The sequence below is a fragment of the Bubalus kerabau genome, chromosome 11 (assembly GCF_029407905.1).
Source record: "Bubalus kerabau isolate K-KA32 ecotype Philippines breed swamp buffalo chromosome 11, PCC_UOA_SB_1v2, whole genome shotgun sequence".
NCBI lineage: Eukaryota > Metazoa > Chordata > Mammalia > Artiodactyla > Bovidae > Bubalus > Bubalus kerabau.
Window position 1 is genome coordinate 75,687,638 of NC_073634.1, and position 70,377 is coordinate 75,758,014.

At 51.9% G+C, this 70,377-nt stretch overlaps 2 protein-coding genes across 3 annotated transcripts in view; both read right to left on the reverse strand.

Annotated features, from left to right (window-relative positions):
* Nucleotides 1–1,621, reverse strand: part of SLC35F6 (solute carrier family 35 member F6) — a 16,116-nt gene extending 14,495 nt beyond the window's left edge. For both annotated transcript variants that reach the window (XM_055540723.1, XM_055540722.1), the window contains exon 1: nucleotides 1,418–1,621. In XM_055540723.1, the coding sequence (XP_055396698.1) occupies nucleotides 1,418–1,494 (77 nt within the window). In that variant the 5' untranslated portion in view covers nucleotides 1,495–1,621. The remainder of the gene's footprint in view (nucleotides 1–1,417) is intronic.
* Nucleotides 1,622–23,927: 22,306 nt separating this feature from the next.
* Nucleotides 23,928–60,403, reverse strand: KCNK3 (potassium two pore domain channel subfamily K member 3). The gene is made up of 2 exons (XM_055539144.1): nucleotides 60,121–60,403; nucleotides 23,928–24,853 (listed from the first exon to the last, which is right to left on the reverse strand). Exons 1-2 carry the CDS (start codon nucleotides 60,401–60,403, stop codon nucleotides 23,928–23,930), a joined length of 1,209 nt encoding a protein of 402 aa, XP_055395119.1.
* Between the last annotated feature and the right edge of the window lie 9,974 nt (nucleotides 60,404–70,377).

Sequence of the window (70,377 nt, forward strand, 5' to 3'; positions counted from 1 at the left end):
GGCTCCCATACTGTAAGTACCTTATACATGTCTGAAGAATTGAACAGAAGACCTCTCTCCCAGACCCCTCTTCTGGGGCATTTCTCACATCACTGATGGGGTGCGCTGGGGAAAAACACTCTAGAAAATGAGTAAGATATAACCATCCCCACCACCCCCACGGGCCTGGGGCACAGCACTCAGGGTGACTGGGGTGACTCCCCTTTGCTTCGAGCCTGGCAAGACCCAGGTGGAAGTGAAGTCTGACTAGGAGAGGGTCACTGTCTACTGTCCTCCACATGCACCTTGGACCTGGCTCAGAGAAAGGCTGGGCTCTGGGTATTGGGGTTCTTGGTGGGCAGAGGGGCAGGAAGGCCCAGTGCCGAGCTAGGGACAGAGAAAGAGCCAAAGGGCCATCAAGAGAAGGGGCTGTCTCTCGGGGCCTCCTGCTTGTTACAAAGAGGAGACTGTGCTTGGTCCCTCAGCCTCATGACAGCCCCAGGTCATCAACCCCCAACCTTCTGAGAACTGTCCTTATGGGCCCATGAGCACCACACCCTCTGACATCAGAGCAGAACCCCGCCCCCCCCTCCCCTCCCAGCCCTGTCTGGATTAACACTCCTGTTCTCCCAGGCAGAAGCCCAGGAGTGACTATTTGATCCTGTGGGTCAGGCCTTGTGGGTTCACTCTGCACCTGGTCTCTCCCACCTGGCCCTTCCCTTCCCACCTCACCTCTACCTCCAAGGTCCCCTCATCTGCTCTGCAGCAGCCCTGGAGTGGTTTTCCCTCCAGCAAATTACTTTTCACCTTGACCACCAGGTTCACTGAATCACTTTCTCAAAAGCCCCTCTTTGATTGTGGGATAAAATCTAGCCTGGCCACTTGAAGTGAGTTACAATCCCCTTAGATCTTGCTGTTCCTGCTTCGAGGTTCCCACCACAGCAGAAATTCCACCCAAACTTCAAGGCCTAGCTGAAACCAGTTCTCCAGGAGGGGCCTATGGAGCACACCCTACTCTGTCATCGCAGCCCTCCATGCTCACGGGTCACTCGGCTAACGTGGCATCTATCGTAGCCCTCCCCGGCCTACAGCTCCTGGAGGGCCGCTCCCCTGATGCCACCTTGGAATGGGCAGCAGAGAGGAACGCCCTCCCATTAAAGATGTTGAGTTGGAAAGTGACTGGCTGGGATTAAAGCAGGGGCTCGGATCTCCAGCCAGGACACTGCTTGCTCCTCCTCGCATTCCCCAGTGCCTTGCACCTCTTGGGTGGTCTATGAACCGCGTGAATCGATCAGAGAAACTGAGCTGTCTGGTGAGGCCAGGAAATGACAGCCGCGAAGGGGGAGGACGCAGGAGGAGGGCGGGGGTCGTCAGCGCCCCTGCGGGCGGCTGCAGACCCTACCGAGCCCCAACCCCTCCCGGCCAGGCCCGGACTCACTTTGCCGAGAGCGTGTTGATGGAGCCGGTGACGAGCATGAGCCCGGCCAGGAACAGCTGGTACTTGGTCCAGGCCATGGCGGCGGATGCGGGGAGCGCGATACTAGAGGGTCCCCCCGCAATCTCCGTGCCCGCTCGAGATGGTAGCTCGCTACCCGGTCACCCGGGGGTCTCGGGCGCGAGCGCTTCCGGGCCGGGAGTCACGTGACCCGAAAAGGCCCCGCCCCGCGCCGGCTCGCTCCGCCCCAGGGAGGGCTCCGGGCCTGGGCATCTACGCCCCGGGTCTCGGTGCGGGTGCTCTGCCGGGCGGGATTTGCGAGCGCTGGTCCCCACAGAGGGACTGGCAAGTCACGGCCCCAGGTGCAAAAGAGGCCCTTCTGCAAAAGAGGCTGATGGGACGATGCAGTGACATTGCATCCGTGGATGTTAGAGCGCTCGGTAAACCCTTTAGAGAAATTGAGCTGAACAATGTCAGAGGCAAACCACAAAGTAGAAACGCCCCGCGTGGGAATCTCGTCTCTGCAGGGTACCCAGGGAACTCCCAGGTGGCCTGAGACTAGTGCCTAGAGATCCCAACTCGTGGTGTGGCTCACATCTTCCAGAAAAGTGGTGTAAGAGTAGTTCCTGCTCCCTGGGAGACCATTTTATAGCAAAGGAAGCTAAATTGAGAAGAGCCAAGTGGTTTGCTTTTGATCACACTACTGAGTACTGGAGGGGTGTTTGCACGCAGATTCTTCAGTGTCCCCCAGATCTGTGCCTTCTAAGCTCCTCCACCAGTCTCAATCCACTGCTTCTCCCTGGATTCCTGGGATCCTGCTCAGGGGTTTATGTGCAAAGGCATCTCAGCTTTTGAAGTCCTACTCCTGGTTCTCAGCTCCCAGCCACCCTCTGTCCTCACCTCTGGGCCTCTGTCTGCAGCCCATGCTCGTGTCATACCACAGGCTGGAGCTCAAGGCCTTGGAGGACCTGCTTCAGACCCAGTGAGCACATTGCTTCATCACTGCAGATCTTGTTGCTAGAGCTGCGGAGATGGGGCCTGCCTGCCCACTCCTCCTGCCTGCCCTAAGACTGCCTTGACCTTGTGAAGATGACCAGTGTTGAATCAGGAAAAACTCTCAAGGGGCTGGACCAGGAAGACCTGATAGAGAAGGTGTATAAGTGGGGTTTGGGACAATAGTAGGAGGTCACAGGATAGAGGGGAAGGGCTGTCCCACAGGGGGGAATGGCAGTGCCTTTGCCCAGAGGTATATGTGGGCATGGAGTGTGTCTGGGACCCACAGATGATCCAGGAACTTTCCTACAATGTGGGCTGTTCTTTTCAGTCAGTGGGGAAGTCGAGAGATGCAGAAAGAGGTTTCTTCTGCGCTTATCTTCAACACCACCACCAGTTTCAGGTAAAGGGATTACTTCAGTTTTCCAGAAATACTGAGTGAGATGCTGAGGTGTGTAGAGATGAATGAATTTCTGTCCCAAGGAGTAGATCAGCTCGGTCCACACCAGCTGCATAGCCCATCCCTGTGAGCTATGACACACTACAGAGCTGTGACACACTTGGGGGCTCTGGACTGTTCTCCTCATGTATATCAAGCCAAGGACACCGTCTTGAAACAAAAATTGTTAATGATTAGTGGTGTCATCAGCCCGACATGATGTCACTAGTAGCCCAGTCTTTGTCTCCACAGTCACATCATAAAATGAATTTTAATTTATCACCATGTTCTGATCAGTCATCAAATTACTGTTTCTCGAGTCAGGAGACAAAAGGATTTATGGGCAAATACACTTGGAATCCTCTAAGTGCCAGGCCCAAAGCTAGGGAAGGGACCCCAAAGACAAGCAGGAGACAAGCAGGAAATCCCAAGGAGTTGGGATTTCATAGGGGAGAGCAGTGGGTTTACCAGTCCCTATGCAGCAACGTGAGGATGTGTAAGAGGCAGTGTCAGTCACTCAGTCGGGTCCAGCTCTTTGCAACCCTGTGGACTGTGGCCCCCCAGGTTCCTCTGTCCATGGAATTCTCCAGGCAAGAATACTGGAGTGGGTAGCCATTCTCTTCTCCACAGGATCTTCCCGACCTAGGAATCGAATCTGGGTCTTCCACATTGCAGGCAAATTCTTTACCATCTGAGCTATCAGGGAAGCCTGTAAAAGGCAGACAGGATTGTGGAAGGGAGGGATTCCCCCCAAGAGGGGTGGGAGTAAGGGCATGACAGTGACAATCAGAGCTGTCCTGGAACAGCCACCCAGTCTGTGCCAAGAGTTTGACCTCTGTGACCTCAGTTTTCACAGTAACCCCATGTGCTAGAATTCAGGGGAGCTTTGAGCAGGGGCTTGAAGAATGAGCAGAATTGCTCCAGGTGCAGAAAAGGGTCGTTCCAGACAGAGGCAACCACGTGGACACCCGAGGGGTTGGCAGCCAGTGACCTACAATGAGGTTCTGAGTGTCTGCAGGTCTGGCTAGACTACACTTTCCACAGTAGAAAGTAAGGTTGACATTAGTGACCCCAGGTAGCAGCAAGGCTTGGGGCCTCAGAAGATTGGAATTCTGAGAAAAGTAGAGAGGAATCAGGGTGGATATTGTGGACAAAGGATATAACCTGCCATTTCAGGAAATGGTGGCCATAAAGGCACCCCATCCCCCCACCCCTGCACCCTGAGGGGATTCAGTTTGGAGAAAAACAGGATGCTGGCCCTCCGTGGTTAAGGTGCATATCAAAGGAATAATTTCAATAAGCCCACACGCCTGCATTGCCCCTTACAAAGTAAAGCACTAAAATCATTAACTTGAGGTGTCTGTTTTTTTGTGTGTGTATGTGTGATTAGGAGGATTAATGTTAACTTTAGGATTAATGTTCAACCACAGGTTTTTTGTTTTCCCCAGCAAAAACTACATATTCTGGCTCCTCCCTTACCTTTAAGGAACAGTTCCTCAGAGCTATCCAAGAATCTGATTCCCAGGCTACAGTCATCAGTAAGTTCATCAAATAAAAGTTCTCAGTTTTTAGGTTTTGTATGTGTGTGCGCGCATGCATTCTTTTTTCAATTGACAATATGTTCATACACTGGCTTTGCAAAATCCTTCAGATTGTTATTTGATGAAATTCAGGGGTAGAGCTTCAGGTGTATTTTTGTTGCAGTGAAAAGGTAAAAGAGGTAAAATGGTAAAATGAATTTTTCTTTCTTTCCCTTTCCTGAGAACAAAGAAGATAAAGAGAATAGTGAGCGGGCCTGATCATTCCTAGATTTTACTTTAATAACTGTTCCTAATCTGTAGTCTAGAACTAAGCTTGCTTTTCTCAAAACTAACTTGACACTACGTAACTTACATCCTGCACCTAACTCCCCCAGACTGCAGGAGCTGCATTCTGCACCTGTTATCTTTTAACTCTATGCTAATTACATCCTGTACCTGGCGCTTACCTTTACCCCAGACCACCCTTTGTGGTCAGAAAGAAGGCTGAAGTACAATAAACCAGAGACAAAGGGACCCAGTTACCGGGGTTACCTGACACCAGCTCTGACTGTTTTGAGACAAAGCTAGAAGAAGAATGCAAGACCTTCACAACTTCAGGCCTCTTCATTTACCCTAAAACCACAAGACCCAGGCTGTACAAAGTCTCTCCATTCCCCTAGGAGGTGGGACACAGTTCCTGAGGTACTGGTCTGCTGTGTTCCCCCCTCAGCTGGCTGAGAACTAAAGCCATCTTTCTGTTTCCTCCATACTCTGCCTCCGTACTTTTCGTTCGACTTCAGTGGGCAGAGAAAGCCAAGATTATGGCAGTAACCTTTTGGATGCAAATTTGCCTCATGATTTTGTAAGTCCTGATTTCCTGGGTTTAGTAACGTTCTCAAACGAGCCACAGGTGTTATTAATACTGGGTACTTGGCCTGGATCTCTGCCCTCCTAAATTTCTGGGGAGATCTGGTGCCTTGAGGATGCTGCTTAGGGAAGCCAGTGAGGACTTTGGTGGCTGGGGACAGTGGCGATGGATGGCTAAGGTGAGGTGGGCCAGGGAGATTAGGGGCCCTCCGGGGCCTCCTCTCTTCCATTCTGAACCTTTACAAAGTCAAAGGTGGGTCAACCTTCTTTGGGTGATGATCTTGCCCATCAGAGGAGCAGTTGTCTTCTACTTGTCCAGTTTTTATTGTCTTGATTAAATTTAGTTTGCCTTTAGGTGATCTTTAGGTTGCCCAAAGATCACCTAGAGTTACCTGAAAGGGGGCAAATGTAGCAAATTTCAGCAAAGGGAGGAAATTTACTGAGCATTAGGGCTTCCAAGGTGGTGCTAGTGGTAAAGAACCCTCCTGTCAGTGCAGGAGACCTAAAAGACTTGGGTTCAGTCCCTGGGTTGGGAAAATCCCCTGGAGGAGGACATAGCAACCCACTCCAGTATTCTTCCCTGGATAATCCTATGGACAGAAGAGCCTGGTGGGCTGCAGTCCATGGGGTTGCAAAGAGTCAGACATGACTGAAGTGACTTAGCATGCATAGCATTCACGCATAGGGGTGCCAGAGCCCCAGAATTCTCCTGTATAGATGCGGTGGTGGGTGGAGATAGGAATTTTTTCATGTATGCCTAAGAATGCAGAATCTTCAGGAGTGCAATGACATCTGTGCAGGTTGTCTTAGGTTGGGGAAGAGAGAGAGGCTAGGTCAGCCACTTAGAGCAAAGTGACCGGGTTCAGTCACTTAATCATACAGAGCCCTTCTTTGCTATCTGTAAAATGGGAACACAGCATCCTCAGCTTGTTGTACCGAGAGAGAGAGAGACAGAGAGAGAGACAGAGAGAGACAGAGAGAGAGAAAGAGAGAGAGAGAGAAAGAGAGAGAGAGAAGGCAGGCAGATGCGGAAGTGCAGGGGGAGGTGTGGGGAGAGTTAGTGTACCTCCTGTGAGGTCAGGGCTGGTCTAGCCCAGTGGTGCCAAGGCAGATCTCAGGCTGCACATTAGGAAGCACTTCTCCTGATTTGCATAAGAGTGTGATCCAGGCTTTGGGCCTTTTCTCTCAAAGTCTAGGACATTTTGAACAAATTTGCATGCTACCTTCAAAGAGCCTATAATTTCCAGAGTAAAGTGAAACACATCACTGCAAACTCCTGCATTTGTATTCAAAGCTTGTGAACGCCTGCCTGTGGCTTGTCTGAAAGATTGACCATTTCCCCAATCAATTTAATCACATTTTGGATTAAGGAAGTATAGCAACGCGTGGGCAGACAGGCCAGGTCAGACCTGTTTTGACTTGAACAAGTTTTTGCTGTACGTCCTTGGAGCATTTTCCTGCTGTGCAGACTGTTCCCCGGCTAGAAGGTGCCCTCCTGATGGGCAGGCGACCAGACCTGAGTCAGGCTCCTTAACCTTCTAGGACCATCTGTGCACTTTCTTATAAAATACAGTTTTATCTAGAGCCCTGCTAAGTTAGTTTAATTGGCACCTCCCCCACCCTCCATATCCGAGGGGACCATCTTTGTTATCTGATCAACCTACCCCCCAGGGGATGTCTGATTACCCCAGCCTGTCTTCAGCAAGAATCCGGTTAAGTTGGTTCAGCCAAAATTCCCCTCACTCCTGATATTTCCTCTTGGCAATTTTCCATCCATTGACCCCTTCCCCAGCCCCGACCCTATATAGATCCTGACTAAGCTATAAATTCCCCATGTTGTGTTTGGAACTGAGCCTTGTTCTATACTGAGGTCTCCTTCCCTCTCTTGGAATCGTCCTGAATAATATTCTGTTTCTGTTTAACTAGTGTCCAGCTCTGTTTTGTCTTAGATGCTGGACTGTGTATCCAGTTGCCCATCTCTTCCAACAAGGTGGGCATTGCAGGGCAGCCATCTGAGGCTGTGGCTGGAAGGAGGAGAGAGAGGTCTGGGAAGAGTGGAGCCAGGATCAAGTCTTAGCTCTCTTCTAGGGGAGAGCCAGGAGACAATGGAACCAGGCCTGCCAGGACCTCGAACGAAGGGAATGTAGATGCTCTGAACTGGTGCAGATGGGGTAGCTGTTGTTCACAAGCTCTTCCGGACTGACTTTGGTTTCTATGGAGACCAGAGATGATTAGATTAGGTGGCACCTGCTGCCTCCAGTTTCAGGATCTCATAAGGTCATTTTCAAATCTTTCCTTTTTGCCTTTCTTCTGTAACATCTTCTTTGACCTTAAGTATTTAAGCTCTCATTATATTGAGTTTGCTGGTATATGAGACCAAAATGAATCACAACTGATAATTCCAGCAATTCCACTTCCAGGAATTTATTCTAAAGGGTTTTCCATATGTGTTTGTTAAAGCAGCAGAGGATTGGAAACCACGTAAATGTCCATCAACAGTAAAGTAGTTAAGTGGCACCTCCATGTACCCCTGACAGGCTACATGGATCCTGTATCCATGTATGGCTTTACAAAGGGTGGTTTTACAAAGTAGGGCTTTACAAAGGGACAAGCAGTGTGACTTTATAAATGGACAAAAAGACTCTTTATTTGCTGATGTTCAGTGACTTCAAAGATACCTTACTAAGTGCCCTGTGTAGGAAATGCTACCATTTGTTTAAGAAAAAAATTGTAAATTACAAAGTTTGCTCTGGACAGACATGTAGAAATTGATAACCCAGGACTTGGATGGTGGAGGGCTAAAAGACTCACTTTTCACCACATACCCTATTGCTACCTTTTGGATTTTACATCATATGTATCTTTATCTATTCAAATATAGGTAATAAACAGAATAAAGGATTCAGTACCAGGACAATGGGGCACTGTGAACAGGACGGTTTGATTTTACAGCTACTAGAATTGAGATCTGCTTCCAGACACATAGCTTCCCTGAAACTGTGTGTGAAGTCCACAGTCTTGCTACCATGAACTGGGTTATGGTCCTGGAGACTGAATACTAACTTGCTGTGTGCCTGTAGGCTGGTCACTTCACCTCTCTGAGCTTCAGCTGGATCACCTGACAACCTAAGGGCCTCCCAGATCCTGCCGGTAGCCCAATACGAGGTTCACCACACAGCCACTAGATGGCGTGCTGCACCTGCAGCTAAAGGAGAGACGCTATGGCTGGGGCCCATCCAGCTTAGAAAAAGGTCTGTGAGTCACCTGAGAAAGCTTAACATCAAAAAGCAACCCCCAGGAGTATCTTGGGCACCGTAAGGTGAGTGATTCAGAGAGACGCGGAATAACAAAAAGAAGCTGAGGGCTCAGCTTCTCTTGGTGCCAAGGGTAGAGGATGCAGTTAAGTGGGGGTGGCAGGGTGACCTACTTTAGAGGTTGCCAGGACCCCAGGTTTGGCACTCAAGGTTTCAGACTCCCTGTCAGTTTAGCGATTCCTTGGCCTGGGAACAGATCCTTGAAGGATATGACCTATGGAATCAATGATGGGCATGTCTGTTGACTTCTCTGAGCCTCTGTTTCCCATTTGCAAAAAAGACATAATAGTCATATTATACCCTATAGGCTTGATCTGGCAAATAAACTTAAAAAAATTTTTTTTTTGGAGTACAGTCGATTTACAATGTTGTGATAGTTTCAGGTGTACAGAAAAAGTAAATCAGTTATACATATGTGCTCGTGTGTGCTCAATCACTTCAGTCGTGTCTGACTCTTTGTGACCCCCATGGACTGTAGCCCGCCAGGCTCCTCCATCCATGGGAGTTTTCCAGGCAAGAGTACTGGAGTGGGGTGCCATTGCCTTCTCCAGTCTAACTCTTTGTGACCCCCATGGACTGTAGCCCACCAGGTCCCTCTGTCCATGAGATTCTCCAGGCAGGAATACTGGAGTGGGTTGCCATGCCCTCCTCCAGGGGATCTTCCTGACTCAGGGATCGAACCCATGTCTCCTGTGTCTGCTGCATCTCCTGCATTGCAGGCGGATTCTTTACTGCTGAGCTACCGGGGAGGCTCCACATATACATATACTCACCCTTTTTTAGATTATTTTCCCATGTAAGCCCTTCCAGAGCACTGATGACAAATAAGCTATTATATGTAGTTCCCTTAGTAGTGTCTACCCCTGACAGAGAAGAGCTCCGTAAATGTAGCTGGTATGCATGTAAAGAGTGGAGACTCAGCTGCCTCCACAGAGAACTCCTTTTCCTGGGAACTGATATCCAGGACTGAGCCCAGATGGGAGGCAGAAGGTCTTCTCCAAGAAGGAGATTCCCCAATTGAGACAGCAGTTTTCTGAACTATTGTGCAGATGGAGCTAATCATCGCAGGGCTCACAAGGCATTCCCTAACCACTAGTGTAGACGTTTCTCAGATTTTACTTTTTATGGGGACATTCGAGGAAAGTACTGCCTATCTTTGCTTGAAAGCAGTTCTGTTTAAATGTTATAAAATGTAAACGCTATGGAATCAGAAGGGAGCCTGGCCTTTTAAAGAAGTTTTTGGCCAAAGCTAGCATTTGAAACTGCTGGAAATCAGTAAGGCTGTTAACATGTAATTTTTAGCGACTCCAGGCAAATGGCCTTTTCTCCACAGTGGAGATGGGTTTTAGCCAGGAGGGAGCAGGCAGGGCAAGCGTGTCAGAGGAGGACGTCTGTCTCCTCCTGAGTGAGACGTGACCATGTGGGCAGGGCATTGGCACCTTGGAGCTCTCTTTCCCGCTGAGTGGCTCCCTCAGCTGTGGAGGTGCCTTGAGGAAGGGGCGTCCTTCCCGACCACCCCGCTCAGCCCCGGCACAATGGGGATGTTTTTCACTACAGGAGGTTGTGCCTTCTGGGAAGGGGCTCCTTTTCCATTCCAAGGGGAATCAAAACCAGCTTGCTTCAGGCCTGAGTCAAGTAGAAATAAGTTTTCCTTTCTCTAGCATAGACAGACCTGTGGGAGACCTTTACTGAACGCATAGATCCCATTCTTCTTCACTTTCTTTCTCCAAAGCAGTGGTTCCAGCAGGTTCCTGTAAAAGGGAAAAAATGCAGATTCCCAAGTCAATTACCTGGAGATTATCCAAGGTCTTGTGAGCTGGTCTTTGCTGGCAGGGCTGACTCTGTACTATCTGATGGAGGGACTCCTGCGTAAGGGGTCTTGGGTTAGCACTGAATGATCCCAGAAGCAGGGGCTGCAGAAGGGCAGCAGAAGGACCACAGAGACCCCATCTCAGGGCTGTTGGCTGAGCCGATAAGCTGGGGCAATTCCCCCCGGGGGGGAAAGAGCAGCAGCGGGGCCCAGACTGAGCGCAGTGAGCTGCTGGTGGGAAGGACATTGCATTTTCAGGCCAGGCTCTGCTCCTTCCCGCTCGTGTGACCTGGGCAGGTCATTCAACCTCCCTGAGTCTTGGCTAATCAGTAAAAAGGGGAGAGTAATTCCTGGCTCATATGGCTCCGGCATCTGGTAGGTGTTCAGCATTGGTGGCTGTTCTCTTCCCTGTGGTAGAGAAATTTAACTTGGCCCCGGGACCCTGGGGGACAGGCTTCAGGGTGTCTGCCTGTGCTGTGGGAACAGGGGAGAGGGTGAGCCTGTGCCCGACATAACTCTGCCCATACATACCCTGCCCCCTGCCAGGGACCCCGCGGCCAGCCTATCCAGGCATCTCCCTGATTCTTACTCTCCCAGTTCAGAGTGTGACTGCCTCCTCGGTCCTTCTCAGACTTCAGGTTTTTGTTGGGTGATATGAGGCAGATCGAGATGCCTTTGGGGGGTTCCTTCTAACTCTTTAAATCCTGCACAACGATGAGTTCTGTCCTGTGCAGACTGAGGCAGGGAAAGGTGAGCCCCACTTGAGGCTTCACGGCCCTGCTGAAGACGGGATCTGGGCCCACACTGACTCCCTGGCAGCTCCCGGTGTCCCCATATGAGGGTCAGATTTTTCCCTGTGAATCAACAGGAAGGAAGAGAGACGTGCTCTCCACAAGTGTTAAATCCAGAGAGGCCTTTCAGCCCAATCCTGGCTCTGCCACTTTCCTTGTATGACTATGGACACATTATTTTAGCACTGAGTCTCATTTACAAAAGAGGGACAGGATAAAGTGGTCCCTTGGGGGCCTTTCAGTAACAGCAGATCTACGAGGCTGGGATAGCTTGGTCCTACCCTGAGCTATCTCTAAATTTCCTTGTGAAGATCCATCCTGTCCTCATGTTTTCTGGGCCTTTCTTGAGGTTGGCTTGGAAGCTAAAGCTCCCTCCTCTTAAGCGTTTTAGCTGTGGGACTTTAGATGAGTCCACAGGCTGAGCTGAAGCATGCAACCCTTACTTGTAGGGTTTGACTGCTTCACAGGTTCAGAGAGGAGACAAAGGGATCAACTGTGAAGTGCTGCGCTGGGTATGGCAGATTACAAGGTTCATCTTAACACCCCAGGCAGCTGCTGTTCAGTTTTCATGCCTGAATTGAAAACAGGATGACAGCAGTCTGGTCTCAGGCAGACAGCTGGCTCAACATCCGGGAGCCCATTCAATTTGCACAGGGCTGGTCCTGGGGGAGGTGGTGTCCTGGGGGACCCACTTGGGTCTTCTGAGTTTCCTTAGCTGTTGGCTGGTAGAGGAGCTTAGTGGACATGTGGTACCTGCCCCTCCTGGCCTCAGCACACCCCTGCAGACCTGTGTTCCTCCTTCCTGCCCTGGAGTCTGGGCTTCTGGGGCTGCTGCCGCTGCTAGAAGAGCTGAGCTGTGGGTTAGCAGCACATGTGACACATCAGGCTAAGGAGAGCCAGGGAGATCCCAGCACAGAGTTTTGAAAATCTTTTCCCTTTCCGGCTATGCCGCAGGCCCTCCTTGGCCTCCCTGGCAGGCAAGGGGTGGAGCTTATTCTCAGGTCTGGAAGAGCAGCTGGGGATTTGGGGCCCTTCCAGCTCTTGGAGAAGGGCCTGCTGTGTGCCCCAACCACCCCCATCAGGCTGGTACAGAGATGGAGCAGTCCTTCCGAGAGCAGGTGTATCTGTTAGGGTGGAGTGGGGGAAGGTCCCTGCACTTTGCTTCCAGGTATATTTTTGGAAACTCTAAATTATGTGCATTGTTCCTTTGCTCTGAAACTCCCCCTGGCTCCCTGCTGCCTATGGGATAATACAGCCACACGCTGCAGCTTGGTGAACTTGTCCAGGGTCTCTCTTTCACTCACCTCCTCTTTTCTCTCTTTTCTCCTCCCGGTCACAAGTCCACAACTGTCTTTTGATGCCTGCTAACTGTAAGTACTTGTGAGGCTCCAGAGATCTAACCATGAAGGAGACAGACCCAGAGTTCCCCTCCTCAACCCCATACCCTCCCCTTCCTAAGGCAGCTCTGAGCTCTTTCCGGTGTTCTGGAATTTTCTGAGAGCGTTGCCTTGTCTGAGCCTTCATTCAAGCTCCTGCCCCTGCAGTGCTTTTGCCATTGGCTACATCCCAGCCTTCCTTCCAGGCTCAGTCAGGGTCAGCTCTGCTTTGTGTCCATCCCCTCCCTGGCCAGCTCTCCCCGCGTCTGCCCTTTCCTCCCCCTGGAAGGTGCATGTACCTGGAAAACCATTGGCATAAAACAATCAAGACAGTGAATATCCATCACCCCGGATCTTTGCTGGGCTCCCTTTTAGTGCCCCTTCTGGCACTGTAAACCGTCAATCTGCTGACCGTCGATCAGCTTACACTTGCCAGAGCTTTATATGGATGGAATTCTACAGTATGTCCTTTCTACCTGACTTTTGTCACTCAGCATGATTGTGATGCATCCATGTTGCAGGTAACATGGGCTCATCCCTTCATGTTGCTGAGTGGTCACTAGTTCTTGGCAGGGAAATACCCGGTTGGTTTATCCATTCACCTGCTGATGAACCTTTGGCTTGTTCCCGTGTTTTGCTATTAGAAATAAAGCTCAGCAGCTTGTGTTGATATGGAGGCAGCACTACTCAGGGAGCTGGCAGCCCCCTGGCTCTGTCACCCACTCCCTGCGTGCAGGTCCCCCCCTCCCCGCTGAGCCTCAGTGTTCCCTTCTGAAACATAATGAGGACCTGTGGGTCTTAGGGTGCCTCCGGCTCCCACAGCTGTTGTGTTTCTGTGTCTGCACTGTCCTGGTCCCCCAGGGCCTGTCCCACCCTGCTGTGCTCACGGTGATGGGAACTCTGGGCACCTCGCAGCGCTCGCCTTGTTCTAGAGCTCTGAGGAGGAAACTCCCATTCCTCATCAGCTCCTGTGGGCTCAGGCTAAGGAGCTTGCAAAGGCCCGCCTGACTTGTGCACGAATCCCCTGCAGTGCTCATCCCTGTTCTCCAACTGGGACTGGCGTCTATGACTTGTGTGAAGCACCCCCCACCACTGGCAGCAGAGAGCTGGCCCTCAGAGAGCTGGGTCTTCCTGCCTTGGAAGGTGGGGGGCTCGGGCTGGGGAGGTGCAGCTGGGTCTGCCCCTGCTCTCCCTCCCGGCCTCCCAGCAGCCTCTGCAGTGCCCTACTTAGACCCAGGGAGGGGTCTGTCCATCTGTTCACCGCAGTGGGCTGGAGGGGGTGGGGCGGCCACAGACTCAGGATGCATCTGCGGCGCCAGATCTGGAGGATTAATCCCCAATCATTTGGGTCTTGGGAACACTGAGCTCACTCACGTCCCTGCAGCCTGATGTCACCCCTCCCCCTCCTCTCTCCCCCTCTCCCCTCAACCTGCTGCTCCCTCCTGGGGGCTCCGGAAGGGCGGTGCTCAGGCCCTGTCTTCCAGAGATTGCTGGAGCAGCCACCGGTGCCTAACTGCCTGGGAGGGGAGCTGGGAAGGTGAGAAAACAGAGTGGGCACAGCTACCCAGAGGGTGTGGTAGCTGGTGTGGAAGGTGGGAGCCCTAACCCAGGGTCAGAACCCAGTTCTACCACTTGCTGGTTGGCTAGGTGACTTTAGGCAAATGATGTGACCTCCCTCACCTCCTCTCCTCACCTAGGAGGTGGAGACAATTGATGTGATTAGGGATGTGATAAGGATCCGGTAACACATCTAGGCCAGCTCCTGGCATTTGCTTAATAAATATTCTGTGTTCCACCTGCCCCAGCCCCAGCTGACCTAAGGGACCTGGATATCAGTGGCTTCCTGTAGCAGATCCCAGCTCCTAGGTCATCTAAATACTCCAGTGATTGCCCCCTGCCTCTCCCCTCAAGGGTAGACCAGTTGCCTGAGAGAGGAGCTGATTTGAGCCAAGAAGTGAGAAGTGGATGAGATGAGTGTGCTCAGGCCTGGAGCTGGGGCTGAGATGTGGCTGGGCAGAGCTGAGCTAAATGAACATGCCCAGATGAAGTAGTGGGGGAAGGGGGTGAAGGCTGAGCTAGCAAAGAGGCACCTGCTATTTTCAGCAAGTCCAAATCCTCAGCTGAGGTCACTGACATCCCAGGAGACTAGAGAGCTATGGACTAGAGAGCCCAATCACCTGTGAGCAATGATCAAACAGACAATTTTAGGGCACAGATAAAAGGAAGCATTAAGTAGCCGGAGTCAGTAACAGTTCATGAAGAACATGCTGGAATAAATGTCACCCCCAATGAGGGGTCTTCGATTTGGTTTTGTTCTCTTCTGATATTTTCATCAAAGTCTTGAATAATAGCACAGGAAGCTGGATTATTGAATCTGGGCAATATGGAGCTGGGAGAGAGCGGGAGTAGATTTAATAGTGGAACCAGGCTTCAACATCCAGAACATCATCAAAAGCCTGACACCAACCAGATGAGATTCTAGTAGTGCTAAGTCAGCGAGATCTTACACCAACGTTAAGCAAAGCAACTGCTTCGCTACAGTGCAGGAGAGACCCGGCTTGAAAGGGACATAGCAGGCATTAACTGTTTCTTTTACCCTGGCATTTGCTATCTGGAATATGCATGGTCAAGGACAAAGAGATGTTCTCAGTCCTCCCCAGCCTGGATAAGTAAGCAGGAGATCAGAGTCAGGAGGGAGGCTCACTTTAGTTATGAGTTGTCAGCCTGGGGGAGAATGCTGTGGTTCCCTCTTCCCCAGCCTGGCCAGGTTGGAGCCGCAGAAACTACCAGAAGGAGAGATGGCATCTTCTTCCCAGGTTAAATGTCTACTTAGCCAGGAACTTGCTCTTCCATCTTCCGCTTATTTGAACAAGTCTGATAAACACTGAGGACAGGTGGCAGGAGTTCCTCAGGGCCATTCGCACTCCCTCTGTCTGGCATGGTGGGTGTTCAGTGAGCCAAGGGGACACTGGAAGATGGTTGGGCCACCTTTGGATTTTTACAGATTCCCCCAAGAAGGCAGGCTGCAGGGCCAGAGGAGGCTGGCCTTTCTGTGCAGGGGGACCCCCTCAGGCTGGAGCCTGAGGGCACACTGGGTTGGCCTTCTGTGGGAGGGGGCACTGAAGAGGCTCCTGTGTGGGTTCTGGAAGCCCCCAAAGGGTCCCTCAAGAGCCAGCACTGGGAGCCAGGCCACACGCTGGGCTTCCCTTGTCTTTCTAAGTCTTCACTCCAGCCAGAGGCTGTGGAAGGGCCAGAAATAGAAGGAGGGTGTGGGGAAAAGGAGCATGCCTCCATCCCTTTCTAAGTCCTTTCAATTGAAGGATGGTCTATTCTGGGAACAGGGAGAATACAAGCATTAGAATGGATTTGAGATTAAAGTTTTAAACTAGACTAGACTGGGACTTCCTTAAACCCAAGAGTGACCACAAAGCTCTGCGATTGGCCCCAGCTGTTATTTAAGAGGCAGGAATGGGAGAAGCAGGCTACCGTTGCTAAAGGCTATGAAGGCAGGAAAAACAAGTCCACCAGGTTCAGACAGTGCAATAACCCTGCAGGCTGTGGGGCTTTCAGCTGCCAGGAATGGAAATCCATCTGGGACTTATACTTTCTGTCTCCTGTGACAAGATGGCCTGAGGTCAGGGGTTCCAGAGGCTGCTCACTGTCACAGTGATGGATGAGTTCTGCATCTGCTCCTTCTGCCAGCCTCTCTGTGCCCACAAGGTCTTCTCTCATGGCTGCCAGGACTCCAGGCATCACACGCAGACCTGGCAGGGTCCAGTCAAAGTAGAGCAGCAGTTCCTCTTCTGGGATTTCCTTTAGGAAAGCCTCTCCCAGTAGCCCCCAGCAGACTCCTCTGAAGAACCCATTAATCAGAATGGAACACACACATACTAACCCAATCTTTGGAAAGATGCTTGAGGTCACTGAGACTGGCTTGTTTCCTGGAACTGGGGTTGGGGAAGGGTGAGCACCCGAGGAATGTCTCCCTCTGCCTTCAAGGCAGAAGGGCGCAGGGATGGCTCGATTAGGTAATAAGTACTGTCTGCCACTGGGCTTCCCCAGCGGCTCAGCGGTAAAGAATCCGCCAGCAATGCAGGCAAAGTGGATTTGATCCCTGGGTCAGGAAGATTCCCCTGGAGAAAGAAATGGTAACCCACTCCAGTATTCTTGCCTGGAGAATCTCATGGACAGAGGAGCCTGGCAGGGGGTTAAACCCCATGGACAGAGGAGCCTGGCGGGGCTTACAGTCCATGGGGTTTCAAAAGAGTTGGACATGACTGGGGGACTAAACAGCAACAATAGTGTCTGCCACAGTGGTTCACACGACAAGCTCCAGGAGAGTTTTGGCGGGCTGCAAGCTCGGCGTGAAGTGGCGCCCATGTGTTAGATGTGCTGTTAAGTTGCATTAATAGGAGCATCCAGAGCAAGGGAGGGGAGGGTCATCACCTCTGTGTGGCTGGACCACCCAAGGCAGATCAAGCTCCTGGGGAAGAAGTAACCCAAAGCTCTTCCAGAGAAGGGCTGATGAGAGGTCTAGATGCACTCTTTATGGAGGTGTGGATGAAAGAATAGGATGTTTAACCTGGAGAAGATTGGGAGGTACCTGTCCATGTGGGGAGCTGTTCTTGAATAGGAAGAATTCAATAGAAAGAATATGGCCAATGTCTCCATATGGTCATAAGAGATGCTTTTCAGTGAATGAAGGGGCTGCCTCAGAGGGCAAGGGTCCTGTAAATGAGGCTGGATGGCCTGGTAGGTAAGATGCTGAGGGGATTTTTGTTTTGTGGGGGAGGCTGGACTAGAGGCTTTCCAGGCAGGGATGTGCACTGAGTATTTGTCAGAGATTCCTGGGTGGGGCTTTGCCACTTAACTAGCCGTGTGACCTTAGGCAAGTCACTTAACATCTCTGAGTCTTACCTTTCCTATCTACCAGAAAGAGGGTAACAGCATTTGCCTGCCAGAGTGGTTGTGAGATCTGTCAATTCGGGGGTACACAGTAGACATTCAATAATGAATAAACCCTTGATTCTTGAGCATGTCCTTTACCTTTGGAGAAGAGTTGGCACAGTACCTTCTGGAAGCCAAAATTCTCCTTGGAACTTCTTGTAGCCTGGAATGAGGGAAGAATGAGAGTTTTTACGACAAAGGTGAGAACAGAGCACAGCACAGCCCAGGCCAGGCTCCCTGCCCCAGCGGCAGCCTCGGTCTCTCTCCCTGGTTAAACCTGTGCAGTCGGAAGGACAGGACCACTCAGACCCCGACACTGGGTCCAGAACAAGCCCAGGGACCTAGGCCTTCTTCCTACCACTCCAATCTGGTAGTCAGACCAGAATATTCTGTGGTCAGGGATGACCTGTTCACATGCTCCCTCTTCAGTAAATGAGAACTGTGGAAGCATGTTGACTTGGGGACATGGCTTGGGTCAAAGGTATGACCATTTCCCAGGGAACCCCTGGCCCTTCCAGGTGAAGGGCAGGGGCTGTTTTTAAGGGTGTTCTGCTGGCCTTAATCCAAAGTCCAGGGCTCTGGGTAGAGTTTGCTCAAGTGAGGTGGGTAAAATGTTTAGGACTCCTTGTCTCCTTCTGTTAACGAGTTCTGTGAGCCACCTCCATCTGGGGCTCTCCAGCCCAGGGGAACCAGCCTGGCATGCTGTGGGGGACAACTGGGGCCCAGAAGTACCGGGGCCGAGCAGGAGCCCTCACCCAGCACATCCATCATCAATATGGAAGTGAATATGGAACGGTCTGGGCTCTCAGGACCTTGTATCTTTCTTTAGTTTTATCATCTGTGAGATGGAAGTGTTAATACTCACAGAAATCATAGAGTTGTCCAATGAGCCAATAAGACAAGGAAGTGAGAGGGCTTTGTAAATGGAAAATGCCCCTTGTGTGGATTTTGGGGAGTTCATGGCCAGAGGAAATTATGGAGAAGATCAGGTCAATTCCATCATAGCCCCCATCCTTGTTGGGGGGGGGGGCACCACCTACAAGGCCCTCCCCTGCAGCTGGGCGACGAGGGGCAGGAGTGTGAGTCTCCTGGTGTTTGTCCAGATGTAGATGTGGGAAACTGCCAGCATTGAAGTGACTCAATCTCGGAGATTAGCAGCTTTCATCTGAAATCAGAGTCAGGGAAGGCTGGGCGCTTACTCTGTATGGGTGTGTGGGAGGGGGCGTGGAAAATGAGACTATATCTGGATACCAGTCCTGGCTATCTTGCCTCATGACCTTGAGTGTCTCACTTCCTCTCTCTGAACCAAAATCACTTCCTCCCTTCCTCTGAAAAAGAGGAGCTGGACCAAAAATCTAGAGGGAATGTTCATGTATGTACGTGATTCTTTGCGATCTTTGATCAAGGCGATGGCAGTGCCTGAGGCTGTTGTTCTAGTATCACTGGGCGAGAGCCGGGGACCGAGCTCACTATACACTGGGCAGTTCAAGGGCCCCTCAGGAAACAGAGTCTCAGTCTTCTAGCCTGAACTGAACTTCGGGACTGAGAGGGGGCTTCAGCTTCCTGCTACTCAGTGCAGATGGCGAGGTGTGCCCTGGGGTGGGGCTGTTGCCTTTTGCTCTGACAATATATCTGTTCTGAAGTCCTTCCTTGGCCCTAGACACCCCTTCCCTGCCCCTGGCTTCCTGAGATAAGTTGTGGTAAAGCTGTCGGCCTTGTGGGGGCAGTGCTGAGCCTGAAAAAAGAGCTAAATGGTTCTGCCTGTGGGCGTGTGAGGACCTGAGGTGGAACAGAACTTCTTGGCTCCATCAGCATCTGTCATCTTTGAAGGGAGACATTTTTAAGTTATGGCCTCCCCTCACCAAGGTTCCAAATAAGAAACCACATGTCCTAAACAGCTCAATGGGCTTCTCAGGTGGCACTAGTGGTAAAGAACATGCCTGCCAATGCAGGCCACGAAAGAGATGCGGATTCGATCCCTGGGTGGGGAACATGCCCTGGAGGAGGGCATGGCAACCCACTCCAGTATTCTTGCCTGGAAAATTCCATGGACAGAGCAGCCTGGCGAGCTACAGTCTATGAGGTCGCAAAGAGTCCGACATGACTGAAGCGCTTTGGACACATGCAAACAGCTCTACAACTTCTGCCAAACCTTTGCTGAAGACGTGGCCCACCCTGGGGACAGGATGCAGTGAGCTGGCTGAGACCATGACCTTCCTAGCCAAGAGGCCAGGGCTCAAATCCCGACTCTGCCACCAACCCACTGCCTGATCTTGGCAAATGAGTTGCTCCAAGCCTTGGTTCGAGCTGATGCATAATCAGGAATAAAATATGTATTTCACAATGCCATGGCCTTCAGTTAGAGAAGGAGTTATAAGCTAAGCTCCTTTTAGAATTTATTGAGGGGGAGAGGTCAACCTTCTCCCTTCATCAGACAGAGATTTCAGTAGGTCAGCTTTCCCAAAGTGCGCTCTGTGGGACTCAGGGTATGAGGAGATGCCGTGCAAACAGAAGAGCTGGTGCTGGGAGTACATTTGGGCAGCACTGGGTGGAGCCCAGGTGAACAGCTGTGTCTGGGGCCAGGCTTCTCAGAACCTTCACTGAGCTAAGATGTCTTGGGATGCTTCACGTGTGAGCAATGTTTTTCCCCGCCCCACCCCTAGGGTTCATCTGACCAAGAAACTCTTTCCACAAGGCACACCACGGGACACATTTTGGGAAGTTTCCGTTGCAGGCCCTTTTCTCTCTTAGCTCCCAGGAAGCTTCAGTTTCCGTCTGAGGCCAGCGCTGAGGCACCATATCAGGCGAAATCGTGGTATTTTTATACCCCTCCCTGCGCTATGGTGCTGGTTTGCTATTTTTGTTTTGCTGTACATATACTTTTTAGTGCAGGATGCCTCAGAGGCTGGGTGGAAGTGAGGAGGGTGAGGGAGGCATCATCTGGAGATAAAAGAGCCCGCGCAAGGACCACAGGCTGTTCCAAGCCCTTAGGAGCTATGGGCAGGGGCTGGGATGCTGTTTCAGCACTGCCGCCTTTCAGATCACCCCTCGGAAGACTAGGACGAATGCAGCTCCTGGGGCATTGCTTCCAACTCTGATGATTTTGCTCTAGGCAATGAAGAAAGGAAGGCAAGGGTCAGCAAGTTTATGTTCTGTAGGAACTGCTTAGGAAAGTCGAAGCAATCTTGGACCGGTCACTGCTGACCTCAAGAATGACACTCTTTCTTAACTTAGCTGTTCTAAGAAAGATAGAGGCAGACAGGCTGTGGGCAGGAAGCCCTGGCTTTTGATGAGGTGTCTTAGGTACAGGTGAGCCAACAGGAGCTCGAGTTCTGCAGTGGCCAATCCAAGGGCTGAGGCCAAGCAGTGTGGTCCAGGGGCCTTCCCTCAGCTACAGGGAGCAGCCAGGAGTGCCTCAAAGGCTGGCTGTATCCTGCTTCCTATAGGTGCCACCACTTCTTTCTCTGATTCCTGAATCCCCAGTAAATAGGTCTTTCTCTGTATCTTTCAAGTGACCTATGTGGGTAGGTGGGAGGACTGGGATAAGGTGCCCCTGCCCCTACCCCTTTTATTTCTCCAGTGTTTCGATCTGCAGGGAGCAAACCATTAGTAGCGAGAGAAATCAATTTAGTGGGCTGTGACCAGCACTTTATAACATGAACTAGAACAGAAAGCATTAGAGTGCACTGGCTGTAGTACAGGTTTCATGAAAGATAGACACACAGGTACATAGATAGGCATGGGTTGTGGTGTCAAAAGCCACTGTGGCTCGCACTCAGTGACATATGGAAGCCAGTGGCTAGCTGACTCCAGGCACTGGCACTAGCTGGGCAGGGCCCGTCTGCTCCCGGGTCTGTCCTGGGCTCTGGGGCCCACTTCCAGGCTGAGCTGTCCCTCCACACCCAGAGAAAAATGAACCCCGAAGAGAACCTCTATGTATCTCCCCCTGAGCTGCGTTTGCTGTGTGTGTCCGCAAACCCCGGCGGGGGAGTGGTTGCTCCCCAGTAGCGACAAGGGTACATGATAACAGAGGCAGCTGAGCCTGAGCCTGGTCTCCATGGACAGTATTTATTAGGCGCCATTCTCAGTGTGAAGACAGATACACAGGAGGGGCTGAGGGCAGGCCGTGGCAGCTGCGGCCTTTGGGGTCCAGGGGCTGCCCGGGGTGAGGGTGTGGGCGCAGGGGCGTGTCACCCACACGTATTGCATATTCTGTGGCAGTGTGCCCAGGCATAAGGCATTGGGGAAGCAGAGAGGCTGCCTGCAGTGGGAGGGGTGAGGGAAGCAATGCTGGCCTTCCAGTTCGCTAAGAAAGACCCGGCTGGAGACGGAGCAGCCCACTCTGTGAGCGCCATTCGGCCTCCTTCCCCACCATCTCCCTGCAACTTTGGTTGTGGCTCCCTCGGGACTGACGGGACGGGACCCCTCGAGGGCAGGGTCACACACAGGACAGAAGCAGCCGGCACCGCCCCGCTCCCCAACGAAGACACAGAGGGCACCCCTGGGTCCTGGGCCCTGCTCTCTATGGCACCTGGGCAGCCAGGTCCTCCCCACTGAGACAGGGCTCACACACAGACTTGCTCCCTCCCAGAGGAGCCCAGAGGCTGAGCATATGGTAGGGGTGGGTCTGGGGCTGAGCACCCTGGGGGCCCCCACTCTAGCTTCCCTGAATGCCAGGGCCGGCCCTGCTCAGCAGTGTTAAGGAGCTGACACGGGAGCAGCGAGAGAGGGTAGTCTGGAGGGGGAGAGTCCCCTCACCCACCCCTCGATGCTGTCCTGAGTCACGGTGCCAGTTCCCGTTCTGGGTGCCAATGGTGAAGAGCCTAGGGTCTCACCTCCATCTGCTGCCCTCCACCTGGGCTTCCGGGTCGCAGGTGAGGCAGGCAGTGGGTACAACAGGGAGGGCCGTTCCTTGCTGCAGCTGTGGTTTCTCTCTAGCTCCTTGGGACACAGGTACCATCGCTGTCTGTGGGGCCAGAGATCATGTCCCAGGAGGACACGCCTGTGGCTCTCTAGGCCACTCTGCCGGATTCCCAGACTCCTAGAGCCCAGCTCCTGGCCTTTCTTTTGTGAGTCTCAGCTTTGCTTACCTGGCCCTGAGGATTCCCCTCTTTATGAGGAGGAAGTTCAGAGACTGCGTGGGGGTGGAGGTGGGGGTGAGCATCCTGGCCTGTGTCAGCAGCCCACTCAGAGCCCTGCCTCGTGGCCAAGTGGAGGATCGGCTGAGCCCAGCACGGGCTCAGTCCTGAGCTCTGGTCCTGGTCTAAGGCCCAGCTGCCCACCCAATGCCGGGGTGTGCAGGCCAGGAACTTTGCTTGCAAAGAGCAGGCAGAGGAGTCAAAAGGCAAGAGCACTGGGGACAAACAGCCTGTGTTCTTGCTCCCCTTTGCCTTTTGTTACCCGTGTCACCTTGGGCAAGTCATGTCACACGTCTGGGTTTCAGTGCCATCTGTAAAAACGGGGTGAGAACTCCTGCCCTGGTGACCTAACTGGGGGGCGGGGCAGGGGGGAGGTTGAGAATCAAAGGAATCGGTAGAGAGGACAGGGTTTTCCAACTCACTCCACAGATCTAAGAGTCAGTGATTAGTAGCAGCAGCCAGGGACCACAAGGAGGAAGTTTTCTGTCTGATTCCAAGGGTGGTGTCTGATCTGGAAGGCTGGGTCTGCCTGCGAGGATGTGCCTGCAGGCCAGTTAGCTCTCATCTACCAGGGGACCATCCAGCAGACTGTTGGGCCCCTACCTGCCCCTTCCCTTTTCCACCCCTCCTGCAGCCTGCCTGCCCCTGCTTCCATCTGCCTGCCCTCTGGGGACTAGCTTTAGGGACTGCTGGGTTTCCATTTCCTCCAAAACTGCAAAGCCATGCAAAACAACACCAAAGGGAGTGGGAGACTGGGAGACACAGCTGGGGATGAGCAAGGGGAGTGGGACTGAGTGGGGGTGACCTCGACAAAGACACCCTGACTTCTGGAGCCAAGGGAAGGTAGGAGACCTGGAAGGACAGAGGTATAAATAGAGATGCACACTTACACGGAACACTAATTTCCCTCCGGAAGGAGGAGGGGGAGGGGTTGGGGGGTTCTGGATACCAGCAGGGGCCTCTGCGAACTGGCGAGCTCCTTATTTTTCCAAAGCGATGGGAGGCTCCCAGCTTCTGCCTTCCCTCCTCCACTCCCCTCCCCCCAAGTTTCACATTTCTCGGAATTTGCAGGGCGCAGATGGGGACTCCGGGGTTCCTCAGAGCCCCAGCTCCTGCCGGCTGGTGCAAGCAGGCACAGTCGGAGATGGGGGGCAGGGGGAGGGTGGTGAGGGGTGTAGGGGCGCCCCCACGGGGCCGAAGGCGGCTGGGGCGGTCCCTTCGCAGACCCCTGCTGCTCCTGGGGCAGAAGCCCCCTTCCCCCGCACCCCGCCCCACCCCGCCCGTGCTCCTAGGTGCTCCAGGCCCCGGAGGGGGGCGTTCACACGGAGCTCCTGCGCTTCATGAGGCTGCGGAAAGTGGACAGGCTGTGTAGGCCCGTGGACACGGAGCTAATGGCGGAGCGCTGCGCCCCGCTGCAGAGACAGCGGTGCGAGGGCGTGTCGCTGTAGCGGCCGCCCCCTCCCGGCGATGAGTGGCTCTGCTCGACGCACGTGTCGGACGTGGAGAGGTCCCGCGGGATGATCATGGGGATGGAGTACTGCAGCTTCTCGCGGCTCTTGTACCAGAGGCACGAGCACATGGACTGGAAGTGCAGCACTTCGGCGTAGACATTCCGGAAGCCGCCGCCGCCGCCGCCCGCCGCGGTGGACGAGGCGGTGTCGGTGGTGTGAGCGCTGCCGCCCCCGCCGCCCGCGCCGCCCGCGCCGCCCCCGCCTCCCGCCTGCCCGTTGCGCGTGAGCAGCGCGCGGTGCTCGGCGTCGCGCTTCTCGTCCTCCGCGTTCATGGTCATGAAGCGCAGCACCACGAGGTTGAGGAAGGCGCCGATGACCGTGAGGCCCGTGAGGATGTAGACGAAGCTGAAGGCCACGTACTGAGGCTGCGTCTGCAGCGCCTGGTCCTTCTGCAACGCCACGTAGTCGCCGAAGCCAATGGTGGTGAGCGTGATGAAGCAGTAGTAGTAGGCCTGGAAGAAGGTCCAGTGCTCGTAGTAGGAGAAGGCAGCGGCGCCGATGCACAGCGTGCTGATGCACGAGAAGAAACCGATGAGCACCATGTTGGCCATGGACACGTCTGCACGCCGCATGCCCAGCCCCCGCTTGGCTCGGTGCAGCAGGTACTTCACGAAGGTGTTGATGCGCTCGCCCAGGCTCTGGAACATGACCAGCGTGAGCGGGATGCCCAGAAGCGCGTAGAACATGCAGAACACCTTGCCGCCATCGGTGCTGGGTGCCGCGTGGCCGTAGCCTAGGGGAAAACGGGGCAAGAGGAGAGAAAGCACATGCTGATGGGGCTGCCCTTCCAGAAACCTGCCTCCCTTCCCCCTGCTCTCTCCTCATCTTCTGCCACGGTGGTGTGGACTCTGGCCTCTTTTACCCGACAGGGAAGCCTGGCCTACTGCAGCCCATGAGGTCGCAAAGAGTCGGACACGACTGAGCGACTGAACTGAGGAAAAGACAACACACAGTTATGGGCGCATCCTTGTCCCCAGGCACGGTGCTAGTTCCTCACTGATGAATTTTCGTTTATTCTTCTGATCACTCCCTGGGGGTCGGTAGAGAGGAAGAGGAAGCAGGGAGGGTTAAGTGCCTTTCCAAAGTCACGCTGTTTGGAAGCAGAGCAACCTGCCTTCAAATTAGAGTCTGTTTGATCAAAGACCCGACCTTTTTCTGTACCCAAAAGAGGAGCTGACTGATGCTGCTGTTGGGAACTTAGTCATGGATAGCATGAAGAGCACTGGCGAATCAGTTGGGAGACCTGGCTTCTAGTTCACTGCCTGTGGGCATTGGACCTGTTCCTAGTCCTCTCCAGGCCTCGGTTTCCTTGACTATAAGGGAGGAGGTTGGACTTACTGAGTTCTGACATCCTGGGATTCGATGTGAAGGGAGGGAAACTGGGTTCCTTCATGAGTTCCTTGCTGCCAGCTAAAGCTTGGGGGGTAGTTCCCCACTGGGGCTCCCAGAGGCAGCCGGCCCACTCGTGTCACAGAAGGAGAAAGGAGACAGTCCCCTCCCGCCATGAATTAGTGCTCCACAGTCCTTATCAGACTCTGTCTGGGGCCCTGTGGTCATCCTCTGTGCCTGCCCCCGAAGTACCGTCTGTCCTTATGGGGAGGTGGTGTTGCCTTTGTCAAAGCAAGAGCCTTCCAGGTGTTACTATCACCAGGCAGGCAATCTCAACCCATACCATGCCCACCCTGCCCTTCAGTCCTTACCCAGCCAGGAGCCAGGCAGAGGCAAAGCCTCCCTGTGAGCCAGTTATCACATGGCCTCAGTCGAGAGTTCTGCCTGGAGGACTTCCCTGATGGTCCAGTGGACAAGAATCTGCCTGTCAATGCAGGGGGCACAGTTTCGATCCTTGGTCCGGGAGGATTCTACATGTGTTGGAGCAACTAAGCCTGTGTGCCACAACTACCGAGCTGGTGTTCTAGAGCCTGCAGGCTGCAACTCCTGAGCCTATGTGTTGCAACTACTGAAGCCCGTGCACCTAGAGCCTGTGCTCTGCAACAAGAAGAAGCCCCTGCAGTGAGAAACTTGATCAACACAGCAAAGCGTAGCCCCTGCTCACCACGACTAGAGAAGTCCCGTGCACAGTAGCAAAGAACCAGTGCAGTCAAAAAAAAAAAAAAAGTTCTGCCTGGAGACACGGAGCGGAAAGGACCCTGGATGGAAACTCTGAAGCCATTGGCACAAGTTCTGGCCCTGTCATTAGTGGCTGTGTGACCTTGGGCAAATTACTCCCACTCTCTGAGCTTGTTTGCTCATTTGTAAAATGATGCCTACTGGTCCTGGCCCTGCTTCCTTCACTGGGTTATTAAGATACTTATTACTTTTATCAATAGATTATTATAATAAAGTAATGCTTTCTATTTTCCCCTCCCTTCTCAGCCTTACCAAACTTAACCAAATGCCTCTTATTCCCTGCAGCCATCCTGGATTGCTCACAGCTGGAAGTGATTCCTGCCTTGAGTGGCACTAAGAATGTTCAGCTTTGAAGTCCAGGCCCTGCTCTGTTACTCAGGTCCCCCAACTACATATGAACAGCTAATATTGGCTTGGGGTCTGTGGGAGTGGACATTGCTGGACCTTGTCATATTCCTCCCTGCCTGCTTCCCCACCCCCACACACATTGCCAGCCAGGCCTGTGGGGTATGCCCCAAATTCATTTGGTGAGTTGATGGCAAAGCGGGATGCCATCTCCCCTGGTGTCGGATCTGCATTCAAATCCCTACTCTGCTATGGACTGTGTGTGTGTTTCGTTTGTTTGTTTGTTTTAAAACTGTCTGAGGAGGACCTCCCTGGTGGTCCATTGGTTAGGACTCCTTCCACTGCAAGGGGCATGGGTTCAATCCCTGATTGGGGAACTAGGATCCTGCATGCCACTTGAGGTGGCCCAAAAATAAAAATAAAAAAACCTCCCTAGCCTTAGTTTCCAACATCTGTTAAATGGGGCTAATAACTAGCACCTGCATCACAGGGCTTTAGGGGAAAAATAAGTGAGAGAATGTGTATAAGGCACTTAACATAGAGTCTGGTACATATCAAGTGCTCGATAAGAGCTCACTGTGATTAATAATGAATGAAGCGCCAGGTTTCCTCCACATTTCCAAGAGATCACCTGGGCTGGTGGACAGCTCAGTTCCAGTAAAGTCGGCATCGCTGTGAATCTTAAAGCTTAGGGAGGTCTGGGGTGTGTGAGGTTGCGGGCTGCTCTTAGATTGGGTTCCCCTGCTCCCCAACTATGGTAGCTGGTGACAGTGTCATCCCTTGCCAGGAGCCTAGATAGCTGAGCTCTGGAGTCGCTGGGCCTGGCCCATCTGGGCCCCAGCAGGGTGAGAACAGATTGTGCCCGCCAGCTTGGCCACGGCAGCCAGACCACAACTCACCTAGACAGCTGGGTGGGCCCCGAGCCAGAGCAGCTCCTCATCCTGTCCTTCCCTGTCCCCCAGCGGAGGGTGTGGGGGAGAGCCTGGCACTGTGGCTGGGGCTGAACACAGATTGGGAGGCATGGACCAGCCTTGGCTTGACCACATGCTGGCTGTGTAACCCTGGGCAAATCCATTCCCCTCTCTGGACCCCTCTGGTCTGCTCTGCACTGTGGGGATTTGAGCTTCAGCTGTTAATTCCTACCCTGGCCATCACCACTACAGCTGCCGTCAGGAGTAAAAGAGAGAGAATTCCCTAGTGCTCCAGGGATTAAGACTCCATGCGTCTGTGGCCAGGGGCCCGGGTTTGATCCCTGGCCAAGGAACTAAGACCCCAAAAGCTGTGTGGAGCTGCCAAAAAAAAAGTATAGCAGAGACTGGACATGAAAGTACTTTGGAATTTGTGGAGTTCTTGAAGGAAGGAGCAGTGAGCGGATCTCACAGGGGAAAGCCAGCCTGAGAGTGTAGTCCTGAGGATCAGGAAGTTCCCGTGGGCTCAGGCAACTGTATCCCACCGTTTGAAACATATGCCACCGTCACCACCACTGCCGCATCGTCTTGTGTTTGTTCATAAGCTGGGACTGCTCCTGATCCTCCGTCCTTTAGGAAAACCCAGTGCCTGCTGCCTGGCAGCCTCAACGCCCACTGTGGCTGCCCGCAGAGCCCCCCACCCCCACCGCAGAGCCTCTTGCCCCTGCTACAGCCACTGTCCTGTCCAGGGTGGCCCCTGCCTAGACATGCCTCACATTCTCAGTCAGATGCCCTCCAGGGCCCACTCTCCCTTCCTACCACACGCTGAGGCTTCAGATCTTATCCTTCAGATACATTTTAAACTTTAACGCTCAAAAACTTCCTACAAGGTCGTTATTATGACTATCTCCATTTTTTATGGTTGGAATAATGAAGGCTGGAGAAGCCTCGTGAGTTGGCCAAGGCCTCTAGACACTCTGACTCATCGCTCATTCCAATGCCTCAGAGCCAATTTATCACCCAGAAAGGCAACCAGGATGGGAAACTGAGGCCGCAGAGAATAGCATCCCACTAGGAGCCCCGTCCCTGGACACTGCCCTGAGCTGGACGTGGCAGAAATGGCAACAGGGGTGCGATGCCAAGGCATTCGGACGCTTCTCCGAGCATCGGGCCTAGGCTCAGTGTGCCCCCGCCCCTTCGCCCGTTCTATTGTCACTGGGGGAAAGAGCGAGGGAGCTGGGAGGACCTGCTGACGTGGGCACCCAGCTTGTAGGGGTGCCAGCTGGGGTGGAGCCTCTCCCTGGGGGCCCTGGAACTTCTGGGAAGTAACTGGGCGTTTGGCAAGGCCTGTCTGCCTGCCAGCAGGCCAGCTGCCTGCCGCAGTGCTTGCCCCCATCAGGCTTGGGTTTATGAGGGAGAGAGGGATGAAGGGAGTCCCCATTTTCTCCTTCCTGTCCAGCCCCGCGCATCTCAGGGTGAGGGGCTCCCTCTGTCCTTGTGTGACCCTGACACACACAGAGGCTGTGCTCTGGGGCTGATTCTCTGAGGGTCCTCCCTCACAGTACCTGATGACCCGCCAGCCAAAACTCTCATCCTGACCAGGAAGCTCAAGCCCCTGCCTCTCAGAGTGCTGACTGGGGCTGCGCCAGTCCCCTCTTCTCCCAGCCACCTTTTCTGAATCCACCATAGACTTAACGATCCTCAGAGCCAGAAAGGTCCTTACTGATCATATGGCCTAGTCTTTATATTGTACAGATGAGGTAATGGAGGCCCAGAGAGGGAGAGTGACCTGCTCAAGGTCACACAGCTAGCGAATGGCAGAGCCAGGACTATAACCTGGGATATTCCATCCCAAACTCAATGCTCTGGCCTCTGGCCTCTGTCTCAGTATAACCAACGTTGACCTGTTCATTCAACCAGAACCCAGCAGCCCCTGCTCGGGAGCAACCCAGCTAAGAGATGCCTAGAAACCTGGCTGGAGCATAGAATTTACCTGAGGAAGTCAGGTGGCTGGGTGTAAATAGTCATTATGAATATTTTGAGACAACAGGAAAAATTAGGTGGGATGGGAACCTCGGGGCCTCAGTTCTTCTCTTTTCTTCCCAACATCACCAAGGGGCTCAGAAATTTGCTGAAGCTCTGTCTTCCAGGGAGACGCAGAGGGTTGGGGTCCAGCCCTCCCTCTTACTGAACTTTTTCTCCCTGTGGCCTGTTTCCTTCTAGTCAAAACACAAATAACCAGCGTGAGCCCTTGGTAATGGCCTTGGCTGGGTTGGACTCAGCAGTGTGGTCCCATTGACCTCACATGCCCGCAAGCTTGAGTGCCTGACCTCTCACTCTTGGCCTAGCTGGCAACACGGTTAGAATGCCGGCCACAGCCTTGGGTGGAAGTACAGTATGGGACTCGGAGACTGGAGATCAGGGGCTCTGACCCGGCTCTGACCATAACCAGCTTGTGCCTTGGGCAAGTCCTTTTTCTTCTCAGGGGTTCAGTCTTCCTCATTTGTGACATGGAGAAATAGGATAAGATAAAAGGTCCTCACCTTTCCACCGTGGCTATGGATGCCTTTCTTTTTCGGTTTACCCACTCATTCATATAGTCTAAATTTTGAAGGATTTTACATACGAAATATAATATGTTGATCAGTACAGTGTAGCTACTTCCTAGAATAGGCACTGAATAGATAATTGTGAAAAAATGAATTATTTTCCCATCAAAATTAATTAGAAACACATTTGCCAATCAGAATTTCTGATTAACATGGGATAACTAATTTTAAGAGACTGAATTAGGTTATTGTTATGCTTTTTAAATAATGAAAATGGATATTTCTGTTTTCTACAGGAATCTCTGCAGTTTCGTGGTATAGGTAAGAGTAGCCTCTGGAGTCAACGAGATTTCAACTGTGACCAGGTTATTTAATCTTCTAGGTGCCTCAGTTTCCTCATCTGTAAAAATGGAATAATGATGCACTGAATTCATAGAGTGGCTATGGGGATAAGTTAAGTGACTTAAAATGCTCAGGATGTTGTCTGTTTAGTCACTCAGTCATGTCCAACTCTTTGCGACCCCATGGACTATAGCCTGCCAGGCTTCTCTGTTCATGGGAATTCTCCAGGTAAGAGTATTGGAGTGAGTTGCCATGCTCTCCTATAGGGGATCTTCCCAACCCAGGGATCAAATCCAGGTCTTCTGCATTGCAGGCCAATTCTTTATTGTCTGAGCCATCAAAGAAGCCCAAGGATGTTGGAATCAATAAATATTAATCATTATTATGAATATGTGGGGAAACATCAAGATTAGGTGGTCGTTAAAGTTCCTTTCAGCATCCACATTCTGAGATCAGTGTTGCCCAAAGGTAGATTTCCTAGAATACTAATTTCATGGACTATTAATAACTGTTGGGTAAGAAAAGGGTTGCTTAGTTAAATTAAATTGCAGGGAATGCTGAATTCAACTGGATTCTTTGTCATTTAAGCGGAGGCTATATCAGAGCCCTACACGTGTTTGTGAGCAAGGTCATACAAAGTTGGGAGAATGTGCTTACGTTTTCCTGCTTATGTAACCTTGGAATGCTTCTCTTACAGTGCTTATTGCTGGACAAATGTTCCTTGGAGCAAAAGTTTGGGAAACATTCTTCTGTAGCATCAAGAACTCTATGGTTCCTTATTCCAGGTCCCTGACTTTGAGATTCTCTGGTGTCCCGCCTCTGGTTGGCCCAGCCCCTCTGTAGATTAGAAACACACAGCCCTTGGCAATGCCTACTGCAACCTGTTTCTGGGTTCCCTGCAGACTTAGTTATCTAATGTAAATACGGCCCTGGCCAGGCTGATGTTTGCCCTAAGAGAAGGTGGATGAGGTGACCTGTGGCCAGAGATGCCCACAGGCTGTGCGCTCTGGGCCAAGCTGGGCTGATGCAAAGCTGCACGTGGGGAGGAGGTGTGACCTCAGGGTGGTGTCTGGGCCTGGTAGGACACCCAGAGAGGACTGGGGGCTCGAGAGAGACAGGGCAGTTCCCAGGGACTGGCTGTGAGACCCTAGGTGCCCCCAGAGTGGGTGGGGCTCTCCTGCTGGGCCTGTGGAGGGCACCTCAGAAAGGCCCACGGAGGACTCGCAGGCACAGACAGGGAGCTGCCCCCTTGGTACAGAGGTGGCAGCAGTGTGAAGCCAGGAAGTAGGAATGGAGGCGCTGCTGGTGCCTTTGGTGTGTTAAAGGAGATGTGGCAGAAGGAAGCTGCCAAGATTGCCCAGGCCTTCGGGAGGGAGGCAGGAGAGAGGCTGCCCAGCTTGGTGGAGGTGGGGCAAGGAGGCAGGCCTCCTCCTTCCATCCTCCAGAATCCGGCTCAGACCTCGCCTTTTCCAAGAACCTTCATAGCACCTTCCCAGGGCTGGAGGCGCCTCTCCCTCTGCCTGGCTCCCAGGCCTAGATTTGTGCGGAGGAGCTCTGCAGGACTCTGAGCTTCTGGAGGGCCTGCAAGTCCCCTCGGTGTCTGGCACAAGGCCTGGTGGGTGCAGCTGCTCAGATAACGCTGTTCAGCCCAGACAGCTGAGAAGTATGAGATGTGGATGAGAGAAACCTCCTTTAGACACCCAGGGTTGGGGGAGGGTGGGGAGGAGAGGCCATTGTGACTCACAGCTCCTGCTCTCCCGGTGGCCCTCAGGACCCTGCGAAGTGAAATCAGCTTCAGGGCCCAGAAGGAATCCCCTCTGTCCCAGGCCTGGCTAAGGCCTGAGGTAGGCCTGGGAAACCACTCACGCCTCAAGGATCTTGCCTGGGAGGAGGGACCAGTGCGCAGAACCGGGTCTGGAGTTTGTCCCCCTCCAGGCCAGAGCGCCAGGAAAGGACAGTTCTCAGGCACAGCCCCCCTCCCTCGGCCCTGCCCCTCTCGAGGGCCTCTCTTCCCATCTTCCTGGCTCCTCTTCCAGCTTTTGTCTCTACTGCCCACCATGGTCCTCCCCCTTCTCCACCTTCCTCCCCAACTTTCCCCTGTGGGGGCCTTCTGCCCTCTCCTCTTTCTCTTTTTAAGCTTGCTCCCATCCACAGGTGCCCCATGACTCTGGCTCAGGGTCTTCTGATGTAGGACAGTCCCCCTCTTCCCCCCTCCCCAGGCCCACATGGGATTAGGGGGAGTTGAGGAGGGGGGGCGGTGCTGGTGTCATGGAAAATCGCCGCGGCAGCCAAGGTCAGTGTTTGCAGACACAGCCTGGCCTGAAGCCAGGCCTGCCTCCCTGGCCAACTCCCTCTGGCCTATCCCAGAGGCCAGCTTTGCACAGGGGCCCTCGGAGGCACCCCAGGGCTGTTCTGGGTCCCAGGGGCCAGGGAGCCATCCATCCTGGAGTATGGGAGACTATGTATTTCAACTTGTTCATTTTACAGATGGGTAAACTGAGGCCCAGAGAGGGGCAAGGACAGAGCCAGGACTGAAATCCAGGGCACTCTGATCTTGCTCAGTCCTCACTGCAGAGGGGAGCCCTCAAAAATCTGTTCTGGTAGGACAACAAAGAGTGAAGTTTGTTGTAAGTGTCCATTAAGTCAAAGGCTAGCTTGAAGTGGGTGATGGGGCCAAGAGAAGCAGACCCAGATGATGAAACCACGGTCTTTGATCTCAAAACACCTTCTGTTTGAAAGCAAATCAGATGCAACATCTCAGGAGAAGCACTTTGAAACCTTCAATGTCCCATCCAAAGAGAAGGTTGTTTTTACACAAATTATTAAGATGCAAGGCAAAAGTGGGAAATGGTTCAGGAAGAGTTTAAGATGGGACCTCAGGGAGAGCTAATGGTGGAGAACTCCAGTTCAGGTATCAGGAAGGGCTTCACGGAGGTCATAGTATTTGTCCCGAGCCCTGAAGGATGGGTGGGAAATACAGGGCTCTGATGGAAGGGAGCTGCTAAAACAGACACAATGCTGGGAAGACACGTGGCATGTTAGGGGCAGAGAAAATTAACCCAAGGCTGAGTGGCATTCTCACTAATGGAGGGTGAAGGGGACATGACCAGACTCTCTCAAGAAGGCAGCTACATTATACATCTCAAGAACCCTGGAAATGTATCTGCCTGTGACCCTGCAATGCCACTTCTAGGAATCTCTCCTGGCAAAAGAACCAGAGATCGGAACTAAGATTTATGAACAAGGATGTTTATAGCAGCATTTTCATTGTGAAAAATTGCAAACAGTCTGAATGTTCACCAATAGGGTCTGGCTAGACATATTAAGGTATATCTATGTGGTGGAATATTGTGCTGCCATTAAAGTGCTGTTCTTAGGAGTCTCTTAATTACATAGAAAGACTACTATTGAATATGACATACAGAGGGTAGGATACAACTCTTTCTGTAATGGGTTCCCACAGTAAACATACAAATATGAAAAAAGTAACTACACACACACACATACACACACAGAAATAGAAGCTAAAAAGCTCCTGAGAGTTTATCTTTGTATCATGAAGTTAAGTGACAATCCCTCAGTCGTGTCTGACTCTGCAATCCCATGGACTGTAACCCTCCAGGCTCCTCTGTTCATGGAATTCTCCAGGCAAGAATACTGGAGTGGGTTGCTAGTCCCTTCTCCAGGCGATCTTCCTGACCCAGGGATTGAACCTGGGTCTCCCTCACTACAGGCAGATTATTTATATCTGAGCCACAGGGGAAGAAGCCCCTTTGTATCATAGGCTCATGATTAATTTTAATTTTCTTATATATATATTTTCTACAGAAATCTATTACTAAGTAGAAAGCAATGAATATTATAACAACAGCAAAAACTGGGGGTTATTTGGAGCAGAAAGTTCACTTGAATAGAGAAAGTTGGTATGGGAGCAAAGCTAAAATGTGAAGAACTTTGAAGGGGAGGGGCAGGAATTTAATCTTAACTTGAAGGCATTGAGGAGCAATTGACAGCTCCTGAGTATGGGAGGCACGCGCCAAGGAGGTAAGGAGATGGATTTTCCTGGCACCCCTGTGCATATTGGTGGGGATGGCAGTGAGAAATGGCAGGAAGGATGCAACAGGAGACTTCTGCATGGTTCCATTGTCAAGGGCTCAGGCTTAAACTAGGCTCAGGAGGGGAGAGGGGAGGGGAAGAAGGGAGGAGAGAGGAGGAAAGGAAAGGAGAGGGGAGAAGGGAAAAAAGTAGGTACACCATGTGTGAGATGCTCTCATATTTACTTGTGGATTTAAACTATAAGGCCCATGTGTTAGTCGCTCAGTCATGTCTGAGTCTTTGCGACCCCATGAACTATAGCCTACCAGGCTCCTCTGTCCATGGGATTCTCCAGGCAAGAGTACCAGAATAGGTTGCCATTCTTTTCTCTGGGGATCTTCCCTACCCAGAGATCGAACCTGGGCCTCCTGAATTGCAGGCAGTTTCTTTACCATCTGAACCACCAGGGAAGCCATTTAAGGCCCATGAGGGCAGAGATTTTTGTCTCTTTTGTTACTACCAGTTTCCCCATACTTAGAAGAGTGCTCAGCGCATAACTGGCACTTAATAAATCTCTGTAGAATGAGTGAATCAAGGAAAGGAGACCTCAAAGATGAGCCTAAAGGTTGAATGTGGTGGAACCAGGGAGGATGGACAGAGCATGAGGCCCAGAGTGGGCCGTGTTTCGAGCAGCAACCCTGGATGTCCCAGGAATGGTACTGACCTGGGGACTGTCAGGGCTGTTCTATGCCAGCCACTGCATCAGGCAGCCATGGCCCAGGCCTGTGGCCTCTCTGTATCCTATGACCAGCTGGACAGAACGTGTGTGAACTTATAACTTCTAACAGATTGGATCTGGTGGAGTTTTAATTAAATGAATCCACCAGGGACAGTCTGGCATTGAGAAAGGAATTCTACAGCACAATTTAAAGTGGACTTGGCCACCTAAGCAGATGGCTGGAGATGCCAGTCCCCCCACACCCCCCGCCCTTGTGCTTCTTGAAAGGCTGTGTCTGTAAGCCTGGCATCTGGCTGGCCTGAGTCCTACACTTACACACTCTCCGTCTCTTCCTGCTTTGCCCATGGAAGAGAAGCAGGCTCGTGTTGGCATCTCTTTGTCAGACTCCCCCAAAAGGGGCTGAACTTTTCCCAACAGGAAGTCTTGCTGGGTCATGGGGGCAACAGTGGCCAGCCTGGGTGTTCCCAGTTGACTGCACCACATGTTCTGGAGCTGAACCTGCTGGGAGCCTGGCCACCTGAAATTGCATCCTGCAGGCAGTGTTGTGTGGGGTACAGCAGGGCCCAGAGGGTACGGTAAGCAGGCATGGAGTTAAAGAACACCCAACCAGGAGTCAGAAGTCTGGCTCTCACCCTAGTTCTGTCACTACCTTGCTGTAGGAGAGGAGATGGTGAACTTTTTCCTATAAATGGCCAGATAGTAATATCTTTGGCTTCACAGGCCTTTTGATCTCTTGCAACCACTCACCTGTGCCATCATACCAAGAAAGCAGCCATAGACAATATCTAAATGAATTGGCATGGCTGTGTTCCAATAAAATTTATTTACAGAAACTGGAAGTGGACCCTATTCAGTCCATAGGCCCTAGATGGCTGAGCCTGCTATAGGGTCTTTGTTAAGGCATGTCAGCTCCCAAGCCTCAGTTTTCTTACCTATTACATGGGATGTTCAATTAGAAGATTATTTCTTCTCTGACAAGCTATATTTTAGGATTTAATAAATTTCTAGCTCCCTCTGTTCCACATACCATACATAGGCCCTGAAGAGAGGAATGGGTTTTGAGCAGGGTCTGGAGCCCAAGCCTGCATATGAAACTGGTATTCACAGCTCTTTGGAGGCAATGGCTGCATTTCCCGATTTCTGAACACTGTTCATGCTCTTTTTTCCTCCCTAATAGGCTTCTACTCCTCCATCAAAGCCCATCCCGCAAGTCACTCCCTTTGTGAAGCCTTCCTTGATCCCACCCACCTAAACAAATCAGCACTCCTGGAGCCTTTTGTTCATCATTTTCCATTCCACAAACATTCCTCCATTCAGCCAGCAGACACGTTTTGAGCCCTTAATATAGGCAGTGCTCTAAGTTCTAGAATAATAGCTATGTCTGTGTTGTACTTAAGCAGCACTCTGTCATTTACAAAGTAATTTCTCTACATTCTATTGTTTAAGCTGGCACAGCAATCCTATAGAGGAGGTGTTTACATTATTACTATTATTTTCTATTTTACAGATGTGGAAATTGAGGCTCAGAGAGATAAAATGTTGTATCTTAGGCCATATATGCCAGAATCAAACTTGAAATTCAAAGGCCGTTCTCTCACCATTGTACTTGGCCACCTGGGGACCCTCCAGGGTGGGATGAAGTCAGAAGACCTGGGTCTGCTTCCAGCTGTACCGCTGTGATCACAGGATCACAGGCAAGACCCCGCCCTTCTCTGGGCATGGGGTTCCTCCTCTGGGAAACCAAGAGCTGGAGGAGATGCTCTTGAGACCTGTGACATTCTAGGATCCTGGGCTTACAGAGGGGCCATGTTCCCTCCCCTACGAACAGTGGAGAAAGAGGTGTTCTCAGGGGGACTATTGAGTCTTCAAAGCCATAGCCCTGAGCCTCCATGTTATGCGTGTTAGACCCATAGCTGCTGGGGCACTTTGCAGAGCTGTCCCCGCCAGCGCTGAGCAGAGGCTGGGCACAGGGTGAGAACCCTTGGACTGTCCTGGGGAATGGAAGGCTGGAGCCGGGCTGGCCCCGCTGAAGCAGAGGGGCAGCCAGAACTGACTCCAGAGACAAAATTGAGTCTTCACACAGCCTCCCAGCGCAGGAGGCTGCAGAGAATCAGGGAGGATACTGAAGCACGTCCCTGCCCGTCTCCCTCGGGAAGTCCTGCTGGTCCCCAGATTCTCCCTTCTAAATGCTGAGCCCTCAGGGGCTCGTAGCCCCACCCACAACTAGCTGGAGGGACCAGTCTAGGGCCTAGAGCGTCTCATTTTCACTTCTTTTTAAAAAATATTTATTTGTTCCCTGGTGGCTCAGACTGTAAAGAATCTGCAGTGCAAAGGACCCAGGTTTGATCCCTGGGTCAGAGAGATCCCTTGGAGAAGGGAATGACTGACTCCAGTATTCTTGCCTGGAGAATTCCATGGACAGAAGAGCCTAATGGGGTTGAAAAGAGTTGGAAATGACTGAGCCCCTAGCACTTTCACTTTCATATTTTTATTTGGCTGCGCTAGGTTGTAGTTGCCGCATGCAAGCTTAGTTGCCGCATGGCATATGGGATCTTAGTTCTCTGACCAGGGATTGAAACCACGTCCCCTGCATTGGAAGGCAGATTCTTAACTACTGGACCACCAGGGAAGTCCTCTTTTTACTTCTTTAGTTGCTTCCTTCTTCCTTCTTCTTCTTTCCCTCTTCCTTCCTCCTCTTCCTGTTCCTTTTCCTCCTCCTCTTTTTTGTCTCATTTTCTCCTCTCAGTCTCTTTCTGGATGCGGAGGATGGGGATGGGGTCTTGAACTTCTAAGGAACTCTGTGCCTGGCGCCCAGTAGAGCTAATGGTAAAGGTTATGGTAGCAGTGATGTAGAAGCAGACATAGTAATGGTAGTAATAAGAGTAGCAGCAATAGTAATAGTAGTAAGTCATAAAGCTTACATCTATGGAGCATCTGTGTGTCCAGCACCGTACTAGGTGCTTTACATACATTATTTCATGTAATTGTCACAAAAACTTTATGGGATAGATATTATCTCCACTTTCCCTATAAGAAAACAGAGGCACCTAAAGTTTCTGCAACTCATTCAAGACCACACAGCCCATGAGTGACTGAGTCAGGGTTTACAAATTCAGGCCTATCGCCTCATGCAGCCTAACCAGTGTTAGTTCATTAAATGCTCCATCTGGAAAGCAGGTTCCCTGGTTTTGAGCAGAGGAGACTAAGCTGAGCGGCTGGGTGACCAGGTGTGTGGTGTGTGGCAGAGCCAGGCTGAGTCCCGTTGTCTTTCTCGCACATCCCAGTGGCCTCTGCGGTCTCTGGACTGGGTTCAGGGATCTGGGTCCATGGCCCATCTGAATTCTGAGATAGTCATGGCAGCTTGTTCCCTGTCTGTCAAAGCAGGTGCCTTCCCCGGTTCTTTCCAGGCCCTTCTCCCAAGAAGCCAGGTCCAAGCGTTTGCTGGGTCTCCACAGAAGACACTCTCCACTGGCTCAGTCCAGGCCAGTGGTGGAGGAGCTCAGAGCCAGCCCTGGAAACAGGACTGAGTGGGCATCAATGGGGGCCACAGGGAGGCCGCAGCACTTTGCTGGTCTCAAAAAATCAGCTGGAAAATCAACAAGGCAAAAGGGCTTTATTCCCTCTTTGCTGGTCTTAATTAATTGAACAAATATTTTTTAAGCACCTGCTGCTTCATGCCAGGACCAGGCTGAGTGTGGGGAAGGGTCACGGGGCCAAGGATGGCTCGGTCTTGCCCTCCAGTGGGCAGGTGGGAGAAGACTGTCCTTTAAGTGAAGAGTTACGCTGGATATGGTGAGTCTATGCAGAGGGGCCCTTCTGTGATGGTGGAACTGCGGACACCCAGGAACTAGAAGGGAGTCAGAAGGCATGCAATGTTGCCAGTGATCCTGTGGCTGGGAACATGGTCTCTGAAGATGTCCCTGGACACCTGGAAGCATTGTTCAGGGTGGATGTGAACACCTGGCTGGTGCACCAAGCTGCTTGGTCCTGCTTGTCACTAGAGATTGGATCAAGGTTTGTCTGAGGCCGTACTCTCTCTCTCTCTCTCTCCTTCTCCTCTTTCATCTTTTCCTTCTTCTTCCTCCTCCTCCTTCTTCATCCTCTACCATTTACTCTATTTTAAAGTACACTTTTAATTTCAGACCAATGTTAGGTTTGCAGCATTATTGTTAAGAACTGCCTTCCTTTTTTAAACACTCAGAACCTCCGGTGAGGCGTTGCTGGCTGCTATGTTTCCATCCCATCCCCATTGCCTTCTCCCAAAAAGGCTTCCTCCTGTTCTGGGCTGCAAGCGTCCCCTTCTCTCAGCTCTGCACACAGCATCCATCTCTACCACTCCTTGGCCTCTTGGCAGACGCTGCCTAGCGTATTTAGCCATCTCCTTAATGCACAGCAATGCCTCTGGGAGCAAAGCTCCTTTCAGACAAGTCTGCCTGTGCAGAGTGGAAGTTTGGCAGGGCAGCTGGCCTGGGGTGGTGCTGGACACTGGACAAGGCTTTTGAGAGGCAGTCAGGGCCTAGGTCTGGTCCCCCAGGTGGGGACTTGTCTCCTGACCTCCCCACCCTTGTGGCTGGGTCTGGAGTGGCAGGAGGGAACCAGGAGTGGGTGGAGTGTAAGAAGGAAGGGGAGAGAGTGGGGGGCAGCCATAGGCCAGAACAGAGCCTGTGTTCTCTCTGCTCTTAGTGCCTCTACTAACAACGGCAACAGTATCAGGAACCCAGGCACCCTTGCAGCAACCTTCTCTAATTTTCCCCAGGACCTTCAACGTGGGCATTATTAACTCCATTTTGGTGAGGAAACCAAGGCTCAAGTTAAATGCTACTATTCCCAAGGCCATGCAGGTAAAAGTTGGAGAAGCTAGGATTCAACCAATATCTTTGGCTTTCAAAGTCCAGGCACTTTCAGATGTCCCTGGGACCATACACTTTGTGAATAGAGCATGCAAAATATGTCCCACAGGTCATCATTCTAAGGCCATCGGAAGCCCCTCAGGGTAGGATCTGGGTCTTAGTCTTAGCTCTCTGCATTGATCCTGGTGGCATCCTGCCAAAGACCATCTGTTCTCCCCTTGCCTGCCTTCTGCCAGTCTGATGAATCCAGAAGTTGAATGGCCAGTCCTTTCTGTCCCAGGAAACAGCCCCCTAGAGGTTCTCTTTGGAGAGTCCTGGGATGTTCCAGTAAAGGCCTGGGGTCAGACAGAGCAGGAGGTGAGGAGAGGGGAGCTGGAGGGCAGGGGGCTGGGGCCTCCAGGGAAGCTCTGGGGAAGAAATGTCTGGGGTGGCCGCCCTCTTCCCACGTCTTTGGAGTTGTCCTTCTTGCCACACCCTAGTTAAGGATGGACCCAGGTAGCACTTTTGCACCAAGTGGCCCTGGCCCAGGCCACAGCAGATTGGGCCAGGGCTGCACACCTGGTCTAAGAGGACCCACATTACTGGCTGGATAGACTAATCAGGTTGTCTCTCCCAGGGATTGGGCTGAGGGTTGAAAGCTTGCACAGCTTTGGGGAGCTAAGCTGCCAGGCTACCAACAGCTGGGTCCTAACTGAGACCAGAGGGAGCCAAAGCCACATGTAAGTCAGAGTTACAGGGGAAGAGAAGCCAGAGTGAGCAGAAACAGCAGAGACAGGGATGATGTGGCCCGATAGAAATGGAGAGAGAGGCCTGGGCTTCTGACTGGTGACCTTTGACACTGGCTAGGTGGTGCTGTTTCCTTTCAGAAGTCCCCTTTAACTCATCCTGGTCCAAGGAGACACTATGCCCTGGCTAAGCTCCAGTCGCTACAGATGGAGAAGCCATGCTCCCGAGCACCGGGTCCCAGGTGTGTCTGGCAAAACGAGCAGCACAGCAGAAGGGCCCTGGCTGGGTTCAGGGAGATCCACATGGGCACAGTGCTCTATAGTGTTTAGTAAAGTGAAAAGTGAAGTGAAAGTTTTCGTTACTCAGTAGTGTCTGACTCTGCAACCCCATGAACTGTCCATGGAATTCTCCAGGAAAGAATACTGGAGTGGGTTGCCATTCCCTTCTCCAGGGGATCTTTCCAAGCCAGGATCGATCCCAGGTGTCCTGCATTACACACAGATTCTTTACCGTCTGAGTCACCTGGGAAGCCCATAGTGTTTAGTAACATTCCTGTGAAATCCTACAGCAGCCCTGTGTCATCCAATGGGCAGGAGTGGTTTCCATTAGATGTCTGGGGACATGCAAACCTGATAAGATTGGCATCTCACCCAGAGCTGAACATGGGACCCAGGCCTTCTGATTCAGGCCTGCTGTTCTTCCATAACCCACAATGCCTTTCTGAGCCCTTCTTATTAGGTAGCTGGGTCACTTTGGGGTTAATGTGTGTGCGTGTGCTAAGTCACTTCGGTCATGTCCAATTCTTTGTGACCCCATGGACTGTAACCCTCCAGGCTCCTCTGTCCATGGGATTCTCCAGCCAAGAATGCTGGAGTGGGTTGCCATGCCCTCCTCCAGGGGATCTTTCCAACCCAGGGATTGAACCCGTGTCTCCTACATCTCCTGCATTGGCAGGCGGGTTCTTTACCTCTAGTGCCACCTGTGGTACAAGGCCAGGCATGTGGAGGGTCTCAGAAAGTAGAAACTGTTGTCAGTATTATTTTTTAAAGTCGGAAGCTTTCCTTAGTTCCCCAGATGCACACAGCACAGTCTAGGGATTTCTGGGCCCAGCATGTAGGCTGTGCACAACCCGATGCATTCCCTACCTGGTCTACTCAGTCCCGAGTCCCCCAACACTTCCGGTCCCCTCTGCACTTCCTCATGTTGTCAGGCTGTCCTGAGTTGCTTCCCTCATCTCTTCTGTCCTCCAAGGAAGGACAGCTCCAGGGCAGCCCCCTCTGGCACACCTTCCAAAACCCCCTGTTGGAAGAACAGCCCCTTTTTCTGCCCCTGCCACTCTCTACCAGGTGTTGGGTTTTGCCTGGAGGTGGGTGCTTCTCCCACCTTTTTCAGTGTCCATGGTGGATCCCCAGCAGATGCATGAAGTCAACCTGGATGGATGGGTTGGGTTCGGCAGGGAGGCCTTGGAGCGAGCATGGCCCCCGTGGTCTCTGTCTCTGTCACCTGCTTCCCACTCTCCTTTCTGGTCATGGCTAGTGGCCCAGACAGCTCTGGGCTGGCAGGGAATTGGGGAGCAGATGCCAGGAGATGTGAAGGAGGTTTTTCTTAGGCTCAGCACCCTCCCCAGGGCTCAGGAGCTCAGATGGTATAGGTTGGCACAGGGCCTGGAGGAGAGGGACTCCCGGCAACAGGGACTTCAGTCTGGAGGCAGCTGCCAGGACCTTTTCTCCCTCTGAGCCAGCCTGCAGACGTGGTGTCCCTACCTCCACCACCTACACACGCTTGTGTGTGCACATACACGCTCACTCACTCAAACACTCTACACGTCCCCCAACGTGGCATCTTGGCTCGACCTTGTCCACCATCCAGGGCAGAGAGCACAAGAACCAGGGGGACAATGGGGACAGACAGGCCCAGCAGCAGGTACATCTGCACTTCAATAAAAGGAGAGGCGCCCCCACGGGATCTGGCCTCTGAACCCCTGCTTGTCCCTTCACATCCTCAGGGATCTAAAGAAGCCGCCAATCACAGCTCCTCCCCCACACAGGCCCAGACCTGACCCCGAGTCTAAGATTCCACGACTCTCCATGGAAACACAGCTTACTCCACTCTGGTCCTATCGGAAATGTTCCTGAGGTGGAATGAAGTGAGACTCAGGCCATGGCTTCTCAGCCATCTTCAGGGGTGACAGCAAACAGCTGTCCCCATCCTTGGGGACACTGCCATTTACACAGAAACAAGGAAGCAGACACTCAGCCCCAGCTTGCCTCCTGCCGCCTGACTCACGGGGCTTGTCACCTCTTCTCTGACTTCTGAGTTCCCAGCCTTTTCGATCATCTCCACCATTCCACCTGCCTTACAATCTTTCCATCTACACGGCTGCCCAGAAGCAGATGAGAGCCCCGCCCAGCCAGGGTATAATTGGAGAATGACTTCCTGGCTCCTACAGCCTATAGACGATGCCTGTTTACACAGGGAGGTCCTGAGCTTGCTTTCTGCGGTGCCTAGTGCTGCAGGTGGGCAGACCAGGCATTCTCCCCAGTGCCCAGTTCTCCCCAGCTACTGCTCACAGTGCTGCATTGCCTTCTCCTCCGTCCCCCCACCACCCCCACATGGAATCTGGGCGAGCTGGCTTTCTCTGCCCTTGACTTTATTTAAATGATTAAACGCCTCTGTCACTGCTCCCTCCTCCCCAATTCAAAATAGTCTTAGCTGAGCTTTATATAGTGCTTACTATGTGCCGCTGCTCTAACGAGCTAATATATGTTACCTCTTTTAATCCTCTAACATCCCTATTCTGCAGGTACTCTTATTATTCCTATTTAAAGATGCAGGAACTGAGCCACAGAGAAAGAAGTTAAGGGACTTGCTCAAGGTCACACAGCAAGTTCTTGGCAGAGCAAGGCTCTCCTCATACTGCTTTTCCATTTGCTTGGCTCTTTTCTTCCAACTCCCATTCCAGAGGTGGTGAGGCCTCCCCTCTCAAGGTGGAACCCCTAACAGCACGCTGCCTCTGGCCTTGGACTTTTCTTACTGACTCTGACTTACCCTCCATTTGAGGGCATTTTTAAATTGTCTCTGCTATCTTCTCACTATTAGCCTTGGGTCTTCAAGAAAGGGAAGGGACAGAAATAGGGAGGGAAGAAGGGAGGCCTACCATGCCCCTCTTGCTTTCTCCTCTCACCCATCAGGATGCCCCTGTTTCACCCACTAAGACTACTATCCCCAAGAACATCAGGAATTTTCTGAGTACCAGACCTAGTACTCTGTGGGCTGGGCTGCCCTAACTACATGGCACTTTGGGACCAATTAGAAAAGAAACGGGCCCCTCGGGGTGGATGCAGTCCCTGGCAGAGTGCATGGCTTGGTAAGCAGGCTAGACTTCAGCAACCCACACCCTTCAACAGGATTTTTTTTTTTTTTTGTACAGTGCACAACCTGGACAATCATACATGGCAGTCTTTACTGTTGGCCTCCTCATTTTCCTTCATATTCTGGCCATGCTTAACCCTGATGGCCAGTCCTCTTCCTCTCTAGAAACCCCACTCTCCTGCTCCCCACTGGTGCTTTGCAGTCTCCCCTGCTGCAAAGGGAAGTCTTTGCAAAGACTTTGAAGTCTTCCTCTGCTTCCTTCTCATGTACCCTGATTTTAAGAGGGGACCAAGACTCTGCCTGGGATGTTCTGACTCTGGTTCCAGAGAGGACACCAAGCTCTGCTCTATGCTGTGTCTCCACTGGCCACCTGGCTGAAGTACAAGCACCCAAGCCTGGCTTGGCCACTGGCACCCATCATTCCCCCCATGTTGGCCTCCCTGTACTGTCCACATTCCTCAGTTAACCAGGCTGAACACCTTGCCTTCCCCTCCTATTCTCCCCCCCTAATCCTGGTCATTCTTCTTTTCCTAGTCCCACCCTTTCTTTCTGTTCCAACAGCCACCCCAAGGGCCCTCACCCCTTCTAGTCTGGACCTGGGCAGCTGTTCCTCGCAGTCATCCCCCGGCAGCTTTCTAATCTTCCTCACACCTCCTTCCAGATTACACTCCACTCTGCACTTGTCACTCCTCTGCTCAGAACCTTCCACGACTCCCCGTTGCCTACAGGGAAAGAAGCCCACACTTTCAACCTGCCTTCAGCGTCCTCCACCATATGTCCCTGACATTCTTCTCCAGCCTCGCTGCTGCACCAAACCCAAGGAGAGGGTTTCGGAGCTAACTTTTGGCAGTGCTTTTCTGTAGCTGAGCTCTTGGGAAGGCTTCTAGGGAGGAGGTGCAGGGGGTGGGTGCTGGGGTGGTGGGAGTTCTGCACTTGTCACAGTCCCCGCTGCCAATGCCCCAGCCCAAGCCTTTTAATGGCCACCAGCAGTCTGACAGCTGCCTTTCACCCTGGGCAGCCTGGATTACAGTTCAACCAGACTGAAATGTGGACAGCAGGTCTTGGGGGGGTGGTGGTGGTGGTTGAAGGATGAAGAGAACAGAGGAGACTTTCACAGCCTGGGAGTCACTCAGGTGAGGAGGCAGGCTTGGCTTTTAGGGAATTTAGCAGGACTCTGGGGGGCAGCCTGTTTGCAGGCAGACTTAATTGCAGTACTCCCTTAGGTCTGTGCAATATTTTAGTGGATCACTTACTTTCTGAGGGAGATGCAAGACTCACTGTCATTCACCCCACTGAGAAAGTAGGAACTCCTGAGGCTTGTGCAGGTGAGACGACTTGGTCAAGGTCATGAATACAAAATGTGTACATCAAAGGCAGGATGAGAGTTTTGGGTGTCAGGCGGCGGGCCTTCCACGCCAACCCACCTGCTGGCCCCAAGTTGGACCCAGGCTTTCTGCACAGCAGAAATCTCCCTTGGCATCCAGTGAGGGGTTGGTTAACCAGGGCCTTCAGCAGGGAGCCCTGGGGCAGGGGTGCAACTTGCCCTGCTTCACTCCTGGCCCAAACTGGCACCACCACCTGGGAAGGGCAGCCAGCCAGCCACGTGTCAGCATTACTTTAAAAATAAACCAGGGAAGAACGTGACTTAAAAATAACCTGGGGGACATGTGAGGAGCTAATTACTATTGCAGCCCCCTGGCAGAACTTTGGGGAGCACACTTGAGCCCCGTGGTTCCATGTGTTTGGTCCCCTCTGCTCATCTCTTCCAGGTGAGGGCCGGGTACCAGGACCTCCCAGAGCAGCTGGGGGGCAGACAGGGCCTCAGAATCCCGAGGGTAGGAGCTGGAGGTGGCTCTGGGCTTCCTGGGAAGCCTCCCTCATCTTGACCTGGATGGGGACGCAATAGAGGGAGGGGAGCACCCAGGCTGGGCAGAGAGCTCCAACAAGAGTCCTGGGCCCCACCCATGTCTTCCCACTGGAACCAGACTGGCTCCAAAAGGGACTCTGAGGTTCCTGACGGCCCTGCTTCATCTCTGCAAGTGATGGTGGCAGCCATGGGGCTGTTTTTGCCAATTACATCTCCCGATTGAGGACTCCTGAACCCCACTAACCACTGAACCAGTCCCCAGAGAATTTAGAGACTCATCTCTGTGCACTGGGGTAAGACTGCATGGCCCTCCTGGCTGGCCCCTCCTGGCTACTCCCATAGGCATTCTGGCCTGTGATCTCACATCTCTGGATCTTCAGTGCCAAGAAGACTTGGTCTGCAGCCCAGTCAGGCCCAAAGAACCCCCAGGCTCTTTCCCCAATGGCGGTCAGAAAAGCAGGAGCCACGCTCCCATCCCGCAGGCCCCATTCCCGCAAGGCTACCGGTAACTCTTGCAGATCCCCCCCACTGTCGGCACATCCTGAAGCCACAGGGAGGATGGGACACCGGGCCCAGCAGAGACGGAAGCCGAGGACAGTCGTGTGGGATCAAAGAGAAAAAGCAGAGCTTTCCCGGCGGAGGGAGGCAGAAGCCAAGATTGCTGGAAGCTGACAGAAATGATCAAAGTACAAGGATGGATGGGAGGGGAGGAGGGAAGGAGCAACAGGGGAGAGGCAGGCAGAGAGGCAGTTGGGGGAGGGGGCTACTGCACGATGGGCTGGGGCTTTGAGGTCAGACAGGCCTGGACTCAGGTCCCTGGCCGGGTGCCCTGAGCCAATAATCTGGCTGGACCTTGGGCCTCATTTGCATAATGGACATAATGATGACTACCTCATGGGCCTCTGCAGGAGCTTTGTAAAGCATTTATGAAAAGGTCTAAAAATGGGGAGCTGGGATATTGTTTGTTCTCTCCCTGCTTCTCCTGGAATCAGGCCCCTCTGTTCCAATTCAGGCTGGTCAGATACAATGGATGCCCCTACTGCTCTTTCCTTCCCACGTTCCAGGAACAAGCTGTTGAATGTTACACCATGTTTTCATGGTCAGTGTCCCCAGTGGTCACCACATGGTCAAACACACTGGTTGTCTCTGTGGTCTTTTGACTTGATCACCCAGCAGTAGTGGGCTCAGCCGACAATTCTCTCTCTTCTGAAACAAGGCCTCCTGGCCCTGGGACCCTACACTCCCCAGGATCCCTCCAGTGTCCTGGCAGGTCCCTTTCCTTGCTTTACCCACCACTGCTGGAGGAAGGGTCTGTGCTGGGCTCTTCTCTCTCATTCTTCCTTCTCCCCAGTTGATTTCATCAAGCTGCCCGACTCTAAATATTATTTCCATCTGATAAGACCTAAATTTATATCTCAGCTTTGACCTCTCCCTTGAGCTGGTAGACTTGTCTGTCTAACTGCTGTCATGGATTTGTAATAAGCATCTCAAAATTAACCTCTGTGTCTAAAACGAGAAGTCTGGAATTTCATCTCATTAACAAACATTTGCTCTCTGGATTTTATTTTCTATCTCAGTAAATGCTCAGTAAAAGGTAACTTCACTCAGTTGCTCAGGTCAAAGACTACCATTGATTATTCCCTTCCCCCTACTCCCATAGCCCTCTGGCTCCCTCCTTCCCCGCAGTGCGTACATCCTAACCAACAACAGGTCAGGCCAACTCTGTCTTGAAAACACACCCTCCATCCACCTCTCTCTGCAGTCTCCTCAATCTCCACCTGAGTCCTACCCACCACTATTCTCTCTTTTTTAAGTTACTCAGCTGCAGCCTGGCTGGTCTCCCAGCTTCCCTCTTATACTACAGCCAGCTGACCTCCAGCAGCCAGAGGGAACTGGTGAAAAATTTAAGTCATATCCCACCACAACCCCGCTTACAGCTTTCCAGTGACACTTAAAAGTAAAATCCAATTCTTGACCATGGCTTCCAGGGCCCTGCGGGATCCAGCCCTTCTCATGTCTCCATCTCTTTGTTCAGTGTGCTGCAGCCACACAGCCGTTAATGCTCCTGTTCCTCAAACATACAGAACTCTGGAAGGCTTCCCCAGATGGTCCATCCCTCCTTTCCATCACTCTCTACCCCATTCTCCTGTTTTACGGATTCCTGGCACTTGTCACCATTGAGATGACGTTTTTTGTAATCACATAATTTATTTTATCGACTATCTGCTTCCTCTGAAATGTAGGCACCATGAGGACCAGGGCTGAGTCCCTGGGGCCTGGAGTGGTGCCCTACACATGGAGGATGCTCAGAAAAAGAAAGAGAATGGAGGAATGACTGTGAGGGTGCCAAGGGAGTGGAAAGAGTCAAGAGGGCTGGGTTTGAGGACTGTCTCTGATATTGAACTGCTGGTGGCTGGGGCAGGACTCTCCCCCTGCACTCTGCTCTGGTCTCAGTATTCTCATCTGGAGGAGAGAAGGGCTGTGCCGAATTGATGATTTTCAAAGAACTCAAAGGACCCCAGGAATTGTGGTAATGCCATCCATTGCCAAGCTGAGTCCTTATGGGGCATGAGCTTGCTGGCATCAGCACCCAGACCTGACGCCATTCCAGTCAAAGGCTGGGGAAGGTGCACGTTGGCTTGTGTATGCTCTATAACAGGTCATTGTGTAATGTTCTGTGGATATTTTGAGATAGCAAACCATTGTGAGGACCCATGGGGCTCACCCCAGCCGCTCAGCGGTCTAACAGGTCTAGGTGGGGTGTGGAAGGTTGGTCTGTGAGCAGGACCTTAGCTCCTAAGGCCCTGGGAGCCTCTGAGTTAGCTGAGGGTCTGGACTGTAGGACCAGCTCAGGTCCAGAGGCAACCTGACAGGAAAGACTGTCTCAGCCTCTCTCCTGGCTACCCTCCTGCCCGAGAGTTCTGGCTGAGGTCAGCCTGCTCTCAGCATCATTGCTCCCTCCTGAATCCCATCCCTGACTACTATGGGAGCTGCCAGCTGTTAGCAGACCCCCCCACTTTCTGGATGGGAGGCTCCCGCATTCCAGCTGTCCCAGGGGCTGGGGCAGTGGACTTGCTCTACTGATAAGCAAGGCTGCAGCCACAGTCAGAAATGCTCTTTCCAGAAAGGGGTGACTTGGAGGTCCTGTGCAAAGCTCTATTCTTGGGAATGGACCGGGAGGAAGTCCCTCCAGGGCTCAGCCATCACGGGGTGAAGTGGGGACAAGAGCATAATCCTAGGTAGTGAGCATCTCAGGAAGGGTTGGAAGTACAGGGGTTGGAGTAGGTCCTAGCTGAGCTGGAGCAGAGACAGTCCAAGCATAAGGGCTCCGACATTACCAGCCCAGTCCCTTGCAAACAAGGCCAGGGTGGGATGTGACTTGCTGTGTTTCTCACAGCCAGGTAGGAACAGAGCAACAGTGGAGGGGTCTGTGTCCCCCACTTTCCTTAGCTTAGCTCTGCAATGTCATCAGTCACAGCTCCAAGAAACGACATGTAGCCCACCTCCATGAATTCGGTGGATGATCCTAAGGGGCAGAGAGGGGACATCAAGTCCTCTTTGGTGCCTGGGGAAGATGAGTGCTTGGGACTCTGGGGCACAGAGCTGGGCACAGCACCCTAGGGAAGGGGGCTGCCACTAAGTTTGGGTCCAGGTTTCTCTTTCTCTGGCCCCACCAGGTGGTGGACCCCGGAGGGGTCTTTCTCTGTCTGACCCTCCTGGTAGAAAATCGATGATGTAGGGTCATGCTGAAGATGGGCTCACTCTGGCTCAGTTGGGCCAAATGGTATCTGTTCTTGGGTGAAAGATGCTCACAGAGCTGAGGGGGCTCTTCTGGGCTGACCCTCTTCCCTAGGGTCATTTGAGAGCTAAGCCACGGAGGAGCCACCTCCTGTCCCAGGACTCCCGCTGAGACCCTCTCAGTCCCCTTCTCCCCTGGGGGGAGTGGGACACATCCTTCTCCTGGAGCCATCCACTGACGCATAGTGTCACTGCCACCTGGCTCACCCCAGGAACCCCAAAGATTCTTCCTCAGCTGCCCCTTGACTGTTTCTCAAGTACCAAAGAAATCCAGAAAGAAAATGCTAGCTGTGGCTGGCAAGTGGCCCAGTCTTCCAAGTACAGAATGCTGATTCAAATAAGCTCTCTTCTCTCCTGTGCTTTCCAAACCTGGCTTCAGATTCCCCTCACCAGGGGAGTTTTTAAAACTACCAGCCTCCTGGGCTTAGCTTAGGCCTAATGATTTCTCTCCTGGGGGCAGGGCCTGGACGCCCATTGCTCTGACTCTAAACGACTACTTTTCCAGGGACAGGCTTTCTACTCAGCTCACAGGGTCCATCTTTCCTGTCTTCCTTCTGCAAACAGGGGGTGGGAGAGTAGGTGGATTGCCCGAGTTACCCCCAACCAGGCGTCTGGCTCACTCACTGGCTATTCTTAAGAACCACCACTCTATGTTCATCTCTAATCTCAGGTTTCCATCCTGTTCAGTGCATGGAACTAAGAGCATTCCGTGAGGCCTGGGGTCGCTCTCTCCGGGCTTTTTCACCAAGGCCTGACAGTTTGGGTCTCCGGAGAGAGCCCCTAGACAGTCCTGTGGCTAGCGGGCTGGAATGCGCTTCTCCGGATGTTTCTCGGATGGTTATTTCTGCACTGGAGCTGTGGTCAGGAGAGGCCCTGCACATTCCTGAAGAGGGACACTGAGTCCATGCCAAGCCATGGAGCCTCGAGCAGAGATGAAGGGGTCTGGGAACAGGGCCCCGGGGTGGTCTCTGCAGAAAATGTCCACATAGCAGTGGGTGACAATATTATCTCCTTCAGCTCAGTGCTGTCCCCTGAACACCATCCATAAGCCTGGGTTTGTCCTGGGCTTCAGAGTGGACTTTTGCCCCAGAAAAGGAAGCGTGGAGAGGGGAGGAAGTAAAAGCACTTCATGGGGGCTGGCTGAGGTCTGCTGGGTGACCAGGGTGGGGCTGAAGTCAGACAATCAGGATTCAGGTAATGAATCCCAGGATTCATTACCCTCTGGTTCAACTCGTTCAGTTGAGGTGACCCACTGGTTCAACTGGCATGATGGAGGTACCTGGTGGTTCAATTAGGATCAAAGGGGCATCCCATCCTGATTCCTGGTCAGGATCCAGGGGGAGAACACAGGTTGGGTCTGTCACTTCTCTCCTCCAGTGCCCGTCAAATCAAGTCCGCCTGCAAGAGTCCAGAACTCGGCCCCCTCTAAGACTGCTTCCCTACACCTTCCCCAGGGCACACTTATGATCCCAGCCTGTCGCATGCTTCTTCCTTACCGTGGAACTCTCTCACTGACAGTCTTCACCTGCTAGAGTTCTCATTCTTCATTCAAGCCTTCTTCAAGTACTACCTGCTCCAGGAAGGCTTCTCAGGTTCTTGTTCTGAGTCTCTCTCCACTAGCATTTGAGCTTCTATGGTGGCTCAGTGATTAAAAAAAAAAAAAGTCTGCCTGACAATGCAGGAGATATGGGTTTGATCCCTGGACCAAGAAGATCCCCATATATAACCATTCATCTCGTGGTTTCAGAATTCCACTGGACCAGGGGCTCCTTGGGGAAGGACCTGGATCTAGTTTTCTGTTCTCTTGTGCTGTGTACTTAGTAGCTCAGTCATGTCCGACTCTTTGTGATCCCGTGGACTGTAGCCTGCCAGAATTCCTACCGGAATTCAGTCCATGGAATTCTCCAGACAAGAATATTGAAGTGGGTAGCTATTCCCTTCTCCAGGGGATCTTTCTGATCCAGGGATCAAACCCAGGTCTCCTGCATTGCAGGTGGATTATTTACTGTCTGAACCACCAGGGAAGCCCTTCTATTCTCTTAGTGCCTGGTATAGTGTCTGATAGAAGATCTCAGGAGATCTCAACAATTTTTAGTAAACTAAAAATGAAGTTTGGTAAACCTAAAATGAAGGCTAAAGTCAGTGTCGTTTGGAAGGTGATCCAGAGGGTCTGGGAATCCCTAGGACATGATGAGTCCCATTTTGGGTTCTCTAAGTCTCCAGGCTGCCCCTTTGAAGATCAAGAATCGAAGCATCTCGGAGTTGGCAAGAACCTTAAAAGTCACTAATTGCAGCTCCCAGAGTGATAAATGGGAGGTATATGATGATCTTTCTGATGAGTCAACTTGGCTAAGATTCTGAGCTTTTCAATCAAGTACTGATCCAGAGGTTGCTCTGAAGGCATTTTGTAGATGTGATTAAAGTCCATAATCAGTTGACTTAAGGGAGATTATCCTAGATTACTGGGTGGACCTGAATCAATCAGTTGAAATTCCATAAAAGGTGACGAAGACTCTCCTGAAGAAGAAACTCTGCCTGTGAACGGTAGCTTCAGCCCAAGCTGGATGGAGTTCCAGCCTGTCCTCCCAATGTCCTGCTCTATGGATTTCATTTGCCTAGCCCAACACTACCACTGTGCAATCCAATTCCTTGCAATCCTTCTCTTAATATATAACCCCTGTTGCTTGTGTTTCTCTTACTGATCCCTGACTGCTATAGGTGACCCTGAAGCTGCTTCTGGGGTGAATCATAGCCCTGCCCCAGCCTCAGAGGAGAGACTACCAGCTCTGAGACCATTGACTCTGACATTCCAGGATCAGATTCCTAAGGATTTTTCCAGTCCTACACAACCTTGTTCTTAAAACCACAGTCCCTAACTCATGCCTAACCTCAGAAGTCAGGTCTCCAGGTTATTTAGATCCTTGCTACTCAAATCATAGACTGTGGGTCAAGAGCATCAGCAGTCCTTTGGGGGCCTTGTGAGAATTGTAGACTCTCAGCCCCACTCCAGACCTATTGGTTCAGAATCTGCATTTAAACAAGGTCAACCCAGCTATTAAAGAAGACCATTGGGGAAGTATTAACCTAGATAATTCTGAATTGCTGAGCGAGCCTTCTCCAGTTTCCCCTGGGGAACAGTTGTTCTGTACAGATGGGGAGACCAAGGCCCACCAGGGTCATGCCTATGTCTCCCATGAGTAGGAGGGTAGCAGGGAGAGAGAGAGAGGGAGAGAAGAATTTGTCTAAAGAGAGAGAAAGAACTTAGTTTCTAGCTCCCAGGCCAGGCTCCTGCCTTGTATTCCCTGCATCCACATGATTCCCTCATGAAGGCATCCTTGTGTGTCACTGGAGGACGTGGGAGTGGGAAGCAGGGGTGGTAAGGAGCCACTCTGGTGAAGGGGAAGCTTGGGCTGTTGGCCCCGCTTGGTAGGAATCCCAGGGGCCACAGGCCAGCTCTGGAAATGGGACAGTGAAGGCGTGCCTGCAGAAGCAGCAGCGTGGGGTGGCTCCAGGTGAGGGGCAGGTCTCCTGAGCCACCTGGGAGCTGCCTGAGTATGGGCAGTTTCTGGACAACGGGGAAGTGTGGACAGACTGGGAGCCAGCCACATCAGCTGGGCCAGTGACTACTCTTTCGACAGCCACAAAAAGCCGTTTGTCATGCACTCTCTGAGGACCAGAGGCTAACAGGGGAGTCAGCAAGGGACTCCAGGCAAGCAGGACAGGCCAGTTGGCAGCCTGCTTTGTTCTCTGTGAGCCTGGGAAGTGAAGAGGGGGTGAACGACAGGGAAAGAGGTGTCAGGAAACAGGGTTCCCTTCTCCTCCAATCAGAAGTTTAGTTTCCACACTGTTAAATGAGGAACCTAACATTCTGATTTCTCTCTGGGCTAAATGCTCAGTCAGTCCTGAGGTCGTGATATCCTGAAGCTGAGGTCACAGCTGAATGCCCTGTGTGACCCTGGTACCCACCCTCCACCATTTGTGAGGTTCCTACAGAGAGGAGGGCAGAGGCTCCGTGGGGAGCAGGCGGCTGCACAATTCCATGAAAAGATAGAGCCCTGGGTGTGTAAGCCCTGTTACTGTCATTTTATATTTGTATAATCCTGGGCCAATTTTTGAACCTCTCCAAGCTTTCCTTGATCATAATAGAAGGATAAGGCTTGCCCTAACAGGGTAGTTGTGGGGATATAGGTGGTAAGAAGCACCTTGGAGAGTGCCTGACATGTTACAGACACAGGTCAGTTCTTTGCATCCAGGTGGGGATGGAGCGGGAGGGACGGAGTGCCCATCCTGGGTCTCTGCTAAGGTTTGCCTAAACCCATCACCATCTCAATCAGAGCTGGGTCTCTTCCCTGGCTGCTGGCTGTCGGCAGGGAAATCGTTTTTACTTTTTTTTTTTTTATTACAAAATCAACTCACAGATTTACCGTTTGTGCTGCCAGCTGAAAGCTGTTTATGGCAGTGATTTGCACTACATTCATCTGTGCTTGTTTATGTTTTCTTTGAAAATGCTTATTGTGTGTGTCCTGTCCACACTATGGCCAGGCATGTGTCTTCTATTTCTGTCCCATTCTTGCCCACACACCCTCCATGTCTCCAGCCTCCAACCACGATGTGTGGGAACTGGGCTGCAGGAGGAGGCATGATGGCCAGAAGGACCTCTGATCAAATATACCCACTTGGTGAATGAAGAAACTGATGGCCAGAGGGGACCAGCAACTGAGCTTAGTGGAACTGGAACTTTTGTCTCCTTGTTCCAGTCTAGGATGGGGTCTCCTCACTCTCTCTGACTGGTTTGCTGCAGAGTCTGTCTGCTCATAGAAAGGAGCATGGCCTCTGAGCCTGGATATCAGGCAGACTCCAGGCATGAGCAAGGACCTGGGAAGCTGGGATAGGGGAATGGAATTAGGAGGATGAAGGGAAGGATGTGGCAGGTTCTGGTCCCCAGTCCCACTGTCCCCACTTGTTAGGAAGGAGTAGGGGTAGCTGCGGTCATAGTAATCCTTGGGAAACAGAGCAGTTCCCTTCTGTAGGAAAAGGGATAATACACGAGCAATAATATTAATAACACTTGCAACTGTAGATACTGTTTATTAAGTATATACTCGGTACCAGGCACTTCCTTTACATGAGCCCATTTAATCCTAGGAGGCTGATATTATTCTCCTGTTTTGTAAATGACAAAACAAGTTCAGAGAGACCAAGTAACTTGTCCAAAGTCACGTAGCTAGTAGCAGGGGGTGGAGGTGGTAAGTGGAGATGGGGGTTGACAGATGAACCCAGGCACCCATGTTCCTACACCACCCCCAGGAAAGGCTGTGCAGTCAAAGCAGTGGGGTGGTCCATGGGCAGGAAGGATGGAAGTACTGACTGAGAGTGGACAGCAGAACTGTTTCCGGGTGAGCTAGCCCTCCATCCCCATGGTAAGTCAAGAGGGGTTGGGAATAACCAAGTGAGAGGCAGACAGAATGATGCAGGGGCTTATGAGGAAAACAGGCTGGGGTGATACAGAGATCTTTACTCTGGGCATCCAGAGGGTTGTATCTGCAACTTGCTATGTGAATTTGGGCAAGTCACTCACCTCTATGGGTGTTTGGATGACTGCTAATGTCTCCTTTCACACGTTTATTGAGGACTCTGGGATTTTGGAGGGTGGTAGGTCACTTCTGTATTTTCTTCCTTCTTGGAAAGGTGTAAGAAGTTCAGGTTCCCTCATGAGCCCCCTGCTTGAATTCACAATCTAAGGATTCCCAGGCCATGTGGTGAGCCTTAGGAGCCTGTGTCCTGCTGAGAACAGGCTGGAAGCTGGGGAGAAAGGAGAACAGGTTTTCCATCCTACCTTCACTAGCTAATCAATCACCTGGTCTCTTGTTGTCTTAGAGCCACAAGGATTCCAGGGACCTGCAGTGGGAGAACGGGCACCTGTGAGCCCATAACACCTCCAGGAGGGCCTGTGCACACAACTGTGACACGTGGTCTGGGTTGGTCAGGGATCCCGGCACAGGGAGCAGAGGCTGGCAGTAGCATACTGGAGCAAGAGGCCCTCTCCTTCTGGGGAGATTTTGCCAGGGGGAAGAGACAAATCTTGGCTGCTTAGCATCCCCAAGATACAAGGCCTGGGCTGGGTTCTTGAAACAGAGAAAAAATTGGCAAAAAATCCAAGGGCATGGGAATCAGAGAGGCTCCACTAAATTCATACATTCAAGTCACAAGGCCATGGTGAGTCGCTGACACTCAGAGCCTTAGGCTCCTTTGCTGAGAAATGGGGATAATAATGCTCATCCTGAAGGGCTGGTGAAAGAATTGAATGAGGGACTGCAAATGAAATATATGTGTGTTAGTCGCTCAGTCATGTCTGACTCTTTGCGACCCCATGGACTGCAGCCCACCAGGCTCCTCTGTCCATGGGATTTTCCAGGCAAGAATACTGGAGTGGGTTGCCATTTCCTTCTCCAATGAAATGTATACAGCTTGCCAAAGAGGAGTTATTAAGAGATGGCTGCCATTGTTAATGTTGCTGTTGCTGCTGTTAATAATGATAAATAGATAAATAAATAAAGAGGCAGAGTGAGGCTTCCCAGATGGTGCTTATGGTAAAAGAACCCATCTGCCAATCCAGGAGACACAAGGGACATGGGTTTGATACACGGGTGGGGAAGATCCCCTGGAGGAGGGCATGGCAACCCACTCTGGTATTCTTGTTTGGAGAATCCCATGGACAGGGGAGCCTGGTGGGCTAGAGTCCATAGGGTCACAAAGAGTTGGACATGACTGAAGCTTGCCAAAGAGTAGTTAATAATTGGTGGCTGGCATTATTATTGTTGCTGTTGGTGCTGTAAATAATAATAATATTAACAAAGAGCAGTCTGCGCAAGTGGGAGGAGTAGGGGCCTTGGAGTCAGTTTTGGCTACCCCACTCCCATCACCTCTTTGGTTTCTTCTCACTAGAAAAAGGGGGTGGCACCAGCTGATCTCAAGGTCCCTTCCTGCTCTGACAGCCTCTGGGCTATGAATAGATGAGGCTGGGGCCCCGGAGGAGTCTAATGACTCAACAGCTAGAGAGGTTAAGCTTTCCCAGAAAAGTGTTTCCGTTTGCATTTGATGAACTTAGGGCCCAACAAAGGAAGGGTTTCCTGTCTGGGAGACTAGGGATGAAGGAGCTGGAGGAATCCTTGCAGTCCCTGGAGGCTGTGACTAACCAGGTGAATGACTAACTCAGACCCTGCTGACCTTCAACCAATCAGGGCTGCTCATGACCACCCTACGAGCTGGCATCACTAAACATGTCTTGGCCATGCCAGTCCCAGCTGGCTCTGGGTTTCACGGCATATGGAGGCAGAGGAAGCAGCCAAGAAACTGGCTGGGGAAGGAACACTGGGCTTCGAATCAGAAGTTCCAGCTTCTTGCTCTAACTCCACTGCTCACCAGCTGTGTGACTTTGGGGGAGTCCTTTCCCCTTCCTGAGCCTCTATGCCTTCATCTACACTAAGGGATCTAACAGTACCTGCCCTGGAAACTTCCCTGAGCTATGAAGGCTGAGACTTAAGAGATGAGATGAGAGCACATTGTGAACACTAACACAATGAATGAATGAATGGGAAATTTTGTCATCATTCTATTCCAGTAGGATTCCTGGTCCCCCAGGAGACCTATTTGGGTCCCCAATATGGTCAAGTGGACACAGACTGCTGCCTTTGGGTTTTGAGTCAAGATCAGTCTGATGTAGGGCCCTTTCCAACCATCTGATCACAGCCCACAGAGAATTTTATTAGACCTGAGCCCATATGGATAGCTTCCAGCCAGGTGGCATAGCCAGAGTGAGAGGTGACAAAAAGCCAGGAATCATTGGGTGGGGCAGAGTGGGCAGTTCCAGTCTGGGGCCCCCACAGAATTAGGGTGGTGCTTTGATGCTCTCTCCTCTTGCCAAGAACCTTATAAATAAATAATCACCACAACCACACTGTCTGCCTCTGCCCCCAGCTTTTAGCATCTTTCTTGGTGAGGACTACAAGCACTTTGGAGAATGCCAGGAACGGGAGAGGAGGAAGGATGATGCCCTCTCATGTCTGCACACCTTAAACCCATCAATAGCGTTCTGTGAGTGTTCCTGTGTATTACTGGGTACTGTGCTGGCACTAAGAGCAAAAAGATGGGAACCACAGGGCCCTACCAACATGGAGGTTAATTACACCTCCTGTGGTTAAAGAGACGAAATACTCCTCCTGAAATGTAAATAGCCATGCAAAGCAGCCTACACTGTGTCACTCAGGTCTTCCTGACAGCAAGTCCTGCAGTCGTCCAGAGCAGTGGCCTGGGATTGTCTGGAAGACTTCAAGGAGGAGGTGGGGTTTGAACTGGACCTGGAAGGTTAGCTTAGACAAGATAAATAGAAGACAGAGGAAAAGGCAAACCATACAGGCACACTTCAGGTATTCTCAGGGGACAGGTGGGCTGCAGTGAAGAGATCATGTCAGTAAGAAGTGAGAAATTAAGTTGGACATAGAAATTGGAGCCAAGCATGAGGTCCTTAAAATTTGGGATAAGGAGCATGGAATTATAGATTGCAGGGAAAGCAGGGGGCCATTGAGGGCTTCTGAGAAGGGAATCAGTATGGTCACAGCTGTGCTTTGGGGAAATTCTTTCTGGTAGCATTGTCTTTGTGAGCTTGTCCTGAGGGAGAATGAGGCTGGAGGTAAGGAGGTCAGTGGGAAGTTACTGTGGGGCTGGGGACCAGGGTACTGAGAAAGATGGAGGCATACACCAAGGGTGAGATATATGGAGAGAGAAGGGGGTGATTTAAGGATGTTCAATGCTCCTGAAACCCTGGCAGGTGACTGGAAGGTGGGAGAGGGGAAGAAACCCCAAACCAAACCCAGTCTGGTCCTTCCCAGGAAAGCAGGCTCCTCTTTGGGCAGACCGGAGTCTGACCAACCTGCCCCAAATTCCCAGCATCAGCAGGAAGCAGAAGTGCCCCCACTTGGGCCACATTCATTCCTGGGGTCCTTTCCTTCATCTTCCAGAAACCATGTAGCATAGCTCCCTGTGGTCTCCAGACAGCAGCGGAATCTCAGGGCAATCCTGCAGCGGACAAACTGCAGGCACAGCGTCCAGTACTGCTTTTTACCCCTCTCCACTCCTGTTGACTCCCAGGAAAACACTGCCATCTTGTTATGGGCCATGCCAAATGGCAATGAGCCCCTGGGAGCTCAGCCAAGGTTAGGAGGGGGACCAGGGAGAGAAGCAGGAATGAGAAAGACGGAGGAAACAGCTCCTGGAAGCATCCCAATGAGCTCTGGGGGAAGGTGGACTGGGAGGAGCCCTTGAGATCATTTCAGCCAACCCCTCGTTGTCTGGAGGTGAACTTGAGACTCAGGCAGGGGAAGGGACCTGCCCAAGGTCATATAGTGGGAAAAGTGATAGAGCCGAGCTGGAATTGTAGTCTTGGGGGTAGACACGGTGTTCATTCCTGTTTGAACACTTGAACAGCACATCAAGGGCCTCACTGGAGATTCTTTCCTGGATATCCGCTTGTGTGTGTACCTGTGTGTGCACCTGTGCCTATATTGTGAGAGAGCCTGAGTGTGTGTGGCCTCTTACACCACGGTCCGCCCTGGCTGGAAGAACGGAACTGGGGCCATTCCTATGAGGTGACTGTTTTCCTGGGACAGCAGTAAAGAAGGCAGACAGGGTTGGATCTGGCTTCCAGCACCAGTTCTGCTGCCCTAAGAAAATTAAAGGCACTGGCTGGCAAAGCCTAAACTCCTGGAGCTGGGCACATACACCCGTGGACACACACACACACACACCCCAAGCAGTACTCATAGCCACAGTTATGGAGTATTTCAGACACCCGAGTGGCCCGCTGTGCCTCGGAGTGCCAAGTACCTGCACCCAAACGTCTCCCTATAGCCCCAGCCGGTGTGGACACACTGGGGTCCGAGATCCCATCTGCAGAAACACGGTGGAGCCCAGCGCTCCCCACCACTCACACTCGGCGCCCTGCTCCAGGGCCCGACCCGGCCACACCCCTCCTCCTCAGTCTCCGCTGGCCGTTCCTGCCCCTCTCACACACTTCAGAGTCCCCTGGGGCCCTCTCGCAGCCTGGCAGGGACAAGTTAGGGCTGGCCCTGCCGGAGAGTCAAGTCCGGAGCCAGGATTCGACGCCTCCCCCGAGCCTTGTCCCCGCGGAGCAGACACGCCAGGCTGAACTCGGGTTTCTGAGACCGCGGGGTTCTGCGCCTAGACCCTCTCCGGGGGGAATTCCCCAGCCCCAGTCGGCTCCGGACTCCCCCAGAACCTGGCGCCCAGCCCCTTGGTCCCCGCCCCCCGCCCGGCGAGTAGTTACCGATGGTGGTGATGACGGTGATGGCGAAGTAGAAGGAGCCGGCGAAGCGCCACTGCACGCCGGCCTTGTGCGGCTTGAGGCGCAGCACGACGCGCTCGAGCTCCTCGTAGCCGCCCTGGCTGAGGTTGTAGCGCGCTCGCAGCTCCTGCTGCCGCAGCTCCAGCCGCTGCCGCTCGATCATCTCAGGCTCCGACTCGAGCGCGTCGAAGACCGCGGCGCCCACCAGCAGGTAGGTGAAGGTGCACACGATGAGCGCCAGCGTGCGCACGTTCTGCCGCTTCATCGTCCCGCCCGGGCCGCCGCCGGCCCCCCGGCGCCCCCGGCCCGCGCCCCGGCCCCGGCCGCCGCTGCTGCTGCCCCGGAGGCGGCCTGGGGCATGGCTGCGCTCGCCGCTCCGCGCGCCGGGCACCCACTCCGCGCGCCCCGGGGCCGCCGCCGCCAACGCCGCCGCTGCCGCCGCGGAGCTGTCCCTTCAGCACCACCCACCGCCCTCCTCCGCCCGGCCCCGCTCCCGCCCCCCGCCCCCCGCCCGCAGGCCGCCTCCTCCCGCCAGCCCTCCCGCCCAGCCAAATAAGGACTGGGGAGACGCGCCGAGGGAGGGAGGAGGGGGGCTGGCGGAGGGGGAGAGGAGGGGGAGCGAGCGGGAGAGCCACGGAGAGACCGGGCAGGACAGAGAGAGAGAGAGCGTGCGGGCGAGAGGGAAGAGACCCAGAGAAAGATAAGTAGACAGGCAAACGCATATAACTACAGAGGAAGAGAGAGAGGAAAAAGAGGCAGAGGGGGGTGTGACGGACAAGGAGATGAAACCAGAGGGAGGCTCAGAGACACAGAAAAAGAGGAGGTAGGCAGAAAAATACAGAGTGAGAGAGGTAGAGAGGGAGAGAAGAGAGGTACAGAGGGAAAGACGGAAACGGAAAGAGCGGCAAATGGGAGAGAGACCTGGACAGCTGGAGATGAACTGATGCCACAGAAAAGGAAAAGCAAGGGAAGGGGAAAGGAACCGGGTAGATCAAGCCCCTACCCCACCCCAGTCCCATCCCTCCACCAAAGTCACAACAGGGATTAGCTGGACTGGACCCCGGGCCTTGCGGTGCTGCCCTCCACTATGTGGATGAGGAAACGGAGACCAGAGAGGTCCAGTGACGTGTGAGGGCACACGGCGAGTTGGCGTCAGCACTTGGACTCAGCCAAGCTTTCCCGCCTCCCAGGCCAGAGGCCCTCCCCTGTGCCAAGCTGCTGGCTGTCTTAGAAACAGAAGGGCACAGCTGTAGACCAGGGCACGCATGGGCCAACACCCAAGGGAAAGCCCTGTTCTCGTGAAATGTGTCCGTTCCTGGGTTAGCACAGCGCCTGGAACTGGATGAGGAAGCACATGCTGGTAGCCTGGAATAGTGGCACCCAGTCCCAGGTGCCCTGTTCCGCTCCCCAGGGGCCTTCAGGGACAGGCTTGACATCTAAGGCCTCTGTCCTGCACCAGCTGACCAGGCTGGGCTCGGGCTGGGCTGCCAGGGATGGCACTGGACACCACCATGGGGCATCCCCACAGAACTGGGATCTAGCTGGAATAGGACATGTAAGGGGCCCAGAGCAGAAGGTTCCCTGATCACCTGGAGGAGGAACCAAGAGACCTCCTCCTATGCCTTAGATTTTTCATTTGTCAACATGGTGCAGTGGCGGTGAGGAGCGCAGGATCTGGGACCCAGGCGAGGCGTCACTGCCCCTCTCAGAGTCTCGCTTCCTTATCTCCTCGATGAGGTGTCACAGCAGATGATCCCAAGCCTGCTTAGCTCCAGACAACTCCAGACTTGGATGGGCTGAGTGAGCAGAATGATTGGAATGCGAATTCCGCTGCCAAGGAGGGTCAAAAAGTCTTTCACAGGACCCTGGCATGGGCCACGAGGAGAGACATGGGAGAGGCCCCAGGGCCCCTGACTCAGGGTGGGTTCAGGAGGCAGCCAGCCAGAAGCGGAAGTACCATCAACCCACACCCTGGGCTGACTGTCACTGTGGGTCACTCACTACACTGCTTCTCCCAGGAGGGCCACATCCCTTCCTTCCTCCATTCATTCAACAAGTATGTATCAAGCATCTGCTGTGTATCAGATGAAGCTTGTTACATTCACTATCTCTAGTCTTTACCACAATCCTGAAAGGAAGAAATAGTTCTGTCCATTTTATAGATGAGGAAACTGAGGCCAAAGGCAGTGCAGAGAATCCCCCAAGGGCATGCAGCTGGGAAGAGCCTTCCTTCTGCCTCCCAAGCCCATGTTCTTCTCCATAACTCTTCAAGCCTCATTTTTTCCCCCACTGTAAATGGGATAGCTACTTATACTACCTCTTGAACAGATTGTTGTAAGGGATCAAAGAGGCTGACATGCATGCAAATCAGACAGTATGAGGCTGTATAACTTCTCCCCTAAGACTTGGGTCTCTGACCAGAACCTGGTAGGAGGGCCCTATTGACTGGACTTTGTCCCCTGCACCTCCCCTCAAAGTTCTTTGGGTTGTATCAGGTTCTTTGATCTGCCACAAACTTTGTGGTCCTGCCCCTTTGGCCCTGAACTCAGCCTATTGCAGAATTTCCCTCTTGGCATCTTCTGGCTCTTTGGAAGAAAAGCACTGCCTTTCCTGGCTTCCCAGGGGTGGAGGCACAAGTTAGGTTCTACCTAACTAACCACCCCAGAAGCCAGTTCCCCCTAAGCCAGTCTAGAGGAGCAAGTGGTTCACCAGGTCTGGTTTTCATTGTGAAAGTCTAGGTGTCCAGGGTCTGTTCACCTCTGGCTGCCAGGCCAGACTGCTGTGCAGATGAAAGGTGATATTATAGGGACAGAGCTTTGGAAAAGGGAAAAAGCTCTCTTTAGGGGCAAGGCATTTATTATTAATTATGATGAAGCTGGTTCTCACAGTACTTCAGAACCGGAAAGACCTTTAGAGATCATCTAGCCCAACCTTCTCATGTTACAGATGAGGAAACTGAGGTCACGTAGTGAGTATGGGATCCAGGATATCTGTGCCATGGCTGGGGTTTTTCCTGCTACCTCCCATTATGCTTGAGACAGGACTCCTGCCAACAGAGGAACCCAGTGCCCCTGGAGCCCAGGAGGGCAGCCTAGGTCTCCTCCTCCTGACCTTCCTCCCTTCCCTCTTTTAAGGAGTGGGGACCAGCTGAAGTTTCTGAGTAACCCTCCAGGACCTACAGGCAGGAGTCCCATCGGCCAGCCCTCGACCTGGGTGCGATTGGGCCTAAGGCCTCAATGCCTATCCTGTTCCCTTCTGTCCAGGACTCCCAAGACTGATCTGCCTGTACCTCTAACCCCCTGACGAATTTGTGCCACCCTCTGCCGAAGGTCAGGTGTCAGAAAGCACCTCTGTCAATCCAGTCTGTTGTAAAGGATAAAAACCGCTCAGCTATGGCTTCTCCACTTTCTTGCATTTTTTTTTTTTTTCATTCCGTTGGTGACTCTGGTGGAGGAATCTTTGGGCCAGCAAGAGAGATTTTTTAATATCCTTTAAATTTATACTGGTCAGTCTTCTGTACAAGGATTTTCTGAAACCCTGTCCAGTACAGAGAACACAGGGTGGAGAGCTGAGAGACCTGGGCTGGGGTCCTGGCTCTGCCACCTGCTTGCTTGTGGGCCCGTCACTCATCCCAGGGCGTCTGTTTGCACAGCCATAAATGGAGGGGTTTGGATCAGGGCATGTCTGTTCCCTTCATTTATAACGTCCCATGACCTTCCTGGCCTGCTTCTGCTTCCCTAGTTCTTCCCAGAATCAGATGAAAAGAGGGTATAGCCACTGCTTTTAAGACTTGACTTTGTGAGGAAAAGAACGAAGTTAGGATGAATGGTACAAAATTTAGTTATCATTAGTTGCTGTGTATTATTATATACTAAATATCACACACATGCTATTTTCCTTTTTTTTAAAATTGGGGTATAGTTGATTTATAATGTGACAGTTTGCAAGTTTTCACAGCAAAGTGAATCAGTAATACATATATATATATATAACCACCTCTTTTAGATTCTTTTCTGTTATAGGCTCTTACAGAGTATTGAGTAGAGTTTCCTGTGCTTATTTTCCAGATTTATATTCTACCCCATTCCTAAGCTCTAGGCACATCCAAAGATGCTTTTCTTTTTTAAAAAGGGGGCATCACCTTATTACTTTTAAAGTGTAGCATTTATTTATATTTTGGCTGCACTGTGTCTTAGTTGTGGCACGCGGGCTCTTCGTTGTGGTGTGCAGGTCTCTCTCTAGTGGAGGTGTTCAAGCTCAATAGCTGCAGTGTGTGGGTTTAGTTGCCCCACGGCATGTGGGACTTTAGGTGCCTGACCAGGGATCAAACCTGCGTCCCCTGCGTCGGAAGGCGGATTCTTAACCACTGGACCACCAGGGAGGTCCTCCATTTCCAAGTACTTATATGCTTCACTCTTGGTTCACGTGGCTCCGATCAGCTGGGATGCTGGTACCTCCTTGTCCCCTCTATTTTCTATCTGTTGAACTCCTATTCAGGCTTCAAGACCCAACTCAAAGGCCATACTCTCAACGAACCATTCCCCAGTTGCCTCCAGTCAGAACCACTGGCTCCTTTGTGCTTTCGCAGGATCCTATGTAAGCTTCAACTCAGTAGACATTGTCTTCATCTCTGTCTCATTATCTTCCTTGGGGCGGGGGGCAGGGAGTTGTACTCACACTACAACTCCCAGAATGGGAGCACTGTACTTTACACATCAGAGTCTCCCCACATGTGGACTCAGTATGAAGTGAAGGGCTTAAAGCATCCTTGCCTGCTGGGATAGAAACTGGCAGTGAGGCCAGGGACATAGACTGCAGAGTCTATGGGCAGAAAAGCCCGGTAATCTGCTTCTGTGACTCTTTCCACACTGATATTTCAAAGACTGGAGCGAGCCCTGCCTGGCTTAGAGGAAGAGGATAAAGATAAATTTGAGAGTCTGAAAGCCCCAGGAAGCATGTAGGGAGGGTTCCCTGAACTGGGAACCCAGGTCCAGGAACTTAGTCCCAGTGATGCCACCTACTACCAACTAGCTGGCAGACTCGAGAGAGTCACTTTGTCTTTCTGTGCTTCAGTTTCCTTTTCTATAGGATTAAAGTATTGACTATCTTGAGAAGGCTCTTCCTACTCTGACCTTCTATGATGCTAATGAGAGGTCTAGCCCTATGATTAGCAATGCTCATTCTAAAAGGTAGAGAAGGAAATGACAACCCCCTCTAGTATTCTTGCCTGGAGAGTTCCATGGACAGAGGAGCCTGGTAGGCTACAGTCCATGGGGTCGTAAAGACCTGGACATGACTTAGCGACTAACACTTTCACTTTCAAAGGGTTGGGAATGTGGTCTGAAGGATGAGGGGCCCAGAACCCTCTCTTTAACTTTCTAGACCCTCTTCATTGACCAGTTTGGCTGGAGGACTGTGCAGTGGGTGCTGAGGAAGAGGGAGAAGGGGCAGACCCCTAGTCAGACAAACTGGGGTTCAAATCCTGGTGCTATCAATTACTACCTGGACCAGAGCCTGCCATGAAGTTCTGGCTGGACCAGGCCTAAGCTCTGCAGGGCAGGGATTGATTGGCCTTAGTCCTCTGCATGCTCCACAGTGCTTGGTACAGCTCCTGGCACAGATGGTGCTCTGGAAACACTCCTCCAGCCATCCAAATGGCCCTGGTGAGGCTAGGTGGGTTGGCAGGGCCTGGAGTCCATGGTCCACTGTAGGAAGGGGTGTCCGGAGCCATCTCAACATCAAGCTGGGGCAGGAGGGTGGGGGAGTGGTGCTGAGAAGGGGGAGGAGGGGACCTGGGGACCCAGGAGCAGCGGGAGGTGGCTGACACGGAGAGTTGCCCCAGGGATCCTGGCCCCTGAGGGCGGGTTGATGGGATTCAGGGCACCCAGGGTAGGACCGAGGTGTTTCTTGGTGTGCCTCTGTAGGGAGAGACATGAAGGATTAGTCTGGATTTACAGAGCATTACCAGTCCCAGTGCAGCCGGCTTGCGTTTGTCAAGAAACACTATTTGTTTAACATCTCAAGCCCAAACCAAACACAAAAGGCAGCTGCTCACAGAGGAGAGGCTCTGGGAGCTGTTAGGGGGAGAGTGCTACCCCTGGAGGTGGACACCTGGCTCTGTTCTCAGTCCTCTCCCAGTGGGCTTGGTGGCCAGCTCAGACATAGAGCCGGGTGTCCGGCTTATAGAGTGAGAACCAGCCAGTTTTCATCCAGATGCTGTGGGGACGGGCTTGCTCCCTCAGTTAGCAGAAAGTCTCAGTCCAAAGTCGACACCCACGCACTGGACAGATCCCAGTCTCTGGAGACTACCTTCTTGGTGGTCTCCCTCTTTCACTCAGAATATCGCGCAGAGATGAATATCCTCCTGTGTGTCCTTAGGGAATTTCCACTGGGACACATACTCAGAAGTGTCACGGTGCTTGTGCCCACTGCATGGCCCGAAACACCACCAAGCTGTCCTCTGTGTGGCTGTCTTGGTTTTCACCCTCCCCGGCAGTGCATGAGTTGGCCTGCTTAGTCCTCACCAATGCCAGTATGATTCACTTTTCTGTTTTTGCCGCTTGTATGTTTCACTGTTTTGATTTTTTTTTTAAACTAATTTCCCCCTTTCTCTCCCTTTCCCTTCTCCTTTTAACATCTCACCTCCCCTACATTACTAGGGTCTTAGGCAGGCCGGCAGGTGATGAGAGAGTGTGATCTGGGAGAAAACCAGCTTCTGTTCTCCAGCCTGGTGTGTGTGTGTGTGTGTGTGTGTGTGTGTGTGTCTAAAGGAGGCTGTGAGCCTGAGACTTTCAATTTCAGGCCTGGTCTTCTTTTCCCTCCTTCTATTTGCCAGCCCTTGTCCTTTTCCCCTCCACTCTCATTCTCCTCTCTGTTTGGCCAAGTCTTATAGAACAATTAAAACTAGAGGAAACCTTAGCCTGGACAGTGCTGATAAGGAAACTGAGGCCTGGCAAGGGGAGCCATACCTCCAGACCTCACAGCTTGCCGGGCCAGGGCCAGGACTCGAGCCCAACTATCCTGACCCACAAGCCTTTAGCGGCAAGGTAAGCGCCCTAGACTCTCTTCCTTCCCATCGTTAGAATTAAGTCCCCTAAGCCTGTCCTCAGTAGAGATTCTGGAGTGGCCATGACCTGTATCCTCTGACAAACCTGAATTCTCTGTTGCTGCTAAGGAAAAAAGTAAGCCTGGAGATCTAGTCAACAGCCTCACAAATCTTAAAATCCTCTTTTGCAGGTTTATGGCTTATGAGAAGCAAGCAGAGGCAGCCTGTTCTCAGCACCAAACACAATAATTATAACAGCACTTGCAATGATTAATCAGCCAGTGACTATTGAGTGGAGTCCGTGAGCATGCATGGCAATGTGTGTGTGTGTGTGTGTGTGTTCATCCAGGTGGGGGAGAGGGCAATGGAGGTGACTGTTACCAGTGAGCAGGTTTTAGATGTCTTGCCCTCAGTGGAGGGGCTGGGTCGCCAACTTGATGTTCCTTGGGTAGAGAGTCATGATCTGCCTGGGGCTGCAGCTGTTTCTCCTGGGAGAGGAGTCCCATTTCCTGTGGTCCTGACTCAGCTGGGCTGAGCTGGGCCCCTCACCGTACTGGGAGAAAGGAACTGATGACCAGAAGCAGGTTCCAGGCTGGTCAGCCAGATTAATGAGAGGCTTTACCTGCATGATGTATACAGTAAAACCAAGGAACTTGGGATGTTCGGCCTGGAAAAAAGATGCAGAGGACATGTGAGCTGTCACATGGAGGAGGAATTAGCTTTGTTCTGGATGGCCTAGGAGGGGCCAGTGATCTGTGTGGAAATGCTCCAGTGAAAGAGCTTTCGGCTCAAAATAGATGGAACATTCTCTGTATCTCTGCAGAAGCAATGGACTGCACAGATGTAATGAGCTCCTGGTCAATGAAGGTATGCAGGGATGGTCTGATTTATCCTTTGGGTTCAGGGTTGTTTTTTTTTTTAATCTTTTTTTCCTTCCAATTTTTTGAGATATAATTGACATATACCACTATGTAAGTGTGAGTTGTACACCATAATGATTTGACTTACATATATCATGAAATGATTACCACATTAAGTGTAGTGAACATTCATCATCTCATATAGATACAAAATAAAAGAAAAAAAAATTTTTCCTTGTGATGAGAACTCTTAGGATTTACTCTCTTAACAACTTTCGTATATAACATATAGCAGTGTCCATTGTTTATCATGTTGCATACTGTATCCTGGTACTTATTTATCTTGTAACTGAGAGTTTGTACCATTTGACTGCCTTCATCTGATACCTCCTCCCTCCACCCCCTGCCTCTGGTAGCCACAAATCTGATCTCTTTTTCTATGACTTTGTTTGTAAAGTATAATTGTCCGGTGACACTATGTTAGTTACTGGTGTACAACGGTGATTTTTCTATACATTACAAAATGATCACCACAATAAGTCTAGTTACCATCTGTCACCAGACAAAGATATTACATTATTATGACTATGTTCCACACACTGTACATTTCATACCCATGACTCACTTATTTTGTAACTGGAAGGATGTACCTTTTAATCTTCCTCACCTATTTGGGTTTGAGGCTATTTCAGAAGACTCCAAGGAGCTAGTACAGGGCTGGCTCATGGTAGGCCTGCAAGAGATGCTTTGTCACCTGATTGCTGACAGTACTGAGTTTGGGGGCTGGACTAGATGCACTTCGTAGTTCATTCATGGAACATTTCCTCTGTGCCAGGCCCTTTGACACTGCTGGAAAGGCTACAATTCCCTGGCCCCAGGAAGAGTTGGACCTGGGGTTCTTGTTGAGTCTTCACAGCACTGCTTTCTCTCAGCTCCCCTGCCCATCCCCCCGCCCAAGTCCCCTCCACATATACCTGCATCACGCAGAGGCCCAACACTTACAGGTAGGAGTAAGGGCCTAGAGGCCCTAGGGCTCCAGCAAGGGAAATGAGCCTCTGGCAGGCTAATTACTGGGAGCTGATTCTATTAAGCAGATAGCTCGCTCTAGGCAAAGCAATTACATCTAATCAGCCCCTTGCAGCAGTCCAAAGGGACAGCCGTTTGAGCCAGACACACGCGTGAGTAGGAACATCAAAGCAGCCTGAGGCTCAGGCCTGGGCTTTGTCTCAGGCCAAGGGCTGCTCAGAAAGTGGTCCCCTGGCCCCTTGCAGGGGCTGCCCAGATCTCAGTCTGCTATGTTGCTACAGCTCCACGAAGCAGCCCTGAATGGAGACTCAATGACCCATACTGATACTTGGCTCTGCCACCAAGGAGCTGAGTATCACTGGGGAGTTTGCTTCTCTGTCCCAAGACTCAGTTTCCTTATCTGTCAAATGAGAAGGATGGACAAGGAAGGATCTAGTCCAAGTCTGAAACTGGAGTCCATCTCGATATTGATCTGTATATTTAGAAATGTCCTAAGAGGGAAGATCTAACACTGTGTTCTTATGAAAAAAAATAATAACAATAATAAATGAATAAAGAGGCAGGAGGAAACTTTTGGAGGTGTTGGATATGTTTATAACATAGATTGTCCTGATGGTTTCATAGATGTATGTATACTTATCTCCAAATGCAACAAGTTGTATACATTAAATATGAACAGCTTTTGTGTATGTCAGTAATATCTCAATGAAATGGTTTTAACTAAAAAACAACCCAAAGATGTTAGTCTATCTAGTCTACCTGGTTTGGATTCTAGTTCAGGCTAAAATGAGTTGACCACTACAAGAGAATTTTTAAAATCCTCAAACATGGAAATACATGCTGCAGGGTCTAATTATTCAGGCTTTCTTTTTTAAAAGCTGAAATAATGTATTTTTTAAATACATTACAAATGCCCTCCTGGAACTTTTTGCCTCTAGAAATTCAATGAAATATGTGTACCCTAAAAACCAGACACGATTTTTTTGACAGTGAATCTGGCTTCCAGATTCTTTGAGGAAGCTGGGTCATGTCAGTGGGGTAAGGAAAGGGAGAAGGGGTCCCTGGAAGTGAGGGGGTGATAAACAAGATGGAGACAGGAGGGTCCCTGGGCTGACAGCGTCTATTCTACCTGCGCTGGTTCCTTTCCCGGAGGAAGAACTCCCTGCAAGATACCTGGATGCTGTCAGGATGCTGAGGGGGAATTTTTTTTTTATGTATTTAAAAAAAATTTTTAATTTTATATTGGCATATAGTTGATGATGCCAGGCTTCCCTGGTGGATCAGATGGTAAAGAATCCACCTGCAATG

Bases quoted from the DNA above. Each gene is read 5' to 3' on its own strand.
- KCNK3 (XM_055539144.1), bottom strand. From the start codon at position 60,403: ATGAAGCGGCAGAACGTGCGCACGCTGGCGCTCATCGTGTGCACCTTC. The intron at 24,854-60,120 runs GTAACTACTCGC...GTTTTCCCCTAG, and splicing joins CACCGTCATCACCACCATCG to GCTACGGCCACGCGGCACCC.